Below are 72,089 nucleotides of genomic sequence, written 5' to 3' on the forward strand. Positions count from 1 at the left end.
ATCACAAACCATATTGACATAATCCCATTTGCAAACATTATACATCACTTATAATCTACCCAATCATTGTCAGTCAGATATTACATAGTTAATTCAAGTCCTGCCTTCTTTCAAACCTCATTACTATCTCTGTATGTATTGTTCCCACACATCCCATTTTCCTATATAATTTGCTAATACCCCTTTTTAAAGATCCTAATGCCAGTTTTATCACAGTTACTATATTCACTACTTCTAGTACAGTTGGTTTAGACTTTGATTTCAATTTTATAGTAATTGTTTTATTGGCAGCCGCCATAATTAGACTCACCAAGGCCTTACTATGTCTAGGCAATTCAGATTATATATGATAGCTCAGAAAAATCATTTCCCTAGTTACACTAATTTGCTCACCCAGTATCCCTGACAGAGTAGTCTGCAGGGAATCTTTAAAGTCTGCCAAATCACTACACTCCCAGAAAATATGTTCCCAGTTATTTCTTTCTTCGCCATCACACCTCCAACATTTGTTGTCTGAGTAAAATTTCTCTGGAGTTTACTTGGAGTATAAAAATATCTATGTAAACATTTCCAAGCAAAAATCCAAAATCTTCTAGATTTTTTGCATATTTGGAAGTCATACATACACCGCCATTGTTTCTTTGTGAATTGCTTATCCAATCTCTCTTCCCAATCCTTTCTAACCTCTTCTGATTGATTCTTATAGTTATCATGCAATATTTTATGTGTTTTACTAATTATTCCTTCTATTAACAGCAGCTTCTTCTCTAGATTCTACTAAAATATCTACCAGTGCTGGTCTTTCATTTAGGACCCTCCTATTTCTTTCTCTTTGCCTGTACACTGATATCAATCCTTGATAGGGAAGGCAATCTCTAAATTGCAGTCCAAATAGGTTCTTGGCATTTTCCCATTCTATTACCTTTCCCTGTCTAGTTATTTGCCCAAAATACATTAATTTGTTTGCCAGTTTTCTCTAATACATTCCAGCCCCCTCTTGCTTATTGTCTGTATCCCTAATGGCAGTCATCCCTATTGGCAGAATCTCCTTTATCCATTCCTGTGTTGGCTTACTTCTCAGAATACTTTCTGCTACTTTATGAATATAATATTCTGCATGATTATTGTTCTCTGTGCATCCAAAACCCCAGTCTCTCCTTGTTTCTTGAGCTTTCTCCCTGTTTCGTCATCATCCCTTTCCACTTTGAATTATAGGTTTCTGCTTGTGCTATGTATAGGAGCCTTAACTGTGTAGCTCAGAAATACCCATTTAAATTGAGTAATCCCAATCTGCCTTGTTCTATTGGAAGAATCATTTTATCCCAATTCAGTCTGGCCATCTTCCTCTCCCAGATAAAATCCTTCAGCTCTTTATAAACTGCTATCCACAGTTTCTCCTCTAGTTGATAAAAATATGCCTGACCTGTGTATAAGACGAAAGGGACTAAAAAAAATTTAACTGGTTGTATCTTACTATCCATATCCATATAACAGAGCTTACAATTTCTCAGTTTTTGTATTATCCTTTGTTTAGTCTATTCCCACATATCCTTAGCTGCCACACAAGAATCATTTTTAATCCATACTCCTAAATACTTCATTTTATCATGTCCTCATAAATATGGATATTGTTGAACCAGTTTGTGTGTGGGTACATAATTTACCACTTTTGCCTTTGTTTTAGCTTCATTAATTTTGTACCCTGTAAAGCTCTGAACCTGTCTCAAAATGTTCCACAGCACTGTAATGTCCCTTTCTGGTTTTGTCATGTATAAAATAATATAATTTTCAAATAGAGACAGCTTTTCTTAACATTATACTATACCAACTAGATCCTTGAATTTCCGAGTCCCTTATTTCTTTGCCAATGGTTCTAAAAATAATGCAAATAACAAAGGGAAAGAGGATACCGCTGCCTGTTTCCTTTGCTCAAGCGGAAATTATCAGAGAGGACCCCATCCACTTTAATTTTTACCTTTAATCTCTCATATATTCTCATAATCAACCTTATAATTTTATCATGGAATGCAAATGCTTCCATTGCCCTGCTCGTAAAGTTTCACCTTACTCTGTTTTATGTTTTCTCTGCATCAAGACCCAACAACAACAGTGGTATTTTCTTATATCTTGCTTCCTTCTGGATCATCTATGTTCTGTTAATGCTGTCAAATGTTTGCCTCCAATCCACCAAACCACATTGTCCATATCTATCAATTGTGGCATCACTTTTGCCATTCTTTTAGCCACTATAGACATAAACACTTTATAATCATGGTTTAGTATCAAAATGGGCCTGTATGAAGCTGGATCAGATGGATCTTTACCTTCTTTAGGTATTATCATTACCACTGCCTTCTTCCAGGATTTTTTTTGCCCCTTTTTTTAAACAAGAAACATCTTTATTAAACCATCACTTACGACATAGGCAATCATTTATTTATATAAATGAAAATGAATCACACCAACACAGTCCTAGTTGCAAACATTTTACATCACAAACCATACTGACACACCCCGGTTGCAAATATTATACATCCCTTTTAATCTACCCAATCAATTTCAGTCAAACATTACACAGCTCATTTAAGTCTTGCCTTCTTTTAAATCTCATTCCTCCCCTGTATTTTTCACACAATTCCCATTTTTTTCTATGTAGTTTGCTCCTACCCTCTTTTAAAGATCTCAGTTCCAGTTATTTTATCTCTGTTACTATATTTGCTACTTCTAGTATAGTTGGTTTAGAATTTGATTTAGATTTTCTAGTAATTACTTTTTTAGCAGCAACCATAATTAGATACAGCAAGACCTTACCATGTCTAAGCAATTCTGATTCTGCATTGTAGCTCAGAAGAATCATCTCCCTCGACAGATAAATCTGCCCACCCAGCATCTCCAACAGTGCATCCTGCAGGGAATATTTAAAGTTCGCCAACTCACCACACTCCCAGAAAATATGTTCCCAATTATCTCTTTCTTCCCCATCACACCTCCATTTGCTGTCTACCTGAAAAATAAATCTCTGGAGTCTACTTGGGGTATAAAAATATCTTTACTTGAAAAGTTCACCCAGATTCTGCCACAACTTGCTGTGAGGGAAAGGTTAGTTTGTTTTTACTTTCTTGTATTTTGTATTACTTTATTGCCTTCTTCTGTTTTGTATATTGTGATTTGTTTTCTTTACACTGTGTTTTGCTTGTATTCTGTTTTTAATTGCACATTAAAACTTGGAAAGAGACCATGGCTGTGTCTCGTATGAGTCACACAGAAATTAGAACAGGTCAATAAGGAATTACACAGAAGTTAGAACAGGTCAATTAAGGTTAATTGTCTGTGAACTGAGGGACTGGAGCTAAGAACTAAACCTTCTATTTAAGGGGTAAAATAAAACATTTCAAAGCTTTACTGTAAAAGCTCACCCAAACTCTGCCACAACTTGCTCTGAGGGAAAGGTTAGTTTGCTTTTACTTTCATGAATTTTGTATTACTTTTTTTGCTTTCTATTTTGTATACTGTGTATACTTTTCTTTACACTGTGTTTTACTTGTATTCTGTTTTTAATTTCATATCAAAATTTGGAAAGAAACCACAGCTTTGTTTCTTGTGAGTCACACAGAATTTTTTTAAATGTTTCCCACCCCCACCCTGTTCCTGTTTTGCACTTAGATTTCTAGTTGCCTGCCCCTTATGTTAATTTGACCGCATATCTCATTCCCTCTCCCCTTTCACTGGCTGTTGTAAGCACAAAATTATCATTTTTGTGAAATCACTCCCCTTCAACTATTTACAGTTATTGACCATCCCACTGTATTACATAGAACCAGAATACAAAAGTGCCCACCACTTTTCAATCTGTCTTGCTCTTTTAAAAATAGTGGCTCTCCACTTAGACAGCTAAAGCTTAAGTTACTACCTTTTGAATATATCTAACTGCCTAGTACACACTGGAGTGCTTAGGATATTAGCTAATTTTTTCATCTTACCTTTAAACATCTATTGCAAGTCCACTAGTTATTGGAGAGCCCACATTCTGCCTCTCAGCAGTCATCTTGGGATTTTTGCTTCTCTTTTCTGCTGATGAAAGAAGGAGCACAATGATTTTATTTCCTGGAGACTGCTGATCACCAGAAAGCCTAATAACTGCTTCATATGTGACAGCTTGGAATTTGTACTTATATTCTACTCCTGATGAGAGAAGGAGCAGAGTGCATTGATTCCTGTTTCTGGTTGGGCATCGAGTGTCTGTGCTTGATGTTCCTGATTGATCTGGTTGCTCTTCAAGGCATCTACCAGGGAAAATGCTACAACAAGCCTACAGACCCTTGCTTCATCTGGGACAAGACTGTGGATCACCAAATAGGCTGTGGCCTGCTTCTCATCTTGGGATTGGTGCTAATGTTTTGCTTCTGGTGAGAGAAGAAGCAAAGGAGCATTGCATCCCAGCAGAGTGAAACTGTGATGAGACTATCACTAGTAGTAGCCAGGCAGTAGTCATTCAAGCTGCACCCCTCTTTTCATAATTTTTGACAAGCTACTTATTTTTCATTAAGTACTGCTTGATTTGTTTCTAACTTCAGAATATCTGCCTAAATACTTCATCACTAAATTTTCAGGGTCTACATATTACTTTCCCCACAAGTGTTTGACCATGCTGTGTACAGACACAGACACCTTGAGTGACATTTTTCCTGTAAAAGCACAACTGAAATTTCATTAATACCTAGTTGCACACAGGACAGCTAGTTTGCAGTGACAAGCACTGACCCCAGAGCTGCAAATCAGATACTCATGACATTGCTTTATATTCTTACTCCAACTATCTAATCAATAAAAAATGGCCTGTTGTCATGGATATGAACTTTCCCACTATCTCCTTTACCAGCTTGGTTGATATGGGCACCCTGAGGCAATGTAGAAATTGCCTTGTGTTTACTGACAGCCAGTTAATTCTCAAACAAACTAATAGGACATGTGAGAGATGTATTTACACAATGTCACTGGTGGCAAAGCTCTCACATAAAAGTGCTCCTAATGTCAATAAGGTTGTTAGTAGTACACACACACTGCATCCATCACACACAATTCAAAGCAGACATATAGACCCACATATGTTGAGGCACTTAAATGTTTACTTCCTAAATCCCAAAGACCTCTGAGGTGAAGTATACATAACAAATACCCTCAACAGCTCCAAATGCACTCTTTCAAAACAATACCCACATCAACACATGCAGCCACATCTCATGGAGCCTCTACTTCTAAGCCCATAAGGCAAGCCACTACACAATCCAACATTCTGGTCATTGGAGACTCCATCGTGAGTCACACTCATGACCCTTTCACCAGGCTGAACTGGTCAGTTACTTATCAGGGGCTAGGATCTGCCACACTACACATGCACTTAGTTCATTGGACCACAAGTATCAGTATGACTCAGTCATAGCACATGTGGGAGTAAATGACCTGAGAGGTACCACCCTAGACTATATGAAGAGAGACATCATGGATCTCTCGAAATATGTGTCTCAGCTGGTATGAGCCTAGCATTGAGCAGAATTTTACCTTCTCCAAGGATGATGCCACAATACGAACAAAAGATGACTGACTTAATGAATAAATGGCTTAGTCTCTAGTGTCATTCTAAGGGGTGCAATATTTGTCAGCATGGAAGGAGATGGTCAACAGACCATACTGCTTTGCCAGGGATGGTCTGTACCTCTCCCCTGTAGTCTTTCTAATACTGGCTAAAACATTGTCTTTCCCCATAGTACCTTTTTTAGGCAATTCCAAACTGAAAGGACTTCTGACATAGCAAATCAAAACCAAGAAAATTTAAAGGTATTACTGCTCAATGCTAGGAGTCTAAACAAAAAACTCCACTCCCTAGAAGCTCTCTTTGTCCTAGAGAATGCTGACATCTGTGCGGTCACTGAGACTTGGTTAAAGCCATGGACAGCACACCAACAGTGCAAGGCTATAATGCCTTCTACATATTTAGACCAAGTACTACACAGACAGTGATTAAAGGTGGAGGTGTCTCAATTTACATCAAAAATAAATATACCTCAAGGCTGGTCAAAAAGGACAATGCACTGGAGCTGCTCCATGTTTAAATTATCATAGGCAAAATCCAATACCACTTCCTTGAAGCTATAGTTCCCCCCATGACCAAGGAAACCCATACCACGTATTTAAACTTATTGGAAACACTCACCATCCAACCCAATACCATATTCATGGTAATATTAACAACTGGGAATCCTATATGACAGGTAATGTACAGGCTCGGAGATTCCTGGATTTTGTAAACACAAACTCCCTGGACCAGATTGTCAATCGACCAACCGGGGTGCAACCATACTGGATCTGGTCTTCACTAATATAGGAGAGTGCTGCACACGCCCTACTGTAATGTCTTCCCTGGTAAGGTGAGACCACAAAATGGTGTCCTTTGAATTTAAAATAAAGCCTGAACCCCCAGCTAAACCTAGAATATTCAGGAACTACTCTAAGGCTAATTTCCTGCTATTAAGTGATAACCTGGCAAAACTTGAAGCCCCATAAACCCTGAGAACACTGCTGCCTATGCATAACTGTTCACAGAAACCTTGTACAAGCATGTTAATAAATGCATAGAGGCAGCTGTGCCCATCAGGAAAAAGTACAGAACTAACTCCAGAAATAAGCAACCCTGGTGGAATCACAAAATCAATAGGCTGTATAACACAAGAAAGAAAATCATGGCAAAAATTAGGAGATGCAGCACCCAGCTGGATAAAAGCACTCTCATCAAACTAAACAAACAACTTGGAGGACAAATAAAGTGTACCCAAGCCAAATCTGATGTAAATTTGGCCTCCCAGGACAAGGACAACCAGAAGGCATTCTTTAGCTATGTCCACAAGCTGAAAGGCAATACACAATTGTGTGCAGATCTCATTATAATTGGAGCCATCTATACTGAGCCAGAAGATATAGCAAACCTACTGGCTGATAAATTCAGCTCCAACTTTACCGCCCCCCCCCCCAACATGCTCTCAGGAAATACCATCAAATATAAATCCCCCTGCTATCACTAGGGAACAGGTCCTTCATGCTCTCTCTAAGGCCAAGAACACTGCATCAATGGGCCCAGACAATATCCCAGGATGTCTTATAATTAGTATGAAACATGACTTATCAGGCTGTCTGGAATTGCTATTCAACTGTAGTCTCCAAACAAGCTTTGTGCCTAATGAATGGTGAACAGCAAAAGTTATCCCTCTGCACAAAGGCTGGGGCCATCTACAGATCATGGAAACTACTGACCCATAAGTCTCACTAGTTTTATATGTTAAGCCTTGGAAAGAATTATCATGGAAATGATCAATAGTGATATAGTAAACCTAGAGACACTGGACCCCACCCAATTTCATTTCATAAAGGGAAGGTCATGCCTATTCAACCTGGTGGACTTCTTTGAGAAGGTCACCAAAGCAATGGATGAGGGCAAAATAGTTCACACTGCCTGCCTTGACCTGGCCAAGGCACCTGACCCAATACCCTACTCAGGCATTGTTGACAAACTCAGGAGGTTAGGTACAAGCCCGTATGTCACCCATTGGATAGCCAACTGGCTCACAGATAGGATCCAGAAAGTTAGAAATGGGGAGTACACCTCTACAAAGAGGCAAGTCACAAGTGGAGTCCCTCAGGGATTGGTCCTTGAACCGCTCCTTGTTGCCATTTACGTCTCTGAAGTCAAGGTCAATGTCAATGGTCTCTGGCTGACTAAATTTGCTGATGATTGCAAATTAGTAGCTGTCATTGAATCCCACACTGACACAAATGTTCTCCAGGAAGGGCTGACACAGACAAAGAACTGGTGTCAGAACTATGGACTAAAACTAAATGTCAAGAAATGCGTAATAGTATCCTTTGGGAAGTCATCCACCCCTGGTAAGTATCATATTGACAAAACACCCCTTAGAACTGACCCAATAGTCAGGAACTTAGGGGCAAATATAGATAGTAATCTAGCATTTGACCATCATGTGTCTACAGTAGTGAGGAAATCATTCTATGTTGCACAACACAATAACAAAGGTATGGCATCCAAGATCAAGGAAGTAATTGTTCCACTGTATTCAGCATTCATCAGACCTATCATTGAGTACAGTGCCCCCTTTAGTATGTACCTAAGAAGGCATAGCCAACAATTGGAAGGTCCACAGAGGTACCTCACTAAAAGAATACAGGGGATAAGTAAAATGTGGTATGCAGCCAGCCTCAAGGCCCAATCCCTGTATGCTGTCTCCTACAGGCTTTTGAGGGGGGATCTATGCCTGGCATACAGGACATTCTCAGACCACACTCTGATGGACGTCCTGCATATCCACAGAAAAAAACAGTACAGAATTACCAATTCTAAAGACTTAAACCTTGCCTGTGATATAAATAGGACCTGCTGGAGAGACAGGTATGTCTCCCAGAGACTACCCCAACTCTGGAACAGGCTCCCTATCCATACGAAGCAATTTTCCTCAATAACCCAAATCATACATACATATATCCTCCCACTCTTTCTTTGTGAATTGCTTATCCAATCTGTCTTCCCAATCCTTTCTAACCTCCTCTGATTGATTCTTATAGTTATCAAACAGTATTTCATATGCTCTACTAATTAATTATTCCTTTTTTAATGGCAGCTTCTGTTCTAGATTCTACTAAAATGCTACCAGTGCTGGTCTTTCATTTAGGACCCCCCCCCCATTTCTTTCTGTTTGTTTATATTCTGATATCAATCCTTGATAGGGAAGGCAATCTCTAACCTGCAATCCAGAAAAATTCTTGGCATCTTATACCTGGGTTCCATTGCCAGTTTTCTCCAATAAATTCCAGCCCCCTCTTTCCTATTGTCTATATCCCTAATTGCAGTCATCCTTATCAGCAGACTACTTTCTCCTGTCCCATGCTGGCTTAGTCCTTATGATACTTTCTGCTACTTTATAGATATAATATTCTGTATGATTACTGTTGTTCTCCTTAAAGGCCTGCATCCAAAACCCCAGTCTCTCCTTGTTTCTTGAGCTCCCCCCACATTTCAATATTATCCCTTTTCACTTTTAATTATAGTTTTCTGCTTGTGCTATGTATAGGAGTCTTAACTGTGTAGCTCTAAAATACCCCTTCAGATCAGGTAATCCCAGTCTGCCCTGCTATACTGGATGAATCAGCATATCCCACTTTACTCTTGTTGTCTTCCCCTCCCAGATAAAGTCCTTCAGTTTTTTATTAATTGCTATCCACAATTTCTCCATTGGTTGATAATAATATGCCTGACTTGTGTATAAGACTAATGGGACTAAAAACTTGCTTATATCTTACTATCCATATCCATATAACAAAGCTTCCATTTTCTCAGTTTTTGTATTAACTTTTGTTCAGTCTCTTCCCACATATCCTTAGCTGCCACACCAGAATCATTTTTAATCCATACTCTTAAATAGTTTATTTTATCATGTCCCTATATATATATATATATATATATATATATATATATATATATATATATATATACACACACACACACACACACACACACGCGCACACGCGCACACACACACACACACACACACACACACACACACACACACACACACACACACACAACACATAGATATTGCTGAACAAATTCATATGTGGGCACATAATTTACCACTATTGCCTTTGTTTTAGCTTCATTAATTTTGTATCCCAAAAAGAATTGAAACGGTCTCAAAATGTTCCACAACACTGTAATGTCTGTTTCTGGTTTCATCAGGCATAAAATTATATCATTTGCAAATAAAGCCAGCTTTAATTGACTACCATACCAATTATATCCTTCAATTTCTGAGTCCCTTATTTTCTTTGTCAGTGGTTCTAAATATAATGTAAATAAAAAAAAGGTAAACAGGACACCCCTGTCTGTTTCCTCTGCTCAAGACGAGATTATTCAGGAGGACCTCAACCACTTTAATTTTCATCTCTGATCCCTCATACAGCCTCCTAATCAAGCTTATATATTTTTTTAGGAAATGCAAATGCTTTCATTGCCTTGCTCATAAAGTCCCAGCCTACTCTGTCAAATGATTTCTCCGCATCAAGACACACCAACACTGGTATTTTCTTACATTTGGTTCCCCCCTGGATCATCTGTGTTCTCTTAATGCTGTCAGATGTTTGCCTCCAGTCCACAAAACTACATTAATCCATATCTGTAAATTTTGGCATTATTTGGGGACTTCCAAGATGGCTTCACACTGAGTAACAGCTTGTTTCTATCTCTCCCAGTGTGAAAACAGAAACTCAGCAGAGAAGGCCAGTAGACTTGCATTTATGGGTAAATCTCAGTAACTGGCTATTAAGTGCACTGTCTAGATGTCAGGAATAAAGAAACACATAAGACCTGGAAAAAATCAGCTACAAAAAGTGAGGAAGAAACACCAAGTGGGGACAGTTCTATAGCTGTTCAGCAAAAAGTAATGCAACCTTCAGACATGAATTCCAATAACCTACAGGAAGATATAAGACAACTGCATACAGACATGGTTAAACTAAACAAAACACTGATGGATTATATCAACACAAGCAACAAAAGGCTGGAAAAATGGAAAAAGCTTTAAACAGATATTCAGATGAGATGCTAAAGCTGCAAAAATCAGATGTCAAAATGAAGAAAAGGCTGGTTGAATATGAGACTGCTCAGGAAGAGATGTTTCAAATAATAATAGAATTAGAGATCAGAGGATGTAGGCAAAACCTGAGATTTTTAGCTATACCGGAGAAGCTGGAAATAACAGACTGCATTAATTTTATGAAAGCACAAACAAGCAACAGGACTGGTATTCCACAGCAGGAGTTGTTAGTTGAAAGGGCACATCATGTGCATTCTCCAAACTTAGCTATATGAAAGCACCTACACCTTTAATAGTAAAGGTGGAATAGTACCAGTAGAAGGAGTTGATTCTGACAAAACTGTGGCAGAGGGACAAAATACTAAAAGTGGGAGAAAGCAGAGTGTTTGTGGAGAATTATTACTCATTGTACACCAGGCAGAAGAGTAAATTTATTCCACTATTTGGGGAATGTCAAAAAGTAGGAATGAGTTTCAAACTGCTGTATTCAGCTGTCTTTAAAGTATTCTTCCCTGGAGGGACAAATCATTTTTTGATGAAGTGCATGCTAAGGAGGAAATACAAAATTCTGCCCAACAAAAATTGAGCTGTGAAACAGAAGGAGATTCTACTTCTTGTTCTTCTGGTAACAAAAATGCAGAGAGACTGTACCTGTGAAACCTTTTCCAGTCTTTCAACAGAAAATGTTGGAGGGAAGGAATAGAGCATGAGAGATGACTAGAAGAATTGAGAGTACATTGAAAATGAAGCAAAGACAGGATTTGGGTGATAGAGAAGAGCAGTAATAAAACCAGTAACTCAATGTGGGATTATAATGCAATAATTATATTTGCAAAAATATAGCAGAACAAGAAAATATGGAACTATTGGACTTTTTCAAAATTTCTTGGGTTTGTGGGGGACTGTAAAGTATATGCCCTACTTCATGTCATTAATGTCTGGAAAAATGCTTTGGGGAGGGGAAGAGAGGTGAAAAAGCTAACTGTAAGTAAGGAAAACATTTTCTTTTATGAATAGTACTGTATTTGTGGTGTATGGTTTTCTTTGCATGTTATTTTTAAGTGTAATGGGGATTACAAACAGGTGCTGCTGTTTTTCTTTTTCTCCCATTTTCTCTCTTCTTGTACAGTTTTGAGAAATATAAGCAATGCAGTGTAACAAAGCCTGGTTAAAAGGCATAACAAAGTTAAAAAAAATTATGTGCTTTTTTCATTCTTGCATGGGGAAATGACTGTATTAAGGACCTTAGATGGATTACTTTTACGAGAGAGCAAGTAAATGAAAAAAAATATTGAATATTATGAGGCTTTTCTCCAGCAAATGCATATATATTTGGTAGCAATTCTGCAGCTAGTCTTTATGTTTCCATGGAAACAACTTGATAACGAGAAACTGTCTGTCTGGTTCTCATGTCTACATGGAGACAATCTGATAAAGAGAAACTGGAGACAGTCTGGTGGAAGAGGATTGACTGAGGGAAAATAAAAAAAAAGAAAAGAGAAATTGGCTAGGACATAATGTTCTCTGAAAGCAATCAAGGGTTTTCCCAGCAGGGAAGGCTTTAAAGATAAGACAACACCAATTAGACTTGAAGTAAAGTTTTCTCAATGTTTTAATGCAGCGGACATACTAATATAAACAGGTGCTTTTGTTTTTTTTTTCTTTTTCATCCTTCTTTTTTTCCTTTGCTCAGTTTTATGAAATATAGGTACTGCAATGTAAAAAAGAAGGAGAGAGGAGATGTGGGGGAGAGAGGAAAGGGCTGGTTAAAAGAGTATGGCAAAAGAAAAATCAGTGTGCTTTTTCCCAAGCTTGCATAGGGAAATGACTGGGTTAAGACCATAGGCATTATCCAGTAACAAGTTTATTACAAAGCATGTAAATGAAAAAGAATATTGAATATTATAAGGCTTCTTTATGGTAAACAATGTGCCCCTGGCAGTTCTGTGTCTGGTTTGCATGCCACTAGAAGACAATTTCATAAAGAGAAATGGCTTGGAGAAAGTGTTTACTGAAAGCATTCAAGTGTTTTCTCAGTTGGAAGAGCTATAAAGATAGATAAAATCAAACAGCACTTGCTAATAGCACAGGCATCTGACATCTTAGCATGACTCACCTTTCTTTTCGGTTAACTCTAGCCTGTCTGTGACTATCAACTTAGAACTTTTGTTATTATTAGGAACAAAAACTTCAATATTTGAAGATATACATAGTTTTGTGTATTATTATTATTACGTTAATAGAATTTAGAGGGGGTTGGGGGGTTTGTTTCTTCTGTTTGAGGGCTTTCCAAAAAAGTTATGTAATATGTGGCACAGGCTCAAAAGGATGTGACAAAAAAAACTGTATAAAATGCCAACGTGCAAACAGCATATGCATGTAACATAAAAGCTGGAACTAGACATTTAACAAAAAAGCAGTTATACATAAAAGGTGGTAATAATAACTATATAAGAAAATGGCCTTTTCTGTAATGTCTTTCAATCTGAATGGTCTGACAAATAAATATAAAAAAGAAAGACTAATGAACTGTATAAAAAATGTAGAGTGCAAATAGCTATGATACAGGAGACACAGTTGGAAAAAACTGAACATGTGAATTTGATAAAGAAAGGTTTTCATAATGGTTATTCAGTGGAATATCTTGGGTAAAGAAAAAGAGGAGTACTTGTTTTAATTGCAAGAGGAGCTCCAACAGTGATAGAAGAGGGAAAAAAGATAATAATGGAAGATATATAGTACTAAGTAGCTACTGGCAAGGGAGGAGGATTACACTGGTATGCGTTTACATTCCACCTAAAACTGCTATAATAGAGCTTAATAAAATTCTGGGAGAAATAATCAGCTTTCTGGAAGGAATATTACTTATAGGTGGGGACTGGAATTTGGTTTGCAACAGTAAAGATGTGTCTGGTGGGCCTAGAAGGGAAAATATAACAAAGGAGGGTAGATTTTTGAAGAATTTTATGAAAATGTTTGGCATGGAAGATGTGAATTCAGTACTAGGAGTTCGGAGTGAATTTACATATTATTCTCCAAGATACAAAAATAGACTAGGCTACACAGAATTTATATCTCACAGGAACATGTGCATTTAATTCATGGTCTTGAAACACACCCAATAACTATTTCAGATCATGCGCCAATAATAACTAAAATAAAAATGCAAGATAATGATATAAAAATGAGACACTGGAGCTTTCTCACCTATTGGCTGAAAAGAGACGACTTTAAGGAATGGGTTTAGGAGTTAATTCAGGAGCTACTAGAGAAGATAGACATTTCCTTTGAAAATATAGCTAGGGAGTAGGATAAAATTAAAATGGACTTTAAAACTTGGGTGGAAATAAAGGAAAGGGAGATATGGCTAAGAAGTAACAAGAATTATTTAGAGGTACTGACAATTGTTAAAGTATTGCAAAATAGGAGGAATCTCTCAGAACAAGAAAAGGAGCAACTACAGAATGCTAAACAGAAAATAAGGGATTACCACGATAATATGCACAAGTTTAGAAAGATTGCTGTTAAGCAACTGTTTTCTGATAATAATTCTAGAGCACAAAAAAAAATTGTTAGCATAATGAAAGGGCTGTCACCAAGCTTAAGGAGCCTATAACAAGGAGGATAGCAAGAGATTCTGTTGAAGTATTTGAAATATATTGAAAATGTTATGAAGCAGAGAAATATGGAAATCAAGAAAAGGTACAAATGGAAATGTTTATGGAGGAATTAAATATGCCAATGTTAGAGGTAGATGAGGCTCAATAACTAACAGGATAGCAAGAGATGAGATAAAAATGGCTATGTATAACCAATCTACAGGAAAGCCCCCAGGAATAGATGGTATTCCTGTGGAAGTTTGGAAGCTAGGAGGGAAAAAACTGATAAAGATCTGGAAGGTTTTGTTTAACAGTATTTTAAGAGGAAGAGAAGTGCCAGCATTCAGGAAGAAGGCAGTGGTAATGATAATACCGAAAGAGGGTAAAGATCCATCAGGTCCAGCATCATACAGGCCCATTTTAATACTAAACCATGATTATAAAGTGTTTATGTCTATAATGGCTAAAAGAATGGCAAACGTGATACCAAAATTGATATGGATCAGTGTGGTTTTGTGTGGGGGAGGCAAACATTTGACTATATTAACAGAACATTGGTGATCCTGAGGGAAGCAGAGTGTAAGAAAATACCACTGTTATTCGTGGGTCTTGATGCCGAGAAAGCATTTGATAGAGTAGTCTGGGATTTCATGAACAGGGCAATGGAAGCATTTGCTTTCCCTTATACAATTATAAAGTTGATTATAGCATATATAAAGGATCTGAGGTGAAAAGTAAAGTGGGCGGGGTCTTTTCTGATAACTTATGCTTGAGTACAGGAACCAGGCAGGGTTGTCTGCTTTCTTTTTTGTTGTTTGCATTATATTTAGAACCATTGGCAAAGAAAATAAGGACTCATAAATTCAAGGATATAATTGGTATGGTAGTCGGGAAAAGCTGGCTCTATTTGCAGATGATATTATTTTATACCTGACAAAACCAGAAAGGGACTTTACAGTGTTGTGGAACATTTTAAGAGAGTTTCAGATCTTTTTTGGATACAGAATTAATGAGGTTAAAACAAAGGCAATAGCAGTAAATTATGTACCTACACACTAATTGGTCCAACAATATCTATATTTATGACAACATGATAGAATGAAATATTTAGGAGTACGGATTACAAATGACTCTGTTGCGGTAGCTAAGGATACATGGGAAGAGACTAAACAGAAGCTAATACAAACACTGAGAAACTGGAAGCTTTGTTATACAGATATGGATATTAAGACACAAGCAATTAAAATATTTTCAGTCTCTTTAGTCTTATACACAGGTCAGACATATTTTTTATCAACCAGAGGAGAAGCTGTAGATAGCAATTAAAAAAGAGTTGAAGGATTTTATCTGGGAAGAGAGGACAGCAAGGGTCAAGTGGGATAAGCTGATTCTACCAATAGAACAAGGCAGACCAGGACTACCCAATTTGAGGGAGTATTTTAGAGCAACACAGTTAAGGCTCTTATACATAGCATAAGCAGACAACTATAATTCAAAGTGGAATGGAATGATGATGATACAGGTGGGAAGTTCAAGAAATAAGGAGAGATTCGGATTTTGGATGCAGAGTCTTAAGGAGAACAAAAATCATACAGAGTATTATATTCAAAAAACAGCAAGGAGTATTCTAAGAACTAAACCAGCACAAGTATGCAGAAAAGTGCCAATAGGGATGACCGTGGTTAGAGATACAGATAATAGGCAAGAGGGGACTGGAATTCATTGGAGAAAACTGGAAAAGGAACCAAGGTATTGGGAGCAAATAACTAGAAAGGGAAAGGGAATAAAATGAAAAGAGGCCAGGAATTTATTTGGACTGCAGGTTAGAGATTTTCTTCCCTATCAAGAATTTATATCAGAGTATAGGCAAAGAGAAAGAAATAGGGGGGTCCTAAATGAAAGACCAAACACTGGTAGAGTTTTTAATAGAACCTAGAACAGAAGCTGCCATTAAAAAAGGAATAATTAGTAAAGCATATAAAATACTGCATGGTAATTATAAGAAACAATCAGAGGAGCTTAGAAAAGGTTGAGAAGAGAGACTGGATAAGCATTTCAGAAAGAGACAATGGGGGGATATATGTTTATCTCCCAAATATGCAACAAAGTCTAGAAGATTTAGGATCTTTGCCTGGAAGTGTTTACATAGGTATTTTTATACCTCAAGTAGACTCCAAAGAATTTATCCTCTGATGGATAGCAAATGTTGGAGGTGTGATGGGCAAGGAACTTATTTTTTGAGACTGTAATGAGCTGGCAGACTTTCGGGGTTCTCTGGGAACTGCTCTGTTGGAGATGCTGGGTGAGCAGATTGGACTGATTGGGCAGATGACTTTTTTGAGCTATGATACATAATCGGAATTGCCTAGACATAGTAAAGCCTTGCTGAGTGTAATTATAGTGGCTGCCAAAAAACAATTACTAGAAAATGGAAATTAAAGTCTAGACCAACTTTACTAGAAGTAGTGAATATAGTAACAGAGATAAAACAACTGGAATTGGGATCTTTAGAAAAGGGACAGCGCAAACTACATAGAAAAAAATGGGAATTGTGGAAACAATATATGCACAGAAGAAACAAGGTTTAAGAGGCAAGATTTGAATGACCCATATAATGCTTAATTGACAATGACTGGATAGATTATAAAAGATGTATAATGTTTGCAACTACAGTTGTTTCACTGGCATCTGTAATGTATAATTTTTTACAATTAAAGTGGTGTCAATGTTGTTTATTTTTTTCATTTATATAAATGTAAGATTGCCTATGTCATATGTAATAATTTAATAAAGATGTTTACTGAAAAAAATATTGGCATTACTTTTGCCATTATTTTACCCATTATAGATATGAACACTTAATAATAATGGTTTAGTACTGAAATGGGTCTCTATGAAGTTGGGTCTAGCCTTTACCCTCTTTAGGTATTACAGCTATTACTGGTTTCTTTGAGGATGTTGGTCATTCTCCTCCTCATAAAATACTGGTACAACTTTTCAGATCTGTATCAGTTTTTTTCCCTCCTAGCTTCCACCCTTCCACAGGAATACCATCTATTCCTGTGGACTTTCCTGTAGATTGGTTATACATAGCCATTTTTATCCCTTCCTATCCTACCTGTTAGTAATTGAGCCTCATCTACCTCTAACCTTGGCATTTAATTTTTCAATAAACATTTCCATTTCTACATTTCCTCAATTTCCATATTTCTCTGCCTTATACAGACTTTCATAGAATTTCCAAAATATTTCTAATACTGCTACAGGATTCTTGTTAACGTCCTAAGTTTGGCAACAGCCTTTTGTACTTTTTGTTACCTGACTCATTGTGCTAAAAGTTTTGTGCTCTAGAGTTATTATCAAAAAAAAAAGAAGCAGTTGCTTAACAGCAATCTTTCTCAACTCATGCATATTATCAAGGAAACCTTTTATTTTCTGTTTAGCATTCTGCAGTTGTTCCTCTTCTTGTTCTTTGAAATTCCCCATATTCTGTAATACTTTAACATTTGTCATTATTGTTACTTCTTAACCATCTCTCCCTTTCTTTTATTTCCACCCTATTTTTAAACTCTTCTTTAATTTTATCCCACTCCCTAGCTATATTTTCAGAAGAAATTTCTATCTTCTCTAATTGCTCCCGAATAATTTCCACTACCCATTCCTTAAATTTCTCTCTTTTCAACAGATAGGTGGGAAAGAGCCAGTGTCTCATTTTTTTTTGATTACCCCATGTTTTTATTTTAGTTATTGGTGTATGATCTGAAAACGCTGGTGATCCTGTTAAAGCATTTATGTGCGGAGTGCTGCATCTGTTGTTTTAATAACGCCTTCTTCCCATTGTTGCGCTGCTTGTTTCTTAAAGGGACCTTTCCAAGTGCTTTTTGTGGAGTTTACAGTTTATTTTGGCACTAATCTTCATTTTTTGTGGTTCTTAGATGCTATAACCTATGTTAAGCCTTTTTCAAGAAAGTTTAAGTTTGGCAGTGCATTTTAAGAACAGTAATATTAATACTGTTCAGAGTAATAATGTTTTGACAAAACCTAGCATATATATTCCACCATTATGTAATGTTATTGACTGTTTTGAATAAGTATCTGAGAAGGAAGTATGGAAAGTTTTATTGTGGCCATGTAATAGAAAATATTTCAGTTTAACAAAAAAAGAAAGGTAAGTCTTGTATAATTTAAGCAGGGGCATCTCTAGCAGAATAACAAAATCTAATTAGGAAGAATCATTAATAATAATGGATACTACCTTCTATGAAAACAATGAGATGTTAAGCAGTACTAATTTTTATAAAAAAGTAGACAATGAAACAATCAATGCTGGTTATAAAGACCTAGATTCCTGCATCAATTGGTTATTTGAAAAAAGGTGGATCGATGAAAAATTAAAAGACGTTTTTAGTGTCCCCTTTCCTAGACTGGGAATAATTTTTGGTATTCCAAAATCACATAAAAATGTAAACAATCCACTTTTGAGACCGGTTGTATCTGCAAGAAGTTCCAAGACAGAGCCCTTTAGCTCAATATGTAGAGCATAAATTGAAGCCTGTTGTAAAGAATATTAAATCCTTTGTAATAGACTTCTCAGAATGTATAGTTAAACTCAGTGAAATATAAATTAATGCAGAAGATTGTTTGGTCATAGTTGATATTTCTAGTCTATATACAGTTATTCCTATTGATCGAGGTTTGGTTAAGTTTAAAGAGTATATGACAGGACAATGTTTTTACTGAGACATTTGGAATGTATATGCTCTTTAGAATTAGTACTGAAACATAATTCTTTTATATTTGGGAAAGAATATTATCCACATTCACAAGGAGTAGCTACGGTTGTGGCTATGGCCCCAAGCTACTCCAACATAGTTTTGGGACACTGGGAGGATTTATTTTGTATGATAGTGTCTTTTTGAGTTTTCTCAAAAAAATATCTACCCTTTATTGATGACATATATATTGATGGTTTGGTCAGGAATATTTGATTTGTTAAATAGTTTTAAGGATTATTTGAATGGGGACCACTGTTTTTTTTAATTTACCTTCAGTTATAATAAAACAGATGTGGTATTTTTGGACATTCAGTTAAGAAAGTCCCTTCGTAATGAAAGAATTATTACTTCATTGGACAAAAAAAATAACTATCAAGTAATAGCTTATTCAATTTTAGTAGTATGCATTCCACATACTTAAAAAGAAATATAATGAAGGGCCAAATGGTAAGAGTAAGTAGGTTGTCATCTCTTAAAGAAGACTTTAAGATTGAGTTGATGTCCCCGAAAATGAAGTTTAAAGAAAAAGGATAAACTGATTCACTATTAGATCATATTGAAAAGGAGTAGGAAGTAACACACAGGGAAGATTTATATAAGCCAGTTACTCAGTATTTGAAAAATAATGAAAATACTCAAGAGATGGAAGAGACTTCACAGTTCAATATGGGTTAAATATTGACTCCTACCCTTGATACACCAGCAATAAAAGAGGTAATTAGGAATAACTGGCGTATATTGTCTGGGGATCTAATAGTCAATAGTATAGTGGGAGAGACACCAATATTCATTATTAAAATGACTAAGAGTCTAAAGAATTCATTTAAAGATGGTAAAAATCATTCTCCAGTGCAAGCTACATGGAAGTTTTCTTGTAATAGAAGCACAAAATGTAAATTCATGTCAAAAGTCCCTCATTTGTTTGCCTTAAGACAGGTAGGAGTATTGTAACTCTGAGACAGTGTGGTGTATGTAGCAGAATGCTTGTCATGTGAATTTTTTAGGATGTATAACTAGAAAATTAAAATCAAGAGTGTATGACCATTGGTATGCTATAAAAAAAGAAAATGAGAAATGCCTTATACAAATACATGGGAAAGCATAAGACTTTCAAAAGATTTATTTTTATATCATAGATGCTATAGAACCTTATATCAGGGGAAGGGGTGCTGAAAATCTATTGGATGCAGAAGAATATGAATGGCATATGAAATTAGATGAGATGAATCAGGCTGGTTTGAATGATCATATCAATTTTAAATTTGTATTGAAAAAACAGAAATTGAATGGAAATTATTTTGTATAATTTAAGTTTTGGATAGACAGTTGCATTTCCAAAGAAATATGAATAATTTTTCAATAGGATTTCAACTTCTTCATACATTGAAAGAAATGTGTATTTTTATTTGAAATTGTATGCATATTCAGTAGATAATAAGGGAAGTGATTATAGATTGGTTAATTGCATATTACATCACATCTATAATAAATATTTATTGATCTAGAATCGAAGGTAACAAGGGTCTGAAGTCTGAATTTTTAGATGAAAGCACTTACTCTGATTTTATCATCTTTATAAGTTTCTTCAGTGATTTTCACTAGTGTAGAACAGCACTACATTTTTTTAGTGGTGTTTTTAATTCTGAACCGAGGCTTAAGATATATTATTTTATTTCATTATATTACATTTACTTAATACAACTGTACTTTTTTCTGCCACTTTAACATTCAGAATTGTACACTGGCAGGCTCTCATGCTAAAAAGTTTTTAGGTTTCTTTTTTGATAACATGAAAAAGTTTGCATTAACCTGTCCTCTTCTTGTGTGTACAATTTCATGAGTGTCTCTTTTGTATCTGCTTTTTATGTAATTAAACATGTAAAGTGTTCTTATTCCCCCCAATACTATTTCTAGGATTGTTGCTGCTTCTGGATTTATGTAAAGCTTTGTGTGGTTACATTCTCAAAACCTGAGGATGTTAAAACTGAAATTTTAAAGTTTCCCTTGGACAAGGAAGTTGTTTGGTCCCTCTGCAGCTGAGATGCTTAAGTTTAAGAAGACAGGAAAGTTAATTGAAGGGGAAACCCAAATTTTCCAACCTTTTTGTTAAGACAAAAAAAAAATATATATATATATATATATATATATATATATATATATATGTATATATATATATATATATATGTGTGTGTGTATATATATTTATTCCCACCTCAACTCATTTTTTAAAAGCAATTCAAGCAGCAAGGTGTCAACAAACAGGATTGTAGACAGTAATGTCAAAGAGGCTCCAAAAAGAAAGGGAAAACCTCTCAAATCAATGACATTCCAAAAGGTCAGAATGACTGTTTGCCTTCCTCTAGCCCCCTTTCTGTTTGTATTGCAAGGATGGTGTGAGTGTGTGTGTGAGTGTGTGTGTGTGTGTGTGTGTGTGTGTGTGTGTGTGTGTGTGTGTATACACGCTTGTCTCTAGAGTTGGTATTGTGCTTAGCAGTTTTCATTTCAGAGCTATTGCCTCCATACTTGGGGCAAGAAAGCTCTGAAGCCTTTGGAGCTTTAACTACTTTTTATATGGAGCTGTGCCCAAGCTGCTGGCAGTTAGAGGACATGGAAGGTGTCCTCGAGCTTTTGAAAAGCTGGCAGGATGGGTCATATCCTTGGCAGTATATGATCCAGATTGCTTAGGCTACTGTAGCAGTGACCTTTTAAAATTAAAAAATTGATCCAATGTTTATTTTCTGTCTGCTTCAACAAGTTGGTATATCAAATCCATAACAATCTGAAGCCAACCACTAAACTTAGGTTCTGAGGCTCAAGTCCCCCACCTCTCCTAATGCACTGCCATCCCTTCTGCCATCAGATTTCCTTTCTTGCACTAGATAACTGACATGTTCTAAAAGGTTCAGCTCGTTATTGCCAGATAGGTGATTTTTCGAATCCATTATGGAGTGTTTCAAATAATCTTTCATTTAGAATTATAACTTTCTTAGCCTTTGTAGCTCTCCTTGTTACTGGAGTTGGCTTTTAGCAAATGTTGTTTTCTTTCCCTCTTCCTAGTAAGGATATTTTAGATACTGATAGTAGTCCTTCAGTAGCGATTGGAGTTCATTAGGTGTTTTTGACTGGGTGATTTGTTTGTGTGATCTTTTAGGTGATTTTCCAACATTTCTTCCAGTTTGTTGGTTTGGTGTGTTGGATCTGCCAGATCATTTTATGGAAACTTTCCCTCCATTTTCTTGTTTGTTACCTCCCTGGATCTGGTTGCCAACTTGGCCTCCAGATAGACATGGTCAGAAGTCCCCTAGACTGCCCTCATCAGCTTTATTCTTTATGTCAATGTATCCATTTAGGAGCCTATCTGAGGCAGATCTGGATAAGATAATAAGGGTCTTCTGAAAGCCAGGTACAGTTGAGGGTTCTTCTTGCTTCCCCTTGTGCAGTGGTGATAAGGCTTTGCCTGCCTTCTCCCTTTATTTCTCCTCCCCCAGTCTGTTTGTCAGACCTGTTGTGTTTGGAGTAGAGTGTTTCCTGTGTGGTCTTCCTATTGGAGCTGATGACGTGTACCATCAACTCTAACAATTTCTTTGACCATGTGACTCTGAGCACTTTGGATCTCAATCGGTACTGATGTTTGTGCTCCATGATCGGGGTGCCACTCAAGAGGGGCTAACCCATACCTTTTCATATCCAGCCCAACCCCCTGCAGTTTCAAGCTCTCTGGTGTCTCATCTAGCCATAGGCAGCCTGCATCAACCTGCCTCAATCCAACCCAGGTAGTGGGCTCCCCTATCGTTTCCAACTATCCTCTGATTTCTCCCCACACAGAGGAGCATGGGAAGCACAAATGTAAAAGAAGACATTTGGATTTTGCTGAGAAATACCTAACTGAAGGTACTGACCTCTGTGAAGGGGAAGAGTCTCCCTTGGAAGACATCCTTTGGAGAGCTCCTGAAATTGCTCAGAGGGTAAGATGGTCAACAGGTGCTTCTTCCCTGTATGAGTCTTTGTTTCTCAAGACTTTTGGTGCAGGCCCATCTACAGCTTGGGTAGCACCTCTAGCAGACGGTTTGACTGGGTGTCCTTGCGGGCTTGGAAGAAATTGGTCAAGGTAGAACTAATCCCTTGCAGTCTGAGTAAAATCTTAAGTATCCCAAAAGGATAAAGCACATTGGAGTAAGAGGCCTATAGTGGATGCTGTTGGTGACGTGATGGAATAGCCAAATTAACCAATCTATAATCACTTCCCTTATTATCTAGTGAACATGCATATAATTTCAAACAAAAGTACACATTTATTTTAATGTATGAAAAAGATGAAATCCTATTGAAATATTATTCATATTTCTTTGGAAATACAGCTGTCTATACAAAACTTAAATTATACAACATCATTTCTGTTTCAACAAGAAAATGGAGGAAATGGCCACAAAATAGGAACTCTGTGAGAAGAGTGCTTCTGTCCACCCTTCCCAAATAGAGAGTCTAGGGCTCTGGTCTGATATGGGAAGTATATTTTTGCTGCAGTGACTTTTGCTTTGTGACTGCTAATTGCATGGCTACTTTGACCAAATTGCAGAGAGATTTGGCAACTGAGCTGTCAAAAACCCTAACAGATTCGTTGATGGTGGAGTCCAGCGCAGCACTGGAATTACAACTGGCCATTATGCAATTTATTGCTAGCCTGTCTCATCCAATGTAGAGGATAGCACAGCTAGAGCAGCTGGTATCAATGTTACTATTCACTGCCATACCAAGATGTTTACTTTGCTGAAAGTTTCAAGACATCATTTCAATACCCCCATAGATAGGTTTACTTTATTTGGACCAAAGGTTAAGGATACCCTAACCAGGAATGAACAAGATGGCAAAATTGTCTGCCATTGGAATCAATTTCACCACACCTCAGAGGTCCTTTTTCTGTAACCTGAAGGGTGGGAAATGCTTTTTATTCCAAAAATCCCAGACCTGGTGACAGCCCTCCCCCCAGGTGGGGGTGGTAAAGTAAATGGACATTGTCCAGAGGTGGGCTGTAGAACCAAGTATTTTGAGATACTTGTCACTGGAAAGCCCTTCAAGCATTTCTGAAGGATTGCACAACTGTTCTCCTCAAGTAGGTGTGGTGAGGGCACTTAACTTTCCACCTCCAAGCCTGGAAGGACATCACTCCTTATTCTTGGCTGTTGAGAGAAATAACCAGAAGCTATTACATATCTTTCACATCCCTTCCAAACTTGAAACCCAAGACAGGTTGAAGAAGGCAATCATTAAATAAAATTGGAAAGCATTTGTCTGGTTTTATCCCTCCACATCATGTATTATCATTGTTTATGTGTATACATACCTTTGAATATTCTTGCATTTAACTTGTTTGTAGTCTAAGTATTTTGTTAATGTTTGCATGCAGAACTTTTCTCCCTGGGTCTCTGCTGAAAAGGAGTTCTGCACATCCCAGTCAGGCTTGGCAGTCAATCAAGGCAGTAAATAAAAACCCTTCCAGATGTTTCACCCCGACAAAGAAGGGCAGCAGAGCAGTAAATATTTAAACTGCTGAAAAAAAGAGAGTAATCCAGTAGGTCCCATCAGTACAGAGTATTTAGAATCTACTTGAAGTTCTTTTTAATGCCAAAAATGAGCAGCAGGGACCTAAGCCAGCTAAATCAATTTGTAAAGAAGATGTCATTCTGGATGGCTATCATACAGTCCATACTCCCTGTTCTGAGGAAGACTGGATTTGCTCAATGGACCTACAAAGGTGCCTTCTAGCACATCATGATAGCCAGGCAGTAAAGGAGATTCCTACACTTCTGGCTGGAAGCCAATCATCTCTGGTTCAGAGTACTGCCCTTTGGTCTCGCCACAGTCCCCTGGGTGCTCACCAAATGAGTGGCAGTTGTAGCAGCCCGACTGTGGTTGCAGGGGTTCCAGATGTTCCAGTACTTCAACTGGCTCATCATGGCAATCACAAGGTATTTGCTAGTTCATGCCTGAGACTCCTTACTCTGTGCTCTTCCTTAGCATTACAATAAATTTTAAAAAGTCTAAACTGGAACTGGTTCATACTTTAGACTTCATAGTTTTTCCACCTGGACGCCATCACCCAAACAGCTAGGCTTCCTCTCTCCAGACTTTCATCTCTGTTTCTTCAAATTTTACACCATCAGAATCCTCTGACATAATTGAGTCTCCATCTGCTGGAGTCCAAGGCAACTGCTGTCAGTCTCATTCCAAACACAAGGGTTTATTCATATAAGAGCTTTCCAGTGGACTCCATCAATCCAGTGGGCTATGATGTATCAACTAATGCACCACTATATTAGGCTCATTAAGATCTGCAGACAACATATCCTGTGGTGGCTGAACTCTCTGATGACTTCTTTAAAACATCCCTTTGTGTTTTCCCTCATTAAGGACTTTGCAAACTATGGACTCCCTCCCCCTTGGGATGGGGTGGGGATGTTTTGAAAGGAAGAAGTTCCAAGGCAACTGGTTTAAAATTGAGGCCGAACTTCACATCAGTGTCCTGAAGATTTAAACAGTCCTCACATTGCAGGCCTTTCAGAATTGCCTTCCTGTGGGTGTGACTGTGGTACAGATGGACAATGTCTGTGGTCTGGTACAGCAACAAACAAGGCAGAATACAACCATACCCATTATTTTTTTTGTATTCTAAACACATTTATTGAATTACCACTTGTGACATACACAGATTTACATTTATATAAAAGTAATCAAACTGTACTAACAAGTTCACATTTACAAACGTTATGCTTCACATATATTACTATATACCATATAACCTAAGCAATATTACATAAATTATTCAATTTCTGCCCCTTTTTAAACAAGAAATATCTTTATTAAACCATCACTTATGACATAGGCAGTCATACATTTATATACATGAAAACAAACCACACCAACACAGTCCTAGTTACAAGCATTTTACATCACAAACCATACTGACACACTCCCAGTTGCAAACATTATACATCACTTATAATTTACCCAATCATTTTCTGTCAAACATTACATAGCTCATTTAAGTCCTGCCTTCTTTTAAATCTCATTTCTCCTCTGTATGTATTGTTCCCACAATTCCCATTTTTTCCTATGTAGTTTGTGCCTACCCTCTTCTAAAGATATCAGTTCCAGTTGTTTTATCTCTGTTACTATATTCACTACTTCTAGTATAGCTGGTTTAGATTTTGATTTCCATTTTCTAGTAACTGCTTTTTTTGGCAGCCACCAAAATTAGACACAGCAAGGCCTTACCATGTCTAGGCAATTCTGATTCTGCATCATAGCTCAGTAAAATCATCTCCCTCGTCACACCAATCTGCCCACCCAGCATCTCCAACAGCTCCTCCCGCAAGAAATCCTTAAAGTTTGTCAGTTCACCACACTCACAGAAAATATGTTCCAAATTGCCTCTTTCTTCCCCATTACACCTCCAGCATTTGTTATTAAACTTAAGGAAAAATTCTATGGAGTCTTCTTCTTCTTCTTTTGGCTTGTCCCAGTTGGGGGTCGCCACCGCTGATCATCTGTCCACTCATGATTGGCAGTGGAGTTTTACTTTGTTGAGTTGCCAGCCCAGTGCCCAACCTTCCACAGAAGGCACACACATGCATGCACTCATGCCTAGGGCCAATTTAGAGTGTCCAATCTACCTACAGCATGTCTTTGGGATGTGGGAGGAAACCGGAGCACCCGGAGGAAACCCATGCAACCACAGGGAGGACATGCAGACTCCGCACAGAAGGCATCCCAGCAGAGGATCAAACCGGAGAACCTCTTGCTGTGAAGTGACAATGCTAACCGCTGCACCACCGTGGCCACCCTGGAAAATTCTATGGAGTCTACTTGGGGTATAAAAATATCTATGTAAACACTTCCAAGCAAAAATCCTAAATCTTCTAGATTTTGTTGGATATTTTGGAGACATACATATATAATCCCATTGTTTCTTTTTCTGAGCTTCCTAAAAACCATAAGTTGCATGTTTTCTTGCTTATTTTTACTATTTATTGCTTATTCTTACCATTTGTTGCACTTTTTATTGTCTGCTGTCAACTTTTTTTTACTGTATTTTATTACTATAAACAAACGTCACTGTTGTAATGCAATTGTCTGCCTTACTGGGCCTGTTAAATCATTTTAGTTACTATTTCTACTGTTTGTAAAGCTTTTTCAGCCATTTTCATTGTTTGAAAGGTATTAACTTGAAATTTTCTCCATTTGTTAAGCATCTGTTTGTTTGTTTGTTCCGATTTTCCTGCCAGAGTGTATCATACAACTGATTTGTTTGCAGTTAAATGCATTCTCTGGAGTATCCTTGCTCTTTTTTTGTTTAAAACTTTTATTTAGTGTCTCACTGCTATTTTTCTGCTGTGGTAAACATTTATGTAGTGTTTCTTGCCTAAAATAGTGTAGCTAGTAGCTGTAGCATAGTCCAGATTCTGGGTTGCTGTTTCTGGACCTGATTGTTTGTTTGTAGTGGCTGTTTGTTCTGAGCACATTTTTCAGGCCATCTTGGATTAGAAAGGGCTCTTCTGCACTCTAGTGAATGGATTGTGCTGATTGGTCCCTGGCTGGTAAATGTTGGCTGGTCTAGGGCTTGGAGTAAGTACCTTATTGGTTCTTCTGAGCTTTTTTTTAAAGCTGTTTTAGGTTTTAACCTTCTGGTATTTAACCCCCGCCCTTGAGTGGGTTTCTGCTTGTTTGCTCATTGCACAACACCGTGAACTGCCATGAAATTGTGCATCATAGCTGGACAGATAATTTCGACAAATTTTCCCGTGGATACAGCTGTATCCCAACAGTGTAGTTCCTCATCTTTAGCACATTTCCAGGCAAAGAGGCAGTACTAGTGAAGCTGTGTAAGCACCCCATTGTAATAATGGCCTCAAGAGTTTTTTCTGAGGCCCCGCTCTACCTACTAGTGTAGCATTAAGGCTAGTCTCTGAGGTATTAGCACAACTGGCCCACTAGTTATTTCTATGTGTAACCCCTTTGCCACCATATTCCTATTTCTGACCATATACATTCACCTAGCACTATGAATGGGCAATTTCTCAGAGTTTCTCCAGCCAGCTTGGTCGACATGGACATCCTGAGGCAGTGTAGCAATTGCCTCATGGACACAGACAACCCTTTACTTCTAGTCCACACAAATTCAACATGCAAGAGATGCAATTATATTAAAAACTTTGAATCAATGCTCTCTCACACGCCACTCAATACATCTGTCACTAAGCAGGCTGTCAGCCTGCACACCTCACAACCTACTCCACCCAAACCTATATCACACATACCTATATGCACAGAGGTCTTCACCACAAACTTACTTAAACACCAAAGACCTCCCAAACAAACACAAGCATGCTACACATAATACTTCCTCTGCGGAGCACAATACACACAATAGCTCACGTACCAGTGTCTCACTTGTCAAGTCCATAAGGCAAAACACTAAACCTAACATATTAGTCATACGAGACTCCATTGTGATACACACAGCTTCATAGGTTAGTACTAGGCTAACTGCCCTTGCGAGTCATTTTAAGCCTAGCCAACTAGGCCCTTGTGAGACTCAAACCCTGGACCTTGTGTTTGTAAGGCAAATACCTTAACCATTAGGCTACCCTCCCAACTCCCAGATGTCTCTCTCGCAGGCTGGATAAGGAAAAGGTCATGGTCAGCTGTCTGTCAGGTGCCAGGATCCACCATATCACACATGTATTCAAGTTTCTCAACAGCAGGTACCATTACGACTCTGTCATAGTCCATGTTGGTGTGAACGATTTGAGATGTACCTCTCTGGACTATATGAAGAGAGATATGATGGAGATCTCAGACTATGTATCCCTGGGGATCCCCTTCATATGATCGAGATTCTGGAATATCGAATCTCTGGTCATCAAAGACCAGAGGATCTAAGTTCTGGAATATCAAACCTTGTGAATGGAGATCACTGTACAGTGTGGAATGGGAGATTTACCATTCTTTTCACTGTAGTGTGATCTTGGAGTTGGTATATTTAATTTTCAGGGGGTGTGGAGGGTGCTTGAAATCAGAAGTTTAATGTTTTACATTTTTATTTATTTATTTTTGCAGATTCAATATTCTGAAACTTCATCTTCGATGATCAGAGGTTTGATGTTTCGGAATCTCAATCATATGAAGTAGACCTGTCTTAGGCAGGTATGTCCTTAGCCTTAAGCAGCATTTTACCTTCACCTAGAATGATGCCTCAATACAAACATAAAATGATTGACTTCAATAATTGACTTAGTTTTTGGTGTCATTCTAAGGGGATCCAGTACCTGTCAGTCTGGGGTGACATGATCGACAGACCTAAGTGCTTTGCCGGAGATGGTCTTCATCTGTCACCCCCCTGGGATTTCAGCTACTGGCTAAGGCTCTTGCAACGCCCATAGTGCCTTTTTTAGGCAGTGTCACAAAAACAACCTCAAGGTCATGTTGCTAAACACTAGGAGTCTTAACATTAAACTACACTCACTGGAAGCAATCCTCAAACTGGAGGATGCAGACATCTGTGTAGGCACGGAGACCTGGTTCAAGGCTGTAGAGAGCACCCCATCCATACCAGGTTACACCTCCTTCCACATATTTAGACCACAAACCGAAAGCATGAAAACTAAAGGATGTGGTGTATTAATATTCATCAGAGATAAATACACCTCTACATTGATCAAACAGTATGACACCCTAGAGGTAACTTTGGGTGCAATTAACTGTTGGTAGGACACCTTTTCAAGTCATTGCCAGCTACAGAACCCCCTCCATGAATTAGGACCCCCAGTCTGCCTATATGGATCAACTTGAATCTACCAAGATACATCCTAATACCATAGTTTTGCATGACTTTAACTACCCTAGCATTGATTAGGTGAATTACTCAAGCTCAAACTCACCTGTCCAAAGGTTCCTCAACTTTGTCAGCTGGAACACCCTGGACCAGCTGCTTGACACCCCTACCAGGGGAGCCAATATCCAGTACCTGGTGCTTACAAATATGGGAGACCCTGTATCTCCCCCACTGTGATTTCATCCCTGGTGAGATTTGACCACAAATCAGTCTCATTTGAGGTAACTATGACACCTGACCCTCCCCTAGCAGGAACTAGATTAAGAAACTTCTTCAAAGCAGATTATAACCTCTTATGGGATGGTTTAAATAGCTTCATTGCACCTCTCCCCTCAGATGGAACTGGTAACTATGCCACACTCTACACCAATGCCGTATACAAGCACCTGTATAACTGCACTGACTCGGCAGTACCTGTTATGACCAAAACAAGCTCTTCAAGGAAGAGCAAACCTGCCTGGTGGACAATCACCATTAACAGGCTTTACAATAAAAGGAAGAAACTGCTGTCCAAGAGTAAGAAGCAGCCTGCTCTAAAACGGAGACACTCACTTGCACAGCTTAAATAAATAAATAAGACTTCTTGTGAAGTCCTCCAAGGCAAACTACAAATCCAGGTTAGCTTCCTCAACCAAGGACAACCATACGGCATTCTTTAGTTACATTTGTAACCTAAAAGGTAAAGCTCAGATTTGCACTGAACTGGTAGTTAATGGTGACACATGCACTGAGCCTGTGGACATAGCTAACCTGCTAGCCAACAGGTTCAATGAAAACTTCACTCCCCTGTCCCTGCCACACATACTTCATGACATCCCTACCACCTGTCCCCTACCTTGTATCTCTAAAGAGCAGGTCGTAAATGCCCTCTCTAAGGCCAAAAACACAGCATTGATGGGATCTGATAACATCCCAGGCTGCATCCTACATCAACTCAAACAAGAGTTAGCATCACCATTGACTACTCTTTTTCAGTCACAGTCTAAGCACAAGCTCCATCCCAGCTGAATGGAAAACAGCCATCATTATCCCCCTGCACAAAGGTGACACTTCTACTGACCCAGGGAACTACAGACCTATTAGCTTGATTAGCCTTATCTGCAAGGCCATGAAGAGAATCATCATGGACCTTATCAACAAAGATTTGGGTAATCTCCAACCCATTGATCCTACCCAGTTTGGATTTGTCAAGGGGTGGTCATTCTTGTTAAACCTGGTGGACTTCTTCGAGACAGTCACAAGGGCCCTGGATGAGGGCAAATCTGTGCATACAGCCTACCTAGACCTGGCCAAGGCATCTGACACTATCTCTCACTCAGACATCATTGACAAACTCTCCCAGATAGACATCAACCCTTATATCGTAAGTTGGGTTGCAAACTGGCTTTCTGATAGAACCCATACAGTCAAAACAGGGGAATCCACCTCCAACAGCAAACTCATTACCAGTGGTGTTCCATAGGGATCAGTACTGGGACCTGTACTGTTTGGAATCTATTTTTCTGAAGTACAAGCTAAAACCAAGGGACTGTGGCTGACAAAGTTTGCTGATGACTGCAAACTGAGTGGGGTCACAGAATCTCCAAACAATGTCAACATCCTTCAAAAAGGTCTTACACAAACAAAACGATTGGTGCCAAAGTCATGGCCTCAAACTGAATGCAAAAATGTATTATAACCCCTTTCAGAAAGAGTGATGTTCCTGCAAATTATCACATCAATGGCAATATCCTAAGTATGCACTCAGCGGTGAGAGATCTGGGCACTCAGGTTAACAGCAACCTTGCCTTTGATCACCATGTCTCCAGAGTGTTAGGAAGGGCATTCTATATATCTCACCTCATAAGTAAGGGCATTGCCTCGAGAAGAAGTGAAGTTATCTCCTTCCTGTATTCTTCACTCATTAGGCCAATAACTGAGTACGATGCCCCTTTTGGCATGTACCTTTCAAAGCACCTGTAGCAATTGGATTGGACACAAAGGTTCCTCACAAAGAAAATTCAAAATCTGCAGCAGCTATCCTATGTGGATTGGTTGAAATCACTGTCAGTTTATTCTGCTTCATACAGACTGCTCAAAGGGGATCTCTGCCTTGCATATAAGGCAATTTCATACTCCACTTTATTGGAAATGCTGCACATCCGCAAGTCAAATGGCACATGGTTTACTCACTCTAAAGACTTAAACCTAGTATGTGACATCAACTGAACCTGCTGGAGGGACAGATTTTTCTCCCAGAGGTTACCACACCTTTGGAATAGACTCCCACTTCACATCAAATAGAGCATGTCATTGACCCTCTTCAAACACAATCTGGATGATTGGATGGGTAACCGTAAATTCACCCCAAGGGTTCCTCCTGTGTCCTTCTTGGACAGGGGCAATAGGTACTGATCATGGTAACAAGGGTAAAATTTGGTTAGACTTGTAAGGGCTCTTGGGCCATTAGCCTAGTAACTTCCTATGATCCTGTGATCTCTCTTCCCAATCCTTTCTAACCTAGTCTGATTGATTCTTATAGTTATCATGTAATATTTTATATGCTCTACTAATTATTCATTTTTTAATTGCAGCTTCTGTTCTATATTCTACTAAAAACCCTACCAGTGTTGGTCTTTTGTTTAGGACCCCTCTATTTCTTTCTGTTTGCCTATACTCTGATATCAATCCTTGATAGGGAAGGCAATCTCTAACCTGCAGTCCAAATAAATTCTTGGTGTCTTCCCTTTCTATAATCTTTCCCTTTCTATTTATTTTCTTCCAATACCTTGGTTCCTTTGTCAGTTGCATCCAATAAATTCCAGCCCCCTCTTGCCTATTGTCTATAGCTCTAATTCCAACCATCCCTATTGTCAGAATCTCTTTTCTCCATTTCTGTGCTGACTTAATTCTTAGGATACTTTCTGTTACTTTATAGATATAATATTCTGTATGATTATTGTCATTCTCCTTAAAGGCCTGCATCCAAAATCTCAGTCTTTCCTTGTTTCTTGAACTTCCCCCTTTTCATCATCATCCCTTCCCACTTGGATTATAGTTTTCTACTTGTGCTGTGTATAGGATCCTTAACTGTGTAGCTCTGAAATAGCCCTTCAAATCGAGTAATTCCAATCTGCCCTGTTATACTGGAAGAATGAGATTATCTCAATTGATTCCTATCATCTCCCCCTCCCAGACAAAGTCCTTCAGCTGTTTATTAATTGCTATCCACAATTTCCCCTCTGGTTGATAAAAATATGCCTGACCTGTGTATAAGACTAATGGGACTAAAAACATTTTAACTGGTTTTGTCTTATTATTCGTATCCATGTAACAGTATTTGTGTTATCTTTTATTTAGTCTCTTCCCACATATCCTTAGCTTGCATACCAGAATCATTTTTAATCCATACTCCTAAATACTTCATTTTATCATATCCCCATAAATATGGATATTGCTGAACCAATTCATATGTGGGTACATAACCTACCGCTATTGCCTTTCTTTTAGCTTCATCAGTTTTGTATCCCGAAAAGATTTGAAACTGTCTCAAAATATTCCACAACATTGTAATGTCTCTTTCTGGTTTTGTCAGGAATAAAATAATATCATCTTCAAAAAGTGACAGTTTTTGTTGATTACCATACCAATCATATGTTTGAATTTTTGAGTCTCTTATTTCCTTTGTCAGTGGTTCTAAATATAACAACAAAGGGGAAAAGGAACACCCCTGCCTGGTTCCTCTGCTCAAATAGAAATTATCAGTGAGGAACCTACCCACTTTAATTTTCACTTCTGATTCCTTATATATCCTCCTAATAAACCTTATAGTTTTATCAGGGAATGCAAATGCTTCCATTGCTCTTATCATAAAGTCCCATCTTACTCTGTTAAGTGCTTTCTCTGCATCAATACCCACCAACAGCAGTGGTATTTTCTTACATTCAGCTTCCCTCATCAATGTTCTGTTAATGTTGTCAAATGTTTGCCTTCCCACCACAAAACCACATTGAACCATATCTGTCAATTCTGGCATCACCTTTGCCATTTTTTTAGCTATTATAGACATAAACACTTTAGAATCACAGTTTAGGACTAAAATAGGTCTGTATGAAACTAGATCTGATGGGTCTTTAGCGTCTTTTGGTATTACAGCCACCACCACTTTCTTCCAGGATGTTGGAGCTTCTCCTCCTCTTAAAATACTGTTAAGCAAAACCTTCCAGATCTTTATTAGTTTTTCCCTCTTAGCTTCCAAACTCCCACAGGAATACCATCTATTTCTGAGGACTTTCCTATTGATTGGTTATACATCACCATTTTTATGTCTCCTCCTGTTGTAAATGTTAGTAATTGAGCGTCATCTACCTCTATCCTTGCCATATTTAATTCTTTCATAAACATTTCCATTTTTATCTTTCCTTGATCACCATATTTCTCTGCTCTATACATACTTTCATAAAAGTTCTGAAATATTTCTAATACCTCTACAGGATCTCTTGTTATCTTTCTTGTTATAGGCTCCCTAAGCTTGGTGACAATCCTTTCTACTTTGTGTGTTTTGAGTCATTACGCTAAAAGTTTTTGTGCTCTAGCATCATTATCAAAAAAAAAACAGTTGTTTAACAGCAGTACTTCTAACCTCATCCATATTATCAAGGTAAGCCTTTATTTTTTTTGCTTAGCATTCTGCAATTACTCATCTTCTTGTTCTCTAAGATTCTTCCTATTCTGCAATATTTAAATTTTTGTCAGTCTGTATAAATAATGTAAAATAAAAACAAACAGCACCAAAACACAGCAAAGTACATAAAATAAAACAGATTTAATGAAAATGGTAAGCGCTTTCACACAACAAACTGTGCTTTATCAGACCAAAAAAAATCATCATTTAAATAATATAACAGAACCAATTAACAATTCAAATTCACCAATTAAAACACTGCATAAATAAAGTAATTAAAAATCATTTAAAGAAGCCCCTAGCCTTGGGAACAGGTTTAATGAATGTTCTCTTATTAATACCTGGACATCTATCAGCTTGCAAAATTATGATCCAGGACAATTCACGGCTCTCAGTATAGTTCCTGAGATCACTACCATGCTTATTCTGATTTATCATTTCAACAACTCTAAAGCCAAAAACATGTTCATTACCATATTCCATATAATGTTTCGCTGAGGCATTACGTTTGGCACAACTATTCATGCAATGTAAATGTTCCCTCATCCTTTCCATAAGAGATCTGTAGAGGACCTGAAGGAAAATCAGCTACAAATGTGAGGAAAAAACACTGACTAGGAAAAAAGTACTGCATCTTTTCTGCAAAAAAGCAATACAAGTTTCAGCCATGACTTCCAGTAACCTAGAGGAAAGTATAAGACAACTGCACACAGATCTGATTAAAATAAATAAAACAGTGATGGAGTATATCAACTCAAATAACAAAAGGCTTGAGAAAAAAAATGGAAGAAGCTTTACACAGGTATTCATATGAGGTGATAAAACTGTAAAACTCAGAGGCTGAAATGAAGAAAAGGCTGGCTAAGTATGAGACTGCACAAGAAGAGATCTTTCAAAAAAAAATAGAATTAGAGGACAGAGCACATATGGAAAACCTGAGATTTTGTGCTGTACCAGAGAAGCTGGTAGGAAGGGACAGACTGTATTAACTTTATGAAAGCACAAATAAGCAACTGGACTGATATTCCACAACAAGAACTGTTAATTGAAAGGGCACATAGTGTGTATGCTCCAAACCTGGCTATGAGAAGGCAACTTAGATATTTAATAGTAAAGATGCAATCTTATCAGCAGAAGGAGTTGATTCCGTCAAGACTGTGACAGAAGAAAAAAGTACTAAAAGTGGGAGACAACAGAGTGTTTATAGAGAATGATTACTCATTGTACAACAGGCAAAACTGAAGTACATGTTTTTCATTATTCAGGGAATGTCAAGAAGCAAGTATGAGATTCAAATTACTATACCCAGGTACCTGGAAAGACAAAATCATTTTTTGATGAAGTGCATGCTAATGAGGAAACACAAAAGTTTGTCCAAAAAAAAGTGAGCTGTGAAACTGGAGATTCTGCTTCTTGTTCTACTGGTAATACAGAACACATAGAGACTGTGCCAGTGAAACATTTTCTAATGTTTCAATGGAAAATGCTTGAGAGAATGGAAAAATGCAAAAATCAAGAGTGCATTGGAAATGAAGCAGAAACAGGATTTGGGAGATGGAGCTGAGCAGGAATAAAACCAGTAACTTGCAAATTAACAAATGTGGGATTACAAACCAATAATTTTATTCATGTAGCATGATAGAGCAAGCAAATCTGGAAATACTGGACTTTTTTGGACTTTGTTAAAGTTGTAGGGGACTCTAAAGCATATGACCTATTTCATGTCATTAATGTCCGGAGGAGGAAGAAGAATGTTAACTATAAATATTTTTTCTTAATGCTACTATTTTAATAGTGCATGATTTTCATTGCATGCTATAAAGTAAAGTTTTTCTAACTTATTTTTAAGTGTAATTGGAGCACTAATGTAAATAGGTATAGGTACCCTTTTTATCTTCCTTCCTTCTTTTCTCTTTCTCTTTGTTCAGTTTTAAGAAATGTAGGCACTGTGATTTAAAAAAAAGAAGAAAAAAATCTGGTTAAAAGGGCATGGCAAAAGAAATATTAGTGTGCATTTTCTCATTCTTGCATAGGGGAATGCTTGGATTAAGGCCCTTAACTTGATCTAGTAACAACTTTTAAGAGAAAGTAAGTAAATGTAAAGAATGTTGACTTTTATAAGCCTTTTTCTGGTAAATAAATGTATGTTTAGCAATTTTGTATCTGGTTCTCAGTCTCTAGGAGGCAATCTGATAGAACGACTAGGAGATAATGTTCTCTGAAAGCACTGAAGTGTTTTCCCAGCTGAGAGAGCTATAAAGATAGGACAAAACCAGAACGCACTTAGAAGAAGCACAGGCTGCACCGTGCATCTTAGCATGGATAACCTTTCTTCTAGCTTAACTCAAGTCTGTGAGTGTGGCTGTCAGTTTGGAACATTTGTTCCTATTAGGAGGGTAACACTTCAACATCTGAAGATGTACCTAGTTTTGTGTGTTATTATTAAGTTAATACATTTTAGGTGGGGTATTGGGTGGGTTTTTTGAGGGATTTCAATAAAACAAAAACTTTTGAAGATGTGACACAGGCTCAAATGGATATGAGAAAAAAACAACTCTATAAATAATCAACCTGCCAAACAGTGTATACATATAACACAAAAATAGACATTTAACAAAAAAGCTATTATACATTAAAGGTGGGAATAATAATGTTTTAAGACAATGATGCTTTCTCTAATGTCTTTAAATGTCAATGGTCTCACAGAAAAATATAAAAAAAACAGTAGTGAACTATATTGAAATGTAAAGTGCAAAAAGCTAAGCTGCAGGAGACACACTTGGAAAGAAGTGAACATGTGTATTTGATAAAGAAAAGTTTTCAGAATGGTTATTTAGCAGACTACCTGGGACAAAGGAAAAGAGGAGTACTTATATTAATTGCAAGAGGAGCTCCAATAGTGAAAGAAGAGGATAACAAAAATATAATAATGGTAGATTTGCAGTACTAAGGGGCTACTGGCAAGAGATGAAGATTACACTGGCATGTATTTATACTCCACTGAAAACTTCTATAATGCAGCTTAAGAAATTTTGAGGAGAAATAATAAGCTTTCAGCAAGGAATATTGCTTAGAAGTGTGGACTAGAATTTGATTTGCCATAGTGAGGATGTGGCTGGGAGGCCCAGTAGGGAAAATATAACAAAGGAGGTAGGTTTTTGAAAAAAATATATGAAAATATTTATTGATTTGACATTTTTGACCAGTTATGTCTGTCTGAGCATGACCCCTTTTTCAGTGGAGGCCTGGGGAGAAAAGCTCCACAAATAGTTCATATAGAAATTACAAATAGAAATATTCTTTGAGACTGTACAAAGTATTTAATATAGAGAAAAGCTCCTCAAGCTTTTTTACAAATAAAACATATTTTTTGAGACTATACACAGAATATAAGACAGTAATTAATCTATCTATAAAACTTGCAAACATATGCAGAACAGGAATTAAAAGACCAGTGCATTCTGTTACAATGAGTCAGGGGAGTGGTTACAGACAATGTGGACACAGTAGTTAAGTCAGTTAGAATAACAGCTGAAGTAGCTTTAAGATCAGATAAAGCAGGGAAAGTAAGCCATAGGAGATAGGGAGGGTGAAGGCTAGAGGAGTTGTCTTGCAAAGTTGCTAGACAGGGGACAGAAAATATGATTAGGGAAAGAGTATGAGAGAAAAAAGGTTAAGCAAGGTTTTCACAGTGATAAGTTCTGAAGCTTAGTAAGTGATATTTTAGAGTTTTTTTTTAATTGGAGATTATTGGTTACTGTTCTTATAGGCAGAGGTAGTTTGTTTCAAGATAAAGCAGGATTGTAGCTGTATAGATTTTGGCTTATTTATCTTTTGGGTTTGTGTATTTTCAGGTGATTTATGTCAGAGCTCCTAAGGGCCCTAGTAGGAGTGAATTGAGAGATGAGGGAGGGGATACCTGGGCAGGAGGTGGGCTTGTTGAGGATGGAATGAATGATGAGTAGTTGAGGAAGTAGAAGCTGGCATGGGAATTCAAGCCAATTTAGAGATTTGAAAGAAAGGCTGTGGTATGAGTTATAGGGCTGATTAGCAGCAAATATAGCTACTTTATTATAAGTGACTTTGAGCTTGGTTCTTAGGGAGGATTGCAGGTTAGTTAATATTTGAGAGCCATAGAAAAGACAGGGAAGAAGGTAGGCATAAGCAAGAGAGAACCTGGAGTCTTTGGTGATAATTTTTTTATTTCTATAAAGCAGACCTATTTTTTGGTGAGTTTTATTGATGCGCTGGTGAATATGCAGGTCAAATTTGAGTTGATCATCAATGATGGCACAAAGGAGCTTGGTGTGTGTTTCTACCTTGATGATAGTACCATTATGAGAAGTGATAGAAAAAGTAGGTTTGAGATGAGTGAGTGATTTGGGGAGGAATAGGAGAAGTTTGTTTTTTTAGGGGGGGTTGAGAATAAGTTGGTTGTTAGTAAGCCAGTTTTTGACAGAGTTCAGAGTTTTGTGTTAGACTGTGCAGGTCACCAAAATTATTAGCGGTAGTGATGATTGTAGATTTATTAGCATATTGTATAAGAGAATACTGAGAGTTAGTGAAGATATTAAATAATAAAAGAGCAAGAATTGAGCCTTGAGGAACTCTCATTTTAGTAGGGAGATAAGGAGAGAAAGAGGAGAGCCATTTTACAGACTACTGTCTGTTTGGAGAGATAGCTAAAGAACCATGTGATAGAGTGGCCAGAAAGACTGAGATCAGAGAGTTTGGAAAGGAGTTTGTGGTGAGAGACAGTGTTGAATGCTTTAGAGAGGTCTAGAAAGAGACTAGAAACAAGTTTTGTTATAATCTCTGGCTTGGGAGATACCTTATGTAAAAGAGATAAGGGCAGTAGTTGTGCTAACATTAGGACGGAAGCTATGTTGGGTGGAAGTGAGTAGATTTTCATGAAGTAAATAGTCCAGGAGATGCTTGTGCACATATTTTTCTAGTAATTTAAAGAGGGGAGATAGGATAGCTATTGGCCGGTAATTTGAGAGTACAGTGGAGTTACCTCCTTTGTGGATAGGCATTATAAAGAATTGTTTCCAGATTCTGTGATGGACTGGTTGATACAGATGGAGATAGGGTAGATTATGTGATGGACTGGTTGATACAGATGGAGATAGTGTAGGCTATAGAGGTAGCAGCAAGCTTAAGAAAGAGTAGAGGTTGCTGCTCCATAGAGGGGGAGCATGGCTTTAGCTTGCTGAGGAGGGTTTTTATGTAACTAGTGGGAGCTGTTTTGAGTGAGAAGGAGCTAGTTTGGATTGGGAGGGGGATTCTATGGGGCTAGATGAGTTGGTGGTCTGACCTAGTTTACTGATGGATTCAATGAAGTAGGAGTTAAATATGGAGACGGTTTCTAGAGGAGTGTTGTTAAGACAGAGGTTAGGTGTTGTGAGGTTGCCAGGATGGAGGATATTGTTGATAGTGTTCCAAATGTTTTTGGAGTTGTTGGAATGGCATGTCTAAAGTTTTAGGTAAAAAATGTTCTTGTCATTGTGGATATGTTTTTTAGTTAAATTACTAAGTTCTTTGTAGGTTTGGTGGTGAGTGGAGGATTTAATTTTGAGATGGGGTTTCCATGCATTGTCCCTCTTGGGTATAAGGGATCAAGTGGATTGAGACAGCCAGAGTGAAAAGAGAGATTTAACTCAGATTTTCCTAAGAGGAGCAAGGAAGTTAAGTATGTCAAGAAATATGTGGATACATTTTTGGATAGTCTCATCCAAGGGTAAGTATGAAAGGAAAGATCAGTTTATGGAGGAGACCATGTTGTTGAATATGTCAAGATTCAAATTTGAGAGGCTCTGACAGTCTTTGAATTTGTGAGGTCTAGTTTGAGGAAGGGAGAATCTTTGGATGCAGGTAGGGGAGTGGTTATTGATGGAATCTGGGATCTGGTAGTGTTTTAAGGCGGTGGAAAAGGGTTGTGTGGAATATAAGGATTCAGTCATTGATATAACTGGAGTTGGTAAGCTTGTTGGAGTGGGCAGGGGTAGAGATAAGTTGGGAGAAGCTGTGTAAGTTAATACACAAGTTGTAGGAGTTTGAGTTTAGGAGTTGACAGGTGATGTTAATATCACCTAGCAGACTGGTTTTGTTGGGTATGCTGAGAGTGAACCAGGAGAAAACCTGTTCTAAAATGGGAATATTTTCACTTGGGGGAATATGCATGGCCACAATAGTTAGTGTTTTGTGGTTGTTGAGTTTGCAGTTAATGGCTAAAAGTTCTGCAGGGTGAAATCTGGGGGGGGGGGGGTGAGATGGACAGAGGAGATGGTTTGAGGTGGCTGAAGTAAATTATAGCAACACCACTTCCTTTCTTATGAAGTCTATCTAAGCAGAAGATGTCATATCCTGGAGGGAGAAATTCATTATCTGAGATGTGAGGTTTGAGCCATGTTTCTGTGAGAATTAGTACATCAAGAGAGTAGTGAGCCATCCATGCATGGAACTCACTGACTTTGTTAAGAATGCTATGAATATTTAGAGAGAATAAGGATATGTGCTTGGTGAGTGAGTTGCAGTGAGGGGAAGGCGGTTGTGTGGGTATGGTTTTTGAAGGGGAACAGGAGACAGGGCCTGGATGTGGGTGAATATCACCAGAAAGGAGAATGGAATTGTTAGTGTGGAGTAGCGCAGGAATAGTGAGGAGGAAGAGGTGATATTTAGGTTTAGTTTGTAGGGAGTACAAAGGGTTAGGGGAAGATTTGATGATAAGAATGAGTATGAATCGCCTAGTAGAAAGAGTGATGTAAAGAGAGTGCTAAGGATTTTAGAGTCTACAGGATAGTAAATAGCTGTTGGTGGTAGATTTGTAGGATGAATTTCACTTTGATAAGAAGAGAGGTATGATAGTGACAAAAGAAGAGGTGTGAGGGTGAGGGAGAGAAGCATGATGATGGTGTGTTGTGTCTAAGTGGGGGGGGGGTTAAGTGTGAATGCATAGGAGAGAGAGTTAATGTATCTATATGTAAATGTGATTGACAGGGGGTAGTGTAGTGTTTGGAGTTAGGATATTTATTTGGGTTAGAGTTAAAGAAGAGCAGTAGGGTAAATATGAGGGGTAAGTACTGAGATGAATTAGTAGATAGGGTGTAAGTACAGAGACAATTTTGTAGATTAAAATGAGAATGTAGTGATAAGGTAGTAGGAGTGTGCACTTGGGGGGGTGAAGATATGTGGGGAGGGGTGTGGCGTATAGATTGAAATTAAAGGGGAGTGCTGATCGGGGAGGTGTGGTAGGGTGGGAAAATGATAGTGTGACTGGGTGAAGGTGAGGGGAAGTGTAGCCAGTTGAAGGAGGGGCTTAAAGGGGTTAGCTATGATTGCAATGAAGTGGGAGTGATTGGGAGTGGGGATAGAGTAGGGGAACTGGGTATAGTAGGGATGCCAAGTGAATCCGAGCATAGCGAGAGCAAATGAAATGAAATGGGCTGAACCATGAGAAGCCAACCAGAAAAAACAATCAACCAGTAAGTTATCTACAGCTATGAGGGGACAGGGCCACTTCAGAGCCTGTTTTTAGATTAATGTAACAGCAGAAGAATTGGGCACAGTTAGTCTGTTTTCAGGTTAATGTAAGGGCAGAAGAATTGGGCACAGTTACAAAAAGAAAAAGGGTGCATGCATTAAACCCCATGCAACAAACAGAGATTAGCAAATCACAAAGAGAGGATTAGTTCCTAACGGAGAAAAAGATTAATAAAAAATATATAGAACAGGGTGTTAAAGGGGGAGAGGATCCTAGAATATGGCAACCGGGATAGTGTGCATGCCACAATCCTAATTTTAACCAATATGCTTAATAGGAAGATGTGGAAGCATCAGAGAGAGATGTACATTGAGAAGTGGGTTGTTATGGGCATTACCTGGGAGTCTTTTGCAATCTTGGCAGGTGGGTTTCCTAATGGTCATTGTCTGGAAGGGAAAGTGAGATCTCTTATTTGTTTATAGGGTAAGTTGAGCAGTGGGTTGTTATAGGCACTTCCCGTGAGTCTCTTGCAATCTTGGTAGGTGGGTTCCCTGGTGGCCGTTGTCTGGAAGGGGGATTGAGATCTCTTATCTGCTTATAGGGTAAATTGAGCAGTGGGTTGTTATAGGCACTTGCCATGGTTCTCTTGCAATCTTGATAGGTGGGTTCCCTGGTGGTCATTGTCTGGAAGGGGAAGAGAGATCTCCTATCCGCTTATAGGATAAGTTGAGCGGTGGGTTGTTATAGGCACTTCTCCAGATATGCTCAGAACTAGTTCAAAATGATGTGAAGATTACTGATCCTACAGACATACATACTGGCCTGGCTGTTCAGCATCCATGGGACCTGATGGTGTAGGACAGCTGTTTAATCATAGTCTTACCTCTGGATACTGCAACTGTGGTCCCACTTCAAAGACATAGGAATTTGCAGACTTTGGATCCATCCCAGTTTGGCTTTGTCAAAGGCAGATCATGCCTTCTAAACTTGGTTGACTTTTTCAAACAGTCACCAAAGCCATTGATGAGGGAGGCAGTCCATACAGCCAAAACTCATCAGCACTCAAAGCCTGTCACAAGTGGTGTACCACAGGGGCAAACACAGGAGGGTTATGGCTGACAAAGTTTGCAGATGACTGCAAATAACTGGTGCCAGAGCCATGGCCTAAAGTTAAATGCCAAAAATGCATAGTCATACCCTTAAATAGGTGGCAATCCACTGAGCACAGAAGAAGTATCAGGGACCTGGGGACCCAGTTGATAAGTAGTCTCTGTCATTACACCCCCCATGTAAAAAAAGTAGGAAGATTCTCATCTAGATCAAGGGGGTCATAGTCTCCCTACTCACTCATCACTCATCAGACCAATGATGTAGCCCAACCCCCCCCCGATCTGATCCGACACTTGCAGCAGCTGAGGGTCTCAAACATCTGTCCTATAAGAACTCCAGCTCTCAAACCCAGATTTGAGATTCATCACCCAAAGATGAGGCAGAGCACCTCGCTGCTGTTCAAGAGAAATCTTGACCAATGATGGGAGATGCAGATATACCCTATACCCCACCTCTTACTCACTGCTCAACAGAGGCACAGCAAAATAATGGGTATAGTTCCCCATACTAAAGCTAGGCTTGTAAATGCCCTCGGGCAGATAGCCTAGTATGAACCTATGAACCTATGAACCTATGAACCTAGGTCTCTTGCAATCTTGGTAGGTGGGTTCCCTGGCAGTTATTGTCTGGAAGGGGGAATGAGGTCTCTTATCTACTTATAGGGTAAACTGAGTGGTGGGCTGTTATAGGCACTCCCCGTGGGTCTCCTGCAATCTTGGTAGGTGGGTTCCCTGGCGGTTGTTGTCTGGAAGGGGGAGTGAGATCTCTTATCTGCTTATAGAGAAGCGGTGAGCACACTATTCTCAGGAGGCCTGGAGCTGTGAGGTGAACCATAGAATTTCAGAAATATTTCTAATACTTCTACAGGATCTCTTGTTATCTTCCTTGTTATAGGCTCCCCAACCTTGGAGACAGCCCTTTATACTTTCTGTTGCCTGAAGCGTGGAAGATGTGAGTTCAGTACTATGAGTTCGGAGTGAATTTACATATTATTCCCCAAGATATAAAAACTTGGCTAGGCTAGACAAAATTTACATTTCACAGGAACATGTGCATTTAATTAAAGGTCCTGATACGCACCCAGTAACTATTTCAGATCATGCACCAATAATAACTAAAATAAAAACACGGGGTAATCAAATAAAAATGAGACACTGGCTCTTTCCCACCTATCTGTTGAAAAGAGGAATTTATGGAATGGGTAGTGGAAATTATTCAGGAGTTATTAGAGAAGATAGAAATTTCTTCTGAAAATATAGCTAGGGAGTGGAATACAATTAAAGTGGAGTTTAAAAACAGGATGAAAATAAAAGAAAGGGAGACATGGTTAAGAAGTAACAAGAATTATTTAGAGGGACCGACAAATGTTAAAGTGTTGCAAAATAGGGGGATCCCACAGAACAAGAAGAGAAGCAAGTGTAGAATGCTAAACAAAAAATAAGGGATTACTTTGATAATATGCATGAATTTAGAAAGACTGCTGTTAAGCAACTGTTTTTTATAACAACTCTACAGCGCAAAAACTTTTTGGACAATGACTCGGGCAACAAAAAGTAGAAGGGGCTGGGGAGCCTATAACAAGGAAGATAACAAGAGATTCTGTAGAAGTACTAAAAATATTTCGGAAATTCTATGAAAGTTTGTCTAAATCAGAGAAATATGGAAATCAAGAAAAGGTACATATGAAAATGGTCATTGAAGAATTACATATACCAGTTAGAGGTTGATGAGGCCCAATTACTAACAGGATAGGAGGAGATGAGATAAAAATGGTGATGCATAACCAATCTACAGGAAAGTCCCCAGGAATAGATGATATTCCTGGGGAAGTTTGGAAGCTAGGAGGGAAAAGGCTGATAAAGATATGGAAGGTTTTAACAGTATTTTAAGAGGAGGAAAAGTACCAATATCCCAGAAAAAATCAGTGGTAGCTGTAATACCTAAAGAAGGTAGAGGTCTGTCAGATCCAGCTTCATGCAGGCCCAGTTCAATACTAAACCATTACAATAAAATGTTTATGTCTATATTGGCTAAAAGAATGGCAAAAGTGATGCCAAAATTGATAGATATGGATCAATGTGGTTTTGTGAAGGGGAAACAACATTTGACAACATTAACAGAACATTGATCATCTAGAGGGAAGCAGAATGTAAGGATATACCACTGTTTTTGGTGAGTCTTGATGCAGAGAAAGCACTTGACAGAGTAAGCTGGGACTTTATGAGGAGGGCAATGGAAGCATTTGCATTCCCGATAAAATTATAAGGTTGATTAGTAGGATATATGAGGGATCAGAGGTGAAAATTAAAGAGAGTGGGTTCTTTTCTGATCATTTCTATTGAGCAGAACCAGACAAGGGTGTCCTTTTTCCATTTTGTTATTTGCATTATATTTAGAACCACTGGCAAACAAACTAAGGAACTCAGAAATTTAACGATATAATTGGTACTGCAGTCAAGCTAAAACTGGCTCTATTTGCAAATGATATTATTTTATACCTGATAAAACCAGAAAATGACATTACAATGTTATGGATCATTTTGAGTCAGTTTCAAATCTTTTCATGATACAAAATTAATGAAGCTAAAACAAAGGCAATAGTGATAAATAATGTACCCACACATAAATTGGTTTAGCAATATTGATATTTATTGAGACATGATAAAATGAAGCATTTAGAAGTATGGATTAAAAATGATTCTGATGTGTCAGCTAAGGATATGTGGGAGGATGCTAAATCAAAGATAATACAAAAACTGAGAAATTGGAAGCTCTGTTATATGAATATAGATAGTAATATACAAGCAGGTAAAATGTTTTAGTCTCTTTAGTCTTATACACAGGTCAGGCATATTTTTATCAGCCCGAGGAGAAGTTGTGAATAGCAGTTAACAAACAGCTGAAGGATTTTCTCTGAAAGGGGAAGATGACAAGAGTCAAGTGGGCTAAGCTGATTCTTCTAATAGAACAAGGAGGACTGTCTGATTTGAAGGGATATTTCAGAGCTACACAGTTAAGGCTCCCATACATAGCACAAACAGAAACATATAATTCAAAGAGGAAAGGGATGATGATGAAATGGGGGGAAGCTCAAGAAACAAGGAGAGACTGGAATTTTGGATGTAGACCTTTAAGGAGAATAACAATAATCATTCAGAATATTATATTCATAAAGTAGCAGAAAATATTCTAATAACCAAGCCAACATGGGAATGGAAAAAGGAGATTCTGCCGATAGGGATGACTGCAAGTAGGATACAGACAATAGGCAAGAGGGGTCTGGAATATATTGGAGAAAACTAGCAAAGAAACCAATGTATTGGCAGCAAATAACTTGAGAAGGCAAGGTATTAGAACTGGAATATGCCAATAATTTATTTGGACTGCAGGTTAGAGATTGCCTTCCCTATCAAGGACTGATATCAGAGTACAGGCAAAGAGAAATAAATAGGGGGTCCTAAAAGAAAGACCAGCACTGGTAGCATTTTAGTAGAATCTAGAGCAGAATCTGGTGTTAAAAAAGTAATACGTAATAGAGCAGACAAAATATTGACTTTAAGAACCAGTCAGAGGAGATTAGAAAGGATAAGGAAGGGATACTGGATAAACGATTCACAAAGAAACAATGGGGGTATATGTTTGTCACCCAAATATGCAGCAAAGTCTAGAAGATTTAGGACTTTTGCTTAGAAATGTTTACATAGATATTTTTATATCCCAAGTAGACTCCAGAGAATTTTTCCTTAGGTAGATAGCAAATGCTGGTGGTGTGATGAAGAAGAAAGAGGTAATTGGAACACATTTTCTGGGAGTGTAATGAGTTGTCAGACTTTAAAGATTCTCTGCAGACTACTATATCAGAGATAGTGGGTTAGCAAACTGGTGTAACTAGGGAAATGATTTTTCTGAGCTATAATACAATATTGGAATTGTCTACACATAGTAAGGCCTTGCCAAGCCTAATTATGGTGGCTGCCAAAAAAAATTACTAGAAAATGGAAATCAAAGTCTAAACCAACTGTACTAGAAGTAGTGAATATAGTAAAAGAAATAAAACAACAGGAACTGGGATCTTTAGAGAAGGATAGGAGCAAATTACATACGAAAAAATGGGAACTGTGGAAACAATGCAAACAGGGGAGGAATGAGGTTTAAAAGAAGGCAGGATTTGAATGAGTTATGTAATGGCTGACTGACGGAGTGGGTAGATTATGAAAGAAAGGGGGGTCCTATACTAAGGACCAGCACTGTTAGAGTTTTAGTAGCATCTAGAAACAAAGATGCCATTGAAAAAAGAATAATTAGAGGAGCATATAAAATATTGCATGATAACTATAAGAATCAATCAGAGGAGTTTAGAAATGATTGGGAAGAAAGACTGGATAAACAATTCACAAAGAAATAATGGGAGGATATAAATATGCTTCCCAAATATGCAACATAATCTAGAAGATTTAGGATTTTTGCTTGGAAATGTTCACTGTGTTTACATGGATATTTTTATACCTCAAGTAGACTGCAGAGAATTTTTCCACAGGTAGACTGCAAATGTTGGAGGTGTGGCGGGTAAGAAACAGATAATTGGGAACATATTTTCTGGGAGTGCAGCAAGTTGGCGGACTTTAAGGATTCCCTGTGGGATGTAATGTCAGAGATGCTAGGTACACAGACTGTTGTGACGAAAGAGATGATTCTTCTTAGCTATGATACAGAATCGGAATTGCCTAGACATGGTATGATGGTACGGCCTTGCTGTGTCTAATTATGGTAGCTGCCGAAAAAGCAATTACTGGAAGTTTGAAATAAAAATCTAAACCAACTATACTAAAAGTAGTGAATATAGTAACAGAGATAAAACAACTGATACTGATATCTTTAGAAAAGGGTAGGAGCAAAATACATAGGAAAAATGGGAATTGTGGGAACAATACATACAGGGGATGAATAAGGTTTAAAAGAAGGCAGGACTTAAATGAATTATATTTAGCGTTTGACTGAAAATTATTGGGTAGATTATAAGTGATGTATAGTGTCGGCAACTGGGAGTGTGTCAGTATGGTCTGTGATGTAAAATGCTTGCAACTAGGATTGTGCTGGTGTTGTTTGTTTTCATTTATACAAATGTATGATTTCCTATGGTGTAAGTGATGGTTTAATAAAGATGGTTCTTTTTTACAAAAAAGAAAAAAGGATAGGGAATGAATAATTTATGTTATGTTGCTTGGTTTATATGATATATAGCAATATATGTGAAGCATGATGTTATTAATTATTATACCATGATCCCCCCAAAACGTGCACGCTGATTGGCCAGCGTGCCCGTTGTAAATCGAGATATACTAATGGAAAAAGGTCCGGTCGCCCGGACTTTTTTCCATTAGTATAACTCGTTTTTTTAAAACACTGTCTCGCTATGTTAAATGGGTTTAACATAGCGAGACAGCTTTAAAATAAGCAACGGAGATCTCCGTTGCTTATTTTAAAGCTGTCTCGCATGTTAAACCCATTTAACATAGCGAGGCAGTGTTTAAAAGCAACGGAGAAAGCAAGATCTCCGTTGCTTTTTAGTGTTAGCTATGTTAAATGAGTTTAACATAGCGAGACAGTTTTAAAATAAGCAACGGAGATATCCGTTGGTTATTTTAAAACTGTCTCGCTATGTTAAACTCATTTAACATAGCGAACACTAAAAAGCAACGGAGATCTTGCTTTCTCGTTTTGCTCACAACTCTGATGTACTGCGCAGGCGCAGTACATCAGAACTGCCGGATGCCAGACATCTGCGGAAGGGCAGTAAACAGGCATTATACTATGCCATTATTTAAGAAAAGTGATAGTTTCTTTTCTTAAATAATGTCATGGTATAATAGCAATAACCCACTTCTGGGTGTGGGTAATGCTAAATTTACCCACGGTTGGCTTTATTTGGTCCCTCGGGCTTCGCCCTCGGGACCAAACCACGCCAACCGTGGGTAAATTTAGCATTACCCACACCCAGGCGTGGGTTATTGCTATAATACAGTTTGATTACTTTTATATAAATGTAAATTTGCCTATGTCACAAGTGATAATTCAGCAAAGGTGTTTAAAAAATGAGTGGGTAGATTATAAGTGATGTATATAAAGTTTGCAACTAAAATTATGTCAATACAGCCTGTGATGCAAAATACTTCCAGCTAAGACTATGTCAATATGGTTTATTTTCATTTATATGCATTTATGATTGCCTATGTCATAAGTGATCATTTAATAAAAATGCTTCTTGTTAAAAAAGGTATTGCAGTAGATTCTGATTTAATACTGTATTCTTATGAAAGAAAAACTATATTTGTTTGCAGAAATACTAGTGTTCTAGTCAAGGGGTCACTTCTCTGTAAATGTACTAGATAGATTCAAGATATCAGTGAAAGAATTGTTCATGTGTCCAAGTACTTTCCAGTGGTGTATGACAAGAGGAGATAGCATACTGCTGTCGTGATATATTTCCAAATCTATGCAAATTATACATATAATAATTTCTCAATGTTTCAAAACAATATTAATCTACAAAACAATTTGTTAGATGGCAGGCATCACTAGCAACATTGTGAGCCTTAATGTTTTGTATAAGATGGCACCATTTGTTTACCTGTAGGTCACATAGCATTTATGAAATATATGCAGATGCGAAAATATTGGTTGTTGTTGTTGTTTGTCTTTCGGCTTTTCCCAGTTAGGGGTCGCCACAGCGGAACTCCGGTCCACTAATGATTGGCAGTAGATTTTCATGAACGCCGAGGTGCCAGCTCGATGTCCAACCTTCAACGAAGGCATGCCCTTTTACACATGTCTTTCGAACACCCACCCAACTGCGGGGAGGACATGCAGACTCCACATAGAAGGCACTCCCCACACTCCTGCCGAGAATCGAATGGGAGAACCTCTTGCTGTGAGGCAACAACGCTACCACTGCACCACCACGGATTCTACGAAAATATTGGTAATAGTCATAATTGCTTTTTCAAAAGTGCATTTATAACTCAGAATATCTTGACATTACCCACCACTTTTTAATGTTTTTTTTTACAGCTTGAATACACCGCCCCCAACATGATATGATATTTAGCATCATTAACGTAAGCATGGAATATGCCCTATTTTTTACATAACGTTTTGTAAACACTCCTTAATAACTCCATCTGTAGACATCCCATGCTGACAATTTCAGTGTCATGCTTAGCAAATCCTGTTAGCTTGTAGATGCCTTAGTTTTGTGCATGTACATTTGCCAGAACTTCAGAAATTAGACTTTGAAAAGAATGACAGGAGTATAAATGAAGTCTCCTGAGGAACTCTGCTTTCCTGACTATACTCATATAGGAAGCAATGAATTAAGTACTCTGCAGCCTCTGCTTTTGACTATCCTAAAAGGTGCCTTTAGAATTGCATGTAAGAATGTTGATACAGTACCCCCGAGTCTCTCTCTGGATTGAACTTCCTAGACAGAGCTGTCCAATAAGGCTCATCCTTGGGTGCTTATTTCTGGTTTGTATATGGTGTGTGTTCAGTGAATTTGACTGATGAAATCCACCAGATGTTGTAGGGTTTGTCTGATGAACCTTTAATGAAGAGAGAATGTTAATTTATTTTACAGTTGCAGTAATTACATCTGGGGGTTTCCTGCTTTGGAAGGCCAAGGCTGGCCTAAACGCCAGAGACTTGTTCCTTCCCCAGGCTCAGCAGACTTCCTCTCATTAGATGTCCAAGTATAAAGAATCATAATCCAGCACCTTTTCCTCGGATTTTATTGCCATCAGAGTCTCAGATACTAGCATTGGGTAGTATGTTGGTCAAGCTAGAACCAGAGAGTAAGTCTCAAATCTATGTACTGCATTGAAGAATCTACATTTTTTTAATTTCCTTCTTAGAAAAAGTTTAAATTCTGTTAATTCTAATGTGTGTTTAGATTGTGGAAAGCAAATCCTCTGCTCTGAGTCCAACACTTGACATATCCAACTGCCCCATTGCCCTTTAATTTTAGAACAATTAAGAGTTGAGTTGAATCACTTCAAAAGTACTTGGGAGGAACATAGTGAGTGTGGCAAACACCTACTATGGTGTCCACTGGTCCCTTTAGTGAGCTCTCATAAAAGGAATAAGTTCTGAGACAGCCAGGCGATAACATCTGATCCCATATTATCTGTTTCTTCTGGTTCAACCTTTGGGTTATTGTATCCAACCTTGGGAGTTTTAGAAGCTTTGGCTCCAGGGCTCTGACTCCTCCCCTACCCATAATTCCATATGTTCCCTGAAGTATCTCAGATCTTGATTGCTGGCTGATCGGAAGGACGTGATGTATGAGGGCTCTGACATAATTCAGCTAAGTCTTTGATTACTGTCTTTTCTCTGCTATATTTGCTAGCATATATTTTTCTTTTCCCTTCTACTTTCTAGTCATTACCTCCCTGAAATAAAAAAAAATCTCTCTCTCTCATTTTATTTTTTGCTGTACTGGTTTACTTGTTTCTAAATTTCTAATTTTACTGTTAGTGATGAGATCTTCTCCCTTTTAGAAGTAGACAAGTTCTTTAGGTTGACTATGGCAGACAAGATCCAAGGGTTTAAATATGTACACCCTGCAGACACAACACTCCACAGCAGGATCCTCACTTTTTGTGTGTATTGCTTGGGGCAGCACACTTGGATGTGGACTGTGATGCTTCTGCCTCCTTCAGTACTTGAGCATTGCAGGTCTAAGGAACAATTTGGTTTTGAAAGGAATGATTACTGCCCAAACAGGGAACACAATCCAGACTTCTCCTTCTTCTGCCTTGTCACAACCTTCTTTGGCTTCTCCATTTACAAGACCAGATAATCCTAAACCTGTTAAGGAGAAAGAAAAACCCAAAGAACAAGAAAGGGAAATACATACAGAGAAGAAGTTGAATAAAACAAGAAAGCAGTTCCTGGATCTATCTGGACTCTTGGGTCTGACACAAGAACTCCAATAAAGTTATAACCTACTAAAATTTGGATTCATTCACTTGTCTCCTTGTTTCATACCAGATCCTGTAAGTCCTAGACTCCACTCACCATTTTTACAAGAGAAGTATTCCTCCAGACAACCTTTGGTGGCTTCTTTGTTGAGATCCTTTCATTCATTGAGGAGTTTTACTGAAGTGGACATTGACATGATAATGCAGAGATTCTAAAAGACGCAATTAGGGTTTTTCCCAGTTCTATCTCCATCAGAGGCATTGGGTACACTTCCAGCTACTACTCCCCCATTGTTATTTCCAATTCTAGTCTGACCTTTAGATCCTGTACTCAAGGGTCCAAACCTTCCCAGAGCACCCAAGTTGGAACAGACAGTTCTCTCAACTTTGACTCTGGCTGTATCCCTTACTCTCTTGAGTCTGATTTTATTGGATTGGGATGAGTCTCAAAGCTGAAGCCTTGGTGCTGGGACTCGAGGGGTTAAGTCACCTCTGAAGCCCTTATTTGTCTTTGCCCCTAGAAGCCTCTGCTCTCTATAGCTCAGCTCTGGTGTCAGCCTTGCAGCCGGGCATATCTGAGCAGAAGATATTCCTCCTATCTCATTTTTGTATCAGAAGGGTATCTCTTTGACTCCAATTGCAGCTTCAGTTTTCAAGGCATTTGAAAGCATTCTTGGCAGACCAAGAGAAGAGGTGTCTGTTATACATGGGTCCATCCCAACCCATATTGAATATTGCCTCTGATTCCATGCTTCTGGATTGACTGCGACTGTCAGTTTCACTTAGCCTTGGGGTGCTCATCTCGTAGGATCACAGTCTGATACTTACACTTCTCCAGAAGCCCACTTGAAACAGGGTCCTAGGAAGTAGATGCATAAGTTGAGACATTTGGCCTCCTCCCCAGAGTCAGACAAACAAGACACAGACTTGGATGATTGTGAAGGGTTCCCAAAATCACCCCTGGAAGTCATATTTGATGATATCCTAGAACTGATGAAATGAGGGGGTTGGTCCACTGATACTCCCTCTCTCTTGAGCTGTCTGTTCCTCAAGGCTTTTGGAGCTGGCTCATCTGCCTCTTGGGTGGTGCCATCTGCTGATGACCTCATAGATCTGGTGAAACAGTGGGTGTGGAATGATCCTGATGTGATTTTGATCCCAAAGAAACTATATAAGATCTTAGTCACCCCCTAAAGACAGAAAGCACTGGAGCTAGGGTCCAACAGTAGATGCCATGGTTGTAGTGGCAGCCATAAAGAAGGAATTCTCAGAAGAGCCATACTTCTGTCTATCTTCCTAACAGAGAGGCAAGGGCATTGGATCGCTTAGAGAAATGGACATATGTGTCTATGGCATTTGCTGTCAGAGCACTGAACTAGCTTGCCCATATGACATTTTTTCAGAGGGACCTGATCAAGGAGCTTATCAAGTCCCTGTCAGGTAACTTACCAGCAAAACTCAAGAAGACAGTGGAGTACTAAATGTCTGCCTTTCAGTCAGTGTTCAGTGTATCCATGCATCTGTTTTCTAATGCAGCTGAGGTACAGCTAGAGCAGCTGGCACTGTCATAGGCATCCACCAGCATGCATGGATGTGGTCAGGTGACTTTACAGAAGTCTTTAAGATGTCCTTCATTAATGCCCTTTTTGATGATTCAATGCTTTTTGGACCAAAGGTAAAGGACACACCAGGAAGCAAACAAGACAGAACCCTGTCTGCCTTTGGGATCCACTTTTCCACTTCTCAAATGATCTTCTAGGAACCAAAAAGGGGGGAAGAAGTTGTGGTTCAGTAAGTCTCAGAGTTTTAACCAAGACATTCCAGCACATAGGCCCTCCTTGTGCAGAGTGGGGCAGCTTTAATGAATGTCATCCCAGAGACAGAGGCAGACTCATAACCAGGGATTTCAAGTCCTTTCACTGAGAAATCATATCAGCACTCCTGAAGGATTGCCCAACTGCCACACTCTAGAAGCAGTCAGGGAGGCACTTATCCCTGCACCTTCAAGCTTGGCAGGCCATCACACAAGATACATGGGAGCTGGGGATAATCCCCAGAGGCTATACTGTTTCCTTTCTTTTCCCTCAAAACAGGGATTCCTGATGTTCTGTCCAGTCAGATGGAATCGGAAGCAACAGAAATAAAAAAAGGTGATAGAAAAAAGTAATCCAGTAGGTCCCCCAGACCAGTTAGGATCTGGAGTTTATGCCATGTCCTTTTTATTTTCAAAAAAAAAAAAAAAACCCAGCAGATCTCAGGCAATTTTAGACCTAAATTACCTCAGTCAGTTCATAAAATAGACAAAGTTCCTGGTGGTCATGTTCAGTCCATTCTACCCCTTTTGAGAAAAGATGGCTGGATATGCTCTGTAAATCTTCAGGATGCCTACAATCACATCAAGATAGCAAGGCAGTCTAGGAGATTTCTGTTTTTCTGGCTGGGATCACTTCCAATTCAAGGCACTACCCTTTGGTCTCACCACAGCCCCCCCCCCCCAACTTGTTTGCCAAATTCATGGCAGTGGTTGCAGTGTATCTCAGACTGCTAGTATTCTATCATATTTAAATGTGACTCCTCACTGCTCCCACCAGGGATTTTTTGATCCAGCATAGACAATTATTGCTCCAACTAGCCCAGCAATTGGGAATTCCAATCAATTTACTGAGGCAGTTGACAACTATACAACAGATAAAGTTCACTGGGTACTACCTAAATATGATCAGTCAAGTAGCCCAGCTGCCAGAGTCCAGGATTTCATCCCCACATCAGGTAGCACTTCAGGTTTTTCACATCCCTATCCTCCTGCAAGACTTATTCTCTGGCTGCTAGGACTGATGGCCTCAGTGATCACACTACTTCCCCAGCAAGTTATTACATGAAAGGTCTTCAGTGGACTCTGTCAGTTCAATGGTCCTTCTTGTTGCACCCCTTACATACTCAAATCCACCTAACACCAGTTTGTAGGACTCATATCAGCTAGTGGTTAAACTCCTAAGTGGTGTTGGAAAGTTGACCATTTTCCCCACCACCTCCAATGGCTACAGTAACCATGGATTTTTCCCTCCTGGGGTGGAGACATTTCAAAGGGAAGATGGTCCAAGGTTCTTGGTTACCCACAGAGGCCAGTCTTCATATCAATACCTTGGAAGTGAGGGCAGTCCCCCTTGCATTGGACTTCCTCCCTGAGGGTGTGAGCTCCATCCAGATAGACATGGTAGTAGTCTGGTACATTAACAAGCAAGACTTTGCTGGTAAACCATGAGAGTGTGGCAGTGATTGATGTCTTCCCATTACTTTCTTATAACAATGCACATTCAAGGTACTTCCAATGCTCTAGTGGACAAACTAAGCATGTCCATTCTTTTACCTTACGAGTGTTCCTTAAATCAGACAGTGATGATGCAAGTCTTCAGTTATTAGGATCAACCTTGCTGCCATCTTTTTTGTTTCATTCCTAAACCACAAGTGCAGCAGTTACTTTGCCCTGATCCCCGCACAAGGTCAATAACTGCCCCGATTCTTCTGTATTGCTTCCCCCCCATACCCTTGATGGCAAAATATATTCAGAAAGCCAGAAGATGCAAGGCCAGGGTAACACTCATTGCCCCCTTTTGGCTCAGACAAATTTGGTTCCCCTCCTTCTGTCCTCATCTAGCACATCCTTCCTGGACATTGGACTACCATCCAGACTTCCTGAGTCACCCATTCAGGCTGCCTCACCCAGATCTATAGACCTTAAAACTAACAACATGGTTGAAATAGTAGACACACAAAACGAAGAAACCAGATAAAAACACTGTCAGTGGGTAGGAGAAACAGATGCCACAACCTTCTTAGCGCTTTCATCCAATTTAATAAAATATGAACTTCATCAGAAACAACACCCATACTAATTACATAATTTAAATAGATAACAACCATATCACATGCTACTAGATTAACCAATAAAATGTATTATATACTCCATACTTGTGTTATAATTTACAAAGCATTTTAAATCACAAACCATTTTAAAAAATAACAAATAAATTGAAATTTGTTCCTTTATAACCTTTGTGCTTGTAAAAAGCACTTTATATTTATCATGTCGTTTAATCCAGGAAGCTGGTCTGCATTTAACAAAATTTGCCATAAAATTTCCTTACATTCTAAAAGAACTTTGAAATCTCCACTCAAAATGTCATTGTTGACTCTCTCTAATATAAAAAAGGAAAACATTTTGAAACTAGGACATGTCACATAATGTTTTGCCAATGCATTAGACATGTCTTTTTTACGTATAGCCAAAATGTGCTCATATATGCATTTAGTCAATGCTCTAATCGTTTTCCCTATATAAAAATGTTCGCATGAATTACACATAGTTGAATAAACTACATTAGTTGTCTTACATGTGTAATGTCCCTTGCTTGAGACAACTTTGTTCATGTGTTTAAATATTACTGAAGAAGTCCCAGTAATATATCTACATTGTTTGCATGTCCCACAAGGAAAAGTACCAACATTGAAAATAGTTTCTCCCTCTTCTTTCCTATACAGTGCACCCCTCTCCAAAATAATTTTAATATTGACAACCCTTTTATAGGTGAAAACGGGCAACTCACCAATAATTCTACTCAACTCTTTGTTACCCAACACCACTTTCCAATTATTCAAGATGATATTTTTAATATATACCATCTCATTGGTAATCGGAATTGGAAAGGCCAAAGAGTAATCATTTACTTTCGTGGTTATTTCTAGTCTATGATGGATCTGGTCATCTGCTTGCTTTAAAATAGGACAAGCTTTGTGTAATCTAAGACCAAATGACCTCATTAATAATGCCGTTTAACCAAGTTGTCATACCCTCTTTGTACAAAAAAAACAGTGAGTTTGTGTGTTAACTGAAAAATCTCATCATTACTAGTTAAACTACTAAGTCTAATGAATTGTCCTTTTACAACTCCACATTTCATAAATTCTGGATGTAAACTGTCGTGGTGTAAATATTGGTTGACAAATGTAGACTTCCTGTAAATACTGCTTTCAAAATTTAAGCTGTCATAATTGAAAGCTAAATGTAAATCCAAAAAGTCAGCACTGTCACCAAAACTTCCCATGGTGAATTTCAAAAAATCAGTAGAACAATTCAAATATTGTTCAAATGTCAAAAAGGTTTCTAAGTCCCCTTTCCCTAAAAAAATCAAGTTGTCTATGTAACGTCTATAGAATAAGATATTTTCAGCTAAGGGGTGGGTAATGAGAAACTTAATCTCCCACATTAAAACTAAACAAATGGTGCCCAAAGTGCTCAAATTAAACCAGATAACCAAAAAGATCACAACGTTGCGGGTCCACAGAAAAGGTTTATTGGCACAAAAACCATAGGTTAAGCGCTTTCATCAAATAGTATGACTTCCTCAGAACAAGTAACTGTGAAAATATTAAAACTTAAATAACAACCAGTTTGAATTCATTGGTTAAAAGTTAACCAATACAATGCAATAAATATCCCATCTCATGAATATTAAAATACAAATGTTAAATAATTAATTGATTCAAAAAGAATTCCATCAACAAAAAATGTACAAAATATGAAAACACATAAATATATATACACACATATATGTTTAGCTTAATGGGTGGATGAAAAATGTACATGTTTAAAAATCATACACTAAAGTTAAAAATATATGTTAAGATATAATATTTGTTCAATAATTAATAAAACACATGGGTTAAACTAATTCTGCCTTCTCTTTCAATATAGGCATTATGGAAAGGAATTCATTAATACCTGGTGGGTGGTCAGCAGCTAGTCTGAGTTGCCACATCAACTCTTTTTTATTTAGCATATTCTGCCAATCACCCCCCCTCACGTCCACTATAACAAAATCAAGTATTCCAAACTTAAAACAATTGAAGTTCTTACACAAAGTACTGTGTTTGTATAATACGTTGGTATTTTTTTCATTCTTAATGTCGTAGAGGTGCTCATATATCCTGTTCTTCAGCATCCTCTCCGTCTTTCCAATATAAAAAGATGGACAGGTGCTGCATTTAGCAATATATACTAATTTGCTGGAACAACAGTTGCCATTTTTTAAAAAAATGTGACTTCTGTTTTTGATTGTCTATAGTCATATCAGTTTCCGGCAATATATAAGAGCAATAATGGCATCTACCACAAGGCTTACTACCACATAAATTCCCCTGCTTTCTATTTGAAATTCTAGTGGTTTATACCAAGGATTTAATATTACTACTTCCTTTAGTGGAGAAAATGAGTTTATCACCAAGAATACAGATTATTTCAGGGTTGGTTCTAAAAATATTCCAATTTTTTACCAAAGTTCCTTTCACCTGGGAATATAAAGGACTAAACTGTACTACACATGCTTGTTAAAAATAGGTGGTACTCTGGATTTTCTCTTTCTTAACTGTGTTGTCAAAATTATCTTCACTGGCACCCAATAAGGGTTTATAAATGGTTCCCCATTTACTAACAACCTCTTCAAGTATTGGATCAATAAGCTGGCCCGGATAACCTCTCTCGAGAAACATAGTCCTTAAGTTTTTGAACTCTACTATCACATCATTCTTCATGGTAGTCATTCTGGCTATTCTAACAGCCTGGCCCTTTACAATACTTCTTTTTTGATGAATAGGGTGATGGCTAGTATAATGTAAATATGCATTGCAAAAGGTATTTTTTCGGTAGATTTTGGAGTGGAAACTATTTTGCTTTTTAAAAATCTGAACATCAAGGAAATTAATTTCCTGCTGATGACACTGAAAAGTGAACTTCAAATAACTTGTAGTCTGATTTATATATTCCACAAATTGTGGAATTTCCTCTGCACTTCCCTTCCACACAATAAAGATATCATCCAAAAATCTACAGTAGTATGCAATGCACGAAATAAATTTTGTATTTTGTTGGAAAATATATTTTTGTTCCCATCCCAAAAGAACCAGGTTGGCATATAAGGGGGCACAGGCAGCACCCATAGCAACCCCTTTGAGTTGTTTAAAATATTCACCCCCAAAGAATATATAGTTATTCTCCAAAATCAAGCTCATTAATTCACATAAAAGTAACACTTCATCAGATTTTAAGGAGGAATAAGAAAAGAGAACTTCCTCAAAAAGGCTTAACCCTTCTAATTTCGGAATACAAGAAAAAAGGTCTTGCACATCAATAGTGAGAAACCAACAGCCAACTGATCACAAGTCATGCTTTATTTGACCTAAAAAGTCCCAAGAATCTTTTAATAAATGTGGAAATTTATTAATAATATGTTTCAGTTTTTTGTCCACATAGACCGCTAGGTTGTGGGTCTTAGAAACTGCGGCCACGACTATGGGTCTAAAGGGTGGCTTCTTGAGATTTTTATGTACCTTGGGAATTCTGAAAATCGTGGGAATTTTTGGAAATTGTTTTGATAAAAAAATATATTCTTCCTTAGAAATTCTCTGATCTAACAAGTATTCATATAAATAACTGTCCAACCTATGGTAAGAAATGTTAATTTCATTTTTAGAACATAGGGAATAACTATGCTCTTGAAATAATATGTTTTGCATATCATTATTGTAATCTTCGGTACTATAGATAACCACCCCTCCCCCTTTGTCAGGTGTCATAATTCTTACACCCTTGTTTTGCCTAAGACTCTCCAAGAGATTTTTTTCGTCAGAATTTAAATTGTTAAACACCTTCCTTTTTTCCCCCAAGCCTTGTACAGATCTTCTTTAACTAGTTTCTCAAACGCCGCAATTAGGGGGTGCAAGGGTGGGTTAAACATACTACTTCTCTTGAGAGTATCATTGGATCCACCTTTGCTCAATTTATCTGAAAAAATAAGGTTCAAATTTAACTTCCTTAAATATAATTGTAAATCAATCATTACCAAAGCTATGTCTGGTACATAGGTAGGAACGAATTTAAACCCCTTAGAAAATAAGGAAAATAATTATTTAGTGATAGGAAAATTAGAATAATTGTATATATTAAAACCATGTAAACTGTATTTAATGTTATCAAAATATTGTATCTGTGCTACATCATCTACCATTGGTTGTAATTGTAGTTCTGCTTCACTACCCTGCTGTAGGTCTTGTTCATCCCTTGTCTGCGTTTGGCTATTCTTTCTGAGCGTCGGGGAATTTGAAAATTCTGAGTGTCAACAAAACATTCAAACTCATTTTCACCATGATTTCACCAGAAAGGAACAAATTTCAATTTATTTGTTATTTTTTAAAATAGTTTGTGATTTAAAATGCTTTGTAAATTATGACACAAGTATGGAGTGTATAATACATTTTATTGGTTAATCTAGTAACATGTTATATGGTTGTTAGCTATTTAAATGATGTAATTAGTATGGGTGTTGTTTCTGATGAAGTTCATATTTTATTAAATTGGACAAAAGCACTAAGAAGGTTGTGGCATCTGTTTCTCCTACCCATTGACAGTGTTTTTATCTGGTTTCTTCATTTTGTGTGTGTACTACTCAAGTTTTGGCTGGTCGGTTATGGCAGGAGAAGATTTAAGTCAAAAGACTTTGCTCAACCTCAGCACCCATCCTATTCCAGAGTTGGGGATGAGTTTCAGTGAAGTGATCACAAACACTATCTCAGAGGCTATTTGAGAGGCTCTGGCTCGTCAGTTGGAGAACAGGAATGTTTCAAATGGTTTGAGCGTCAATTCAGGAAGCAAGCGAGATGATGTTTTAGCTAATGTGGGTGTTGTTCCGAGCATGGCATCTTCAGTGACATCGGTGAATGCCAATACTTAATTAAGCAGTTCTGGTAGTTCGGATGGCATTACCGATAATATTTTTAAGTAGACTACTAATCCATTTCACAGAACGAGCAGTGGGACACGAGCTAGTCAAGTAAGTGACATTGTAGTTCCATCTAGTCCCGATGAATTTACTAACTGTAAAAATGATATTTTCCAACTGGAAAGACTGTGCACTAAAATAGTATCATTACAGTTGGAAATATTTTACTTAGAAGAAAATATAAATTTAAAATGTGCACCCTTTGGCCTGAGAGTGTTCAAATTCCCTAACTGTGTTATGCAAGGGGATAAGCTTTATACTCGGTTGGTTGAACTTTTCAACAGTACAGGACTTACCTACATGAACATGCTAATAGAACACTATAAGGCTGAATTGGTGATTCTTAAAAAGCAAACAGAGACTCTAGCTAATAAAATTAGGGCGTCCAAAGCTTTTGGGTCTTTGTCGTCCTTATATTTTGGAATTACAGCCAAATTAGAGAGGCATAGAGCTTCAGTTATTTTGAGAAAACAGGGGAAGCTCAAAAGAGACCTTGCTGCTTATTCTTCTAAAGCAGCTTATCCAGTAAAAACGTTTAAGGACAACAAGGGCACCCCAAGCCCTAGTGGTACCAATGGTGTGCAAGTGAACAATTTGGATGTAGTCACTAATGGTACTGGTTCAGTGGTGTGTCCTGTTACTGACAATGGAAACAGTGGAGGCACTCACACAGATAATGTTGTAATCTCTACTTCGTTTGCACAGGCGGTTTCTGCTGTCAGTAAATCTGGTCCTTTTTTAATGGACAAGACAGGCAACAAAAAGACTCTGAGATGGTCCAGGAAGGTCCAAACAAGAAGCAAGGGAAAGGGCAAGTGGCGCAAGAAGAACTAGACTTTTCTATTAATGTGCACAATTTCACTGGTGATGTTATGTCTGATGAAAAAGGGTTTTTCCTTCATTCCATCTAATTCAGTGAATACATCTAGATTGATAGTAGATTATTAATTATACTTAAGGAAACTCAACTTAAAATATATTTTTGAAGGAGTTGCTAGACTTGAACCTCGAGAATTTGAAATTAAGAGAAAAAGTACATACAATCCTGTGTTAAATTCTACACTTATGGTTTTTGGAAAGTTATGTGAACAAGATTTCAGAAAATTAAGGGTATTTCATGACAGTTAATTGAATCTCCCTCTCCCTCCTACTGAAAGGTTAGCATTGGATGATCTGGTAAAAAATAAAGGTTGGCGTATTATGAAAGCTGACAAGGGTGGCACTATTGTAGTTATGAGGTCTACAGATTATAGTGCAGCATTAAAAACCTTTTTGAATGATGACACTTGTTACAAGAGAGTAACAGCAGATTACATCACACAGAGTTTTCTAAGACTAGATACCTGTTTGTTTGATTTGTTCAGCCAGGGGAATATAGATTATTCTGTCTATAACTTTTTATTAGTTGAACATCCTAAACTGGTGACACTATTTGGTATTCTCAAGGTACATAAAAACAGGGAAGACCCTCCTTTTAGATCCATAGTGTCTGCCAGTTTTTCAAAGACTGAATCGATTTCCATATGGCTGGACAAGCTTTTGAACCCCATTGTGCAAAACTCAAAATTTTATTTGAGAGATTCATGGCATCTGTTAGAATCATTGAGTCAACTAGACGAAGTAGAAATGCCTGTTCAATTTGTATCATTAGATGTTGTATCTCTTTACACGTGTATAGATCAAATCACAGGTATAGACTATTTAAGAGATTATTTGAGTCAATATACTGACTTTGATAATAATCTTGTCAGTACAATTTGTACCTTGATGAAACTTGTATTGGAGAACAATTTATTTACATTTGAAAATAAATTTTTCAGCAAATATCAGGCATTGCGATGGGTTCTAGGGTAGCACCATGTTTTTCCAATTTAGTGATGGCAATGTGGGAGATTAGGTTTCTCATTACCCACCCCTTAGCTGAAAATATCTTATTCTATAGACATTACATAGACTACTTGATTTTTTTATGGAAAGGGGACTTAGAAATCCTTTTGACATTTGAACAATATTTGAATTGTTCTACTGATTTTTTTGAAATTCACCATGGGAAGTTTTGGTGACAGTATTGACTTTTTGGATTTACATTTAGCTTTCAATTATGACAGCTTAAATTTTGAAAGCAGTATTTACAGGAAGTCTACATTTGTCAACCAATATTTACACCACAACAGTTTATATCCAGCATTTATGAAACGTGGAGTTGTAAAAGGACAATTCATTAGACTTAGTCGTTTAACTAGTAATGATGAGATTTTTCAGTGGGAAACACACAAACTCACTGTTTTTTTGTACTTGGTTAAACGGCATTATTAATGAGGTCATTGGTCTTAGATTACACAAAGCTTGTCCTATTTTAAAGCAAGCAGGTGACCAGGTCCATCGTAGACTAGACATAGTCACGAAAGTAAATGATTACTCTTTGGCCTTTCCAATTCTGATTACCAGTGAGATGGTATATATTAAAAATATCATCTTGAATAATTGGAAAGTGGTGTTGGGTAACATAGAGTTGAGTAGAATTATTGGTGATTTGCCCATTTTCACCTATAAAAGGGTTGTCAATATTAAGACTATTTTGGAGAGGGGTGCACTGTGTAGGAACGAAAAGGGAGAAACTATTTTTAATGTCGGTACTTTTCCTTGTGGGACATGCAAACAGTGTAGATATATTACTGGGACTTCATCAGTAATAATATGAGCACATTTTGGCTATACATAAAAAAGACATGTCTAATGCATTGGCAAAACATTCTGTGACGTCTTGTTTCAAAAAGTTTTCCTTTTTTATATTAGAGAGAGTCAACAATGACATTTTCAGTGGAGATTTCAAAGTTTTTTTAGAATGTAAGGAAACTTTATGGCAAATTTTGTTAAATGCAGACCAGCTTCCTGGATTAAACGACATGATAAATATAAACTGTTTTTTACAAGCACAAAGGTTATAAAGGAACACATTTCAACTTATTTGTTATTTTTTTAAATGGTTTGTGATTTAAAATGCTTTGTAAATTATGACACAAGTATGGAGTGTATAATACATTTTATTGGTTAATCTAGTAACATGTGATATGGTTGTTAGCTATTTAAATGATGTAATTAGTATGGGTGTTGTTTCTGATGACGTTCATATTTTATTAAATTGGATGAAAGTGCTAAGAAGGTTGTGACAGTGTTTTTAACATGGTTGAAATGTTTTGGAAATTTTATGAAAGCAGAGAAATACAGAAATCAAGAAAAAGCACAAATGGGTATGTATGGATGACTTGTGTGTGCTACGGTTAGACGTAGATGAGGTTCAACAATTAATAGTTAAGGTAGGAGGAGATGAGATAAAAACAGTAATGTATAATCAATCTGCAGGAATAAATGGTATTCCTGTGGAAGTTTGGAAGCTAGGAGGTAAGAAAATGATAAAGATCTGGAAGGTTTTATTCAACAGTATTTTAAAATAAGGGGAAGTACCAACATCCTGGAAGAAAGCTATGGTGGCTATAATACATAAAGACGTTAAAGAGACATCAAACCCTGCTTTATATAGGCCCATTTCAATTTTAAATCATGATTATAAAGTGTTTATGTCTAGAATAGCTAAAAGAATGGCAAAGGTGTTGCCAAAATTGATACAGTAGCTATGGATCAGTGTGGTTTTGTGGAGGGGATGCAAACATTTGACATTAATAGAACAATAATGATCCAGAGGGAAGCAGAATGTAAGAAAATACCTCTGTTGTTGGTCGGTGTTGATACAGAGAAAGCATTCAACAGAGTAAGCTGGGATTTTATGAGTAGGGCAGTGGAAGCATTTGGATTCCCTAATAAAATAATTAGGTTAATTAGGAAGATATATGAAGGATAAGAGGCAAGAATTAAAGTCAGAGAGTTCCTCTACAATAAGTTGTGTTTCAACTGAGGAACCAGACAGGGGTGTCCTATTTCCCCTTTGCTATTTGCACTATATTTAGCGCCATTGTCAAAGAAAACAAAGGACTCAGAAATTCAAGGATATAATTGGTATGACAATCAAGGAAAGTTGGTTTTATTTGCAGGTGATACTATTTTGTATCTGGTAAAAACAGAAAAGGACATCTCAGTGTTGTGAAACATTCTGAGACGGTTGACAGTTTTAGGTCTTTTTGGGGTATAAGGTTAATGAAGACAAAACAAAAGCTATAGCTGTAAACTATGTACATACAAATGAATTGGTTCAAAAAAACCCATATTTCTGAGGACATGATAAAATGAAATATGTAGGAGTTTGGTTTAAAAAGGATTCTGTTATAACAGCTAAGGATATGTGGAAAGAGACTAAGAAAGTATTATAAAAATTAAGAAACTGGAAGCTCTTGTTAATGGATATGGAGAGTGCTATACAAACTGAAAATATTTTAGTCCCTTTATTATATATATATATATATATATATATATATATATATATATATATATATGTCTACCTGAAAATGCTGAAAGTCCACAACACCAACAACGATAACACAGACACTAGAAGATCGACAATGGAGAAGACTGAAAGTTGAGAATCCCGATGCTGAGAACACCGACATGTTAAGGTAAGTGTGTGATAGGGATGGACGTTACGGTCAGGGTGTGTGTAAGGTAAGTGTGTGATAGTGACAAATGTTAGGGTAGGGTGCAGGTCAGGTAAGTGTGCGATAGTGACGGACTTTAGGTTTAGGGGCGGGTTAAGTGAGTTAGGGTTAGGGTTTGGGTAAGGTAAGTGTGTGATAGTGATGGACTTGAGGGTTAGGGGCGGAATAAGTGAGTTAGGGTTAGGGTGCAGGTAAGGTAAGTGTGTGATAGTGAAAGACTTAAGGGTTAGGGGTGGATTAAGTGAGTTAGGGTTAGCGTGCGGGTAAGGTAAGTGTGCGATAGTGACGGACCTTAGCGTTAGAGTTTGGGTTAAGGTTAGTGCATAGATAGTTGTGTATGTAAGGTTTAGTGTAGGTTTGTAAGGTTTTTGGTGTGCTTGTGTTGTGTGTGTGTTTTTCAGGAAAGGTATTTGTTTTGTTGATTGTTGGGATTGTGGTTTGTCGGGCATGTGAAGTTTCGTGTTATTGAACTTTTGGTTTTGTCATGTCGGTTATTTTGTTGTCGGTGTTTTGGCATGTTGGTGTTATCAGGTAGACCCATATATATATATATATATATATATATATATATATATATATATATATAGCATATCTTTATCAAGCAGAGGAGAAGTTGTGGAGAGTAATTAATAAACAGTTGAAGGATTTTATCTGGGAGGGGAAGAGGGCAAGGCTCAAGTGGGATACCTTGATCCTTCCAACAGAACAATGTGATATTTTAGAGCTACACAGTTAAGGCTCATATACATAACTCAAGCAGAAAGCTATAATTCAAAGTGGAAATGGATGATGAACTGGGAGAATTCAAGAAATAAGGAGGGGTTGGATTTTGGATGCAGATCTTTAAGGAGAATAATAACAGCCTTACAGAATATTATATTCATAAAGCAGCAGAAAGTATTATAAGAACTAAGCCAAAATGAGACTGGAGAAAGGAGATTCTGCCAATAGAGATGCCCACAATTGGATTTACAAAGAATAGGCAAGAAGAAGCTATAATTTACTGGAGAAAACTGGCAAAGGAACCAAGGTATAGGGAGGAAATAATTAGAGGGGGAAAGGTAATAGAAAGGGAAGTGACCAAGAAGGCATTTGGACTGCAGGCTAGAGACTGCTTTCCCTATCAGGGATAGATATCAGAATGTAGGCAAAGAGAAAGGGACAGGAGAATCCTAAGTGAAATAGCTGTTGTGGTATAGTTTTTAGCTGAATCTAGAACAGAAGTTGCTATTTAGAAAGTGTGAATTAGTAGGGTATATAAAATATTGCTTGATAACTATAGGAATCAATCAGAGGGAAGTTAGAAAAGATTTGGAAGAGAGATTGGATAAGCAATTCACAAGGAAACGATGGAAGGACAAATATACAGCTCCCAAATATGTAACAAAGTCTAGAATATTTAGGATTTTTGCTTGGAAATGCTCACAGTGGTGTTTTTCTACTCCAAAAAGGCACCAAACAATTTTTCCTTGGGTAGATGGCAAATGTTGGAGGTGTGATGGGAAGAAAGAGGTAACTGGGAATGTTTGTTTTGTGAGTGTAATGAGATAGCAGACTTCAAAAATTCCCCAAAGAGTTCTCTGTCAGAAATACTGTAAAATTTGATAATGCTGTATGGTACCATAGTTAGCTGGAAACCCTGTATGCAATGAGACTGAGAAATGAAAGTCTTAATTACCCAAGCTCATGCTGAATAGGTGTCAGTCTCTCACTTATGGCTCAGGTCTTGTGCACTTTTAAGAATGAATTCTCCAAACACTGTAGTTTATTTAATAAGGTTTTATTAAATGTTCAAAATATTTGAGTACTGTCTCCATTAACAGTACTGATAATTCAAGTTCCTGTACGTCATATTCTGATTGTCCTGAACAACGTAAACTGACATAGTCTCTAGACGACCTGTTTTCTGTACTCATGCTCAAGTGTTAGATATCTTCTCTGAAGTAACAGGTCGAATAAACTTATTAACCTTAACTGAACTGCTATTCTTAACACAACATATTATATTGCTTCAGTCCAGTAAATTATTTACTTTTTCTAACCTTGGTCTCAGGCAAAGAAGATTCTGTAAGGTTTATATCTTTCCCTTAAGAAAGGAACATAAAACTGTCTGTAATCTTCCCTTGAGAAATTATTTCAGCAAGGTTAACATTCAGTGGAAGATTCTTTGCTTCTGCTTTTCTAAAAATGTCTGCATACACCATCCCCGGGATTCATGAACCTTGCGCCAGGCGCACGCATAGCGTAGGCGCTACAACGCCAGATATGGCCGCCGAGCGATTCAGGTACGATCCAATTCCACGTGCACTACCGGCGTGCGCCTGAGTTGCGCCGCCTCTGGCGTAGGTATGTTAAACACCCCATGTGCAGTGTTGCACCATGCAAATGAAGGCATATAGCGATCCACGAAGTGGCGCAGGCGTAGCATAAGGGCACGGCAATGTAAACCAAAAAAAAACGGTTTACATATACCCAAACATGACATAGGAGTAACGGAAGGCTGTCAACATCAGGTATCACACTGTTGCTACATGCCAATGGCGAAAGACACCGAGAATGTCAAAAGAAAACATGCACAAAATGTAAATAATGACATAAATGGTATGTCTGCAGAAACCACAGCAGAACCCCAGGACATGTCCGCGGAAGGTGCTAAACAATGAAATAATATGACAATGTCATAAAAGAGCAGTGTAATACACATCAGCTTCACAGCCACAATACACCATAGTATGCATGGAAAGCCACATCCACGGTGCAAGGGTTGCCAAGGAGTCGCGGCAGTGTTCGGCGCCGTAACTATGAATTAGTAGTCAATGCCATGCAAATGAGGCAGATAATACTGAATCGCAAAACCCCCGCCGGCGTAAGGCTGCACCAAACGGTGCAGCGGTAATACACCAAGGAGTGGCTCAGAGGGAATACATGTCAACCACAGAGGGGTGTGCCACTGTAGGAGGAAGCACATTGGAGCCCAGCAAACATGGGCTGTACAATGCACATCACAGCAGCAGGACTGGCGTGTGGGGAAATAGTTGAGCTGAGAGCACACAATGCGCGCAGAGATGCATGTGCACGAGGATGACTACGTTCCCCTAACCCAGTCATGTGATGCCCGCCCCGTCAACAACAATGGATACAGGAAGGTGATGCAGAGAATATGAGGAAATGCGGAAGCAGTGTAATTGGAGTCGTAATGAGCAATCAACACCAATCAACCCACGAAGGCCAATTGGCGGCAGCTGACAACTCTGCATGCAGAAACCCGCAAAACGGGATAGGGGAGGCATATGAATGTAAAGAAAGTAGGGGAGGTAGCAGAATGCAAAGAGTGAAGAACCGACACAGCACAGCCAAGTAGAGAGGTAGCATAATGGCGGCGGCAGACAAAACGCATGATATGCCATGTCCCAGAAACTACACATGACAGGGCTCTGCAGGATGCAAGCCAGGAAATAGTAGGCGCAATGTGCAGAAACAGTAAGGTAAGGTCGAAAGCTAAACCAATGCAGGCAAGTGTAATGCAACACCAAAGGCAACAGCGTTGCAGTGCCAATGGTAAAACACGGAAGATAATCCACAGATACGGCCGCACAGACACACCCTATGACATCACCGGGTGTACAGCACAACAGTATAAAGTGTGAATGCACACAACACACAGCCGTGTATTCCCAAACGCCGCACTCTAGGTGTAAACACACAGGGAACTTTTAAAATGTATATGTTGGGTGCCGCCGTGGCCGTGATACATCAGCATGTGTCAGAGATAGACGGAGTTGCGGAGGAGGGTGCCGACAACTACCGTAGGCCTCAGAAGAGAAGGAGAGTGTTCAGACCAAGGGTAATCTACCAGGGGCTACAAGACCTGGAGATAGTAGAGCGTTACAGGGTGGACAGGGACACGTTACAGCAAATAGCGGAGCTGTGCCGGCCACGCCTGAGAACAAGAAACAACAGAGGGGAGCCCATCCCAATGGACACAAAGGTATGTGTAAGCTTGCGAATACTGGCTACAGGTACCTTTCAAAGGCCAACCGGGGATATAATGGGCATCTCACAGGCATCAGCATCCAGGGTACTACACCAGTTTCTGGATGCCATGTTATGACATGCCCATGAGCATATATACTTCCCTAGATCTCAGGAGGAGTTGGCTAGCAATATGCGCCACTTCCACCGTGTGGCACAATACCCGGAGGTACTGGGTGCGATAGACTGTACGCACATACAAATCAAGTCACCACCTGGGGAGCAGGGTAGATGCTACATAAACCGCAAGGGATTCCCCTCCATCAATTGCCAGGTCGTGTGCAATGCGCAGGGCATTATCATGGATGTGTGTGCTGGCAGCCCTGGAAGCTACCACGACTCCCATATCTGGCATGCCTCACAGCTGTATCAGGTATTCGCCAGGGGGGACATCACACAAGGCCACCTTGTGGGGGATGCTGGCTATGCACTGGAGCCGTGGATGATGACTCCCATCAGAAATGCACACACACACACACATGCAAGAACGCCATAATGAGGCACATGCACAAACCAGAAAAATCATAGAGCGTGTGTTTGGGATGCTGAAATCACGGTTCCGATGCTTGGATACATCCGGTGGAGCCCTGCAGTACTCTCCAGGCACATGTGCCCACATACTCATAGTATGTGCCATGCTACATAATATGATCCTGCGGAAGCAGCTGCTGCAGGGACATAATGGTGAAGGGCCACAAAGCCCACCACAACTGCCAAGGCCAGCACAGGCACAGAGGGTTCAGGGCCATGAACACACTGTGCCAGCCCCAGTAGGCAGACGGAGGCGTACCCAATATGTCTATGCCCTGGCAAAGAGGGAACGTATAGCACATACTCTGACAGCGTAGGCCCCATGGACTGACACCTCCCTACCTGCACACACAGTGAAATGGACGGCACACAAACATGGCCATCCATAATGTGTACCGTATGGGTGGTCCCATGTGTGACTCCAACATAGGCAGCACCCAAACACTGCACACCCAACAGCCAGCGGAGCATGTAACGCCAGCACCTTAACCGTACGCGGGTCCTACAGCAGACGGCGTTGCTGTATGCTGCCACATTCACCGCAAGGTGTATACATACAGACATGTACATATGTGCATATACAGATATGGAGATAGATATAATTACACACATAGAAATATATGTACACATATACATATATAAAGTACAACAGGTAAGACAGGGAATCAGAGGGATGCAAGGTGACAGAGAAGTAACACGTGATATCTGTACATAGTAAACATAGTGAACGACAACCTGAGTATCCGGGAGGGTTGACAGAACAGGAAACCGCCACCCATGGAAAGGTCAACCTACCGAAATGCATAATCGCGAGTCGGGATGATCGCCAGGCCATGGTACAGTAACAGTACATGTGCGGGTAATATTATGAGGATATGAGGGTGGAGGTAGACACCGCCGCCAGTGATGCGGGCCATGCAGGTACTGTGTGCAACCGTCCCTGTGACTGCCGCAGTATGTGTATGTGTGCGGTGAGGGTGTCGTGTGTTTCGCTGTGCGAGTGTAATGTGTGTGCCACTGTAAAATGTGTAAGTTGGTGCCATGTGACAGGTGGAGTGGAACAACATGTGTAGGCATACAGTATAGGAACCACAGGCATATGTACAGCAGTACTCCCAAAGTAGTACTGAGAGCCCCTCCCTGGCTAGGCGTGTGGCGACGTATAACGATGCAAAGTGAAAATGTCCCAGAATGTACCACAGGAATATAGCCAACATGAAATGCAAAGGACGTATGTACATATCATGACCGTATGTATGACACCGATATGTTAATTGCAAAACGATATGTCGGCAACGTTACACAGCAATAGTCATGTACCGCGGAAATACGCATGTGCTACCCCGGTACTGATCGTGGCTACGTATCGGCCCATAAACACCGCTGTGTGTTCTACGAGTGTCAAACAAGCAATCGCCACCCAAATAGGTGGCAACCACTAGCATACAGGCCGTCCCAAGTACAGGACCACAATGACTGTAAATATCCGGGACAAAATGCCAAGGGATAGTCGTCACGTACGAACAACCGCAGATATACTACCGATGTGATGGAGGAATACATGCAGGAAGCACACATGCAGGCGATACCGACACCAGACGACATCAACACAACCTACACTCCCAGAACAACAGACAGGTAACTGCCAACTCCCCAGGCAGGGATGGAGCACACACACAAGCATACCGTGTATGTAGAAATGCAAGGTCCACAACCCGTACCCGTCACCCACAACCTCCGATATTCCCCATCGCACATATCAAAGGGATACAAGCCGCAGTAGCAGCACAAACATACAGGCAGTCAATGACAGCTGCATAACCGCAACATCTCGCGTGGGAAACACTATCAGCAGCGGATGCATACCTGCATCCATTGTTTAAAGGAATACAACAGCTATGTTACACATCCAAATGCAAAACGCCATCAACAGACGC

Source organism: Protopterus annectens, chromosome 3.part0 (assembly GCF_019279795.1).
Source record: "Protopterus annectens isolate FY-2018-M chromosome 3.part0, PAN1.0, whole genome shotgun sequence".
Lineage (NCBI taxonomy): Eukaryota > Metazoa > Chordata > Ceratodontiformes > Protopteridae > Protopterus > Protopterus annectens.